Consider the following 72,089-nt stretch of genomic DNA (forward strand, 5'->3'; position numbering starts at 1 on the left):
AATTTCAGCAGATTATATATGCCGGAATCGAGAAATTAAACTGGGTAGCGAAATATTTAAGATTGATTTGATACCAGTAGAGTTAGGGAGTTTTGATGTAATAGTTGGCATGGACTGGCTGAAGGAGATGAAAGCAGAGATCGTATGTTACAAAAATGAAATTTGCATTCTACGATAAGAAGGAGAACCCTTAATGGTGTACGGAGAAAACGGCAACATGAAGCTACATCTTATTAGTAATTTGAAGGCACAAAAACTAATAAGAAAAGGTTGTTATGCTGTTCTAGCACACGTCGAGAAAGTACAAACTGAAGAAAAGAGCATCAATGGTGTTCCCGTCGCAAAAGAATTTCTTGATGTATTTCCGAAAGAATTACCGGGACTACCTCCACATCGATCTGTTGAATTTCAAATAGATCTTGTACCAGGAGCTGCACCAATAGCTCGTGCTCCTTACAGACTCGCAACCAGCGAGATGAAAGAACTACAAAGCCAACTGCAAGAACTATTAGAACGTGGTTTCATTCGACCAAGCACATCACCACGGAGAGCTCCTGTTTTGTTTGTCAAGAAGAAGGATGGTACATTTAGGTTGTGTATTGACTACAGAGAGTTGAATAAACTTACCATCAAAAACCGTTATCCACTGCCAAGAATTGACGACTTATTTGATCAACTACAAGGCTCGTCGGTTTATTCGAAAATCGATTTACGTTCTGGATATCATCAAATGCGAGTAAAGGAGGATGATATTCCAAAAACTGCTTTTAGGACGCGTTATGGTCATTACGAGTTTATGGTTATGCCGTTTGGATTGACTAACGCACCAGCTGTGTTCATGGACCTTATGAACCGAGTGTATGGACCATATCTTGACAAGTTTTTCATTGTTTTCATTGATGACATACTTATTTACTCAAAGAATGATCAAGAGCACGAAGAACATTTGAGAAAAGTGCTAGAAGTATTGAGGAAAGAAAAACTGTACGCTAAGTTTTCAAAGTGTGCATTTTGGTTGGAAGAAGTTCAATTCATCGGTCACATAGTGAACAAAGAAGGTATCCAGGTGGACCCGGCAAAGATCGAAACCGTTGAAAAGTGGGAAACCCCAAAAACTCCGAAGCATATACGTCAATTTTTAGGATTGGCTGGTTAATACAGAAGATTCATCCAAGATTTCTCCAAAATAGCAAAATCCTTGACTGCATTAACGCATAAAGGGAAGAAATTTGAATGGAAGGATGAACAAGAGAAGGCGTTTCAGTTATTAAAGAAAAAGCTAACTACTACACCTATATTGTCATTGCCTGAAGGGAATGATGATTTTGTGATTTATTGTGACGCATCAAAGCAAGGTCTCGGTTGTGTATTAATGCAACGAACGAAGGTGATTGCTTATGCGTCTAGACAATTGAAGATTCACGAGCAAAATTATACGACTCATGATTTGGAATTGGGTGCTGTTGTTTTTGCATTAAAGACTTGGAGGCATTATTTATATGGGGTCAAAAGTATTATATATTCCGACCACAAAAGTCTCCAACATATATTTAATCAGAAGCAACTGAATATGAGACAACGCAGGTGGATTGAACTGTTGAATGATTATGATTTTGAGATTCGATACCACCCGGGGAAGGCGAATGTGGTAGCTGATGCTTTGAGTAGAAAGGACAGAGAACTTATACGGGTAAAAGCTATGAATATAATTATTCCTACTAACCTTACTACTCAAATAAAGGAGGCGCAACAGGGGGTTGTAAAAGAAGGAAATTTGAAGAATGAGATACCCAAAGGATCAGAGAAACATCTTAATATTCGAGAAGGCAGAACCCGTTATAGGGCTGATAGAATTTGGGTACCAAAGTTTGGAGATGTGAGAGAAATGATACTTAAGGAAGCACATAAAACCAGATATTCAATACATCCCGGAGCGGGAAAGATGTATAAAGATCTCAAGAAACACTTTTGGTGGCCGGGTATGAAAGCCGATATTGCTAAATATGTAGGAGAATGTTTGACATGTTCTAAGGTCAAAGCTAAACATCAGAAACTATCAGGTCTACTACAACAACCTGAAATCCCGAAATGGAAATGGGAAAACATTACCATGGATTTCATTACTAAATTGCCAAGGACTGCAAGTGTTATGATACTATTTGGGTAATAGTTGATCGTCTCACCAAGTTAGCACACTTCCTGCCAATGAGAGAAGACGACAAAATGGAGAAGTTGGCGCGATTGTATTTGAAGGAGGTTGTCTCCAGACATGGAATACCCGTCTCTATTATCTCTGATAGGGATGGTAGATTTGTTTCAAGGTTCTGGCAGATGTTGCAACAAGCATTGGGGACTCGTCTAGACATGTGTACTGCCTATCATCTACAAACTGATGGGCAGAGCGAAAGGACGATATAAACGCTTGAAGACATGCTACGAGCATGTGTTATTGATTTGAGAAACAGTTGGGATCGACACCTACCGTTAGCAGAATTTTCCTACAACAACAGTTATCATTCTAGTATTGAGATGGCGCCGTTTGAGGCACTTTATGGTTGAAAGTGCAGGTCTCCAATTTGTTGGAATGAAGTGGGGGATAGACAGATTACGGGTCCGGAGATAATACAAGAAACTACCGAGAAAATCATCCAAATTCAACAACGATTGAAAACCGCCCAGAGTCGACAAAAGAGCTACGCGGACAGTAAAAGAAAAGATATAGAGTTTGAAATTGGAGAAATGGTCATGCTTAAGGTTTCACCTTGGAAAGGCGTTGTTCGATTTGATAAACGGGGGAAACTAAATCCAAGGTACATTGGACCATTCAAGATTATAGATCGTGTCGGACCAGTAGCTTACCAACTGGAGCTACCTCAATAACTCGCGGCTGTACATAACACTTTCCACGTCTCGAATTTGAAGAAATGTTTTGCTAAAGAAGATCTCACTATTCCATTGGACGAAATCCAAATCAATGAAAAACTTCAATTCATTGAAGAATCCGTCGAAATAATGGATCGTGAGGTTAAGAGACTTAAGCAAAACAAGATACCGATTGTTAAGGTTCGATGGAATGCTCGTAGAGGACCCGAGTTCACCTGGGAGCATGAAGATCAGATGAAGAAGAAATACTCGCATCTATTTCCAGAAGATTCGTCAACACCTTCAACAGCTTAAAATTTTGGGACGAAATTTATTTAACGGGTAGGTACTGTAGTGACCCGAAATTTTCCATGTTTATATATATTAATTGAGATTGATATTTACATGACTAAATTTTTCCAACGTGTTAATTAATCAAACTTATTAAGACTTGATTAAATGAAATAAGATTCATATAGACAATTGATCACCCAAGTTGACCGGCGATTCACGAACGTTACAAATTTGTAAAAACTACATGTTGTGGTATATATAGACATATATATATAGTTGACATGAGATTATGATGAGTAAGTATCTCACTAAGTATATTAACAATGTGTGATATACATAAGAAATGAGATTACTAAGTTAAGAAACTCGAAATGATATATATAACGATTATCGTTATGATAACGTCTACTAAATACATATGCATCATATTAAGATATTGATACACTATATTTAACATGATAAAATGATATTTAAATATATCATTAAGTGTGTTAACAATTAACTACATATGTAAAAACAAGACTACTAACTCAAGAATTACGAAACGAGACTTATATGTAACGATTATCGTTGTAACGATATTTTAATGTATATATCATATTAAGAGATATTCAGATATTCATACATCATAATATCATGATAACATAATAATTTAATATCTCATTTGATATAATAAACATTGGGTTAACAACATTAATTGAGATCGTTAACTTAAAGGTTTCAAAACACCACTTACATGTAACGACTAACGAAGACTTAACGACTCCATTAGAATGTATATACATGTTGTGTTTTGATATGTATTCTTACACTTTTGAAAGACTTCAAGACACATATCAAAGTACTTCTACTTAACAAAAATTCTTACAATTACATCCTCGTTCAGTTTCATCAACAATTCTACTCGTATGCACCCGTATTCGTACTCGTACAATACACAGCTTTTAGATATATGTACTATTGGTATATACACTCCAATGATCAGCTCTTATCAGCCCATGTGAGTTACCTAACACATGTGGGAACCATCATTTGGAAACTAGCATGAAATATCTCATAAAATTACAAAAATATTAGTAATCATTCATGACTTATTTACATGAAAACAAAATTACATATCCTTTATATCTAATCCATATACCAACGACCAAAAACACCTAAAAACACTTTCATTCTTCAATTTTCTTCATCTAATTGATCTCTCTCAAGTTCCATCTTCAAGTTCTAAGTGTTCTTCATAAATTTCATAAGTATAGTTTCATAAAAATCAAGAATACTTCCAAGTTTGCAAGTCTACTTCCAAGCTTTCTAATCCATTCCAAGTAATCATCTAAGATCAAGGAACCTTTGTTATTTATAGTAGGTTATCTTTCTAATTCAAGGTAATATTCATAATCAAACTTTGATTCAATTTCTACAACTATAACAATCTTATTTCGAGTGAAAATCTTACTTGAACTGTTTTCGTGTCATGATTCTGCTTCAAGAACTTTCAAGCCATCCAAGGATCATTTCAAGCTAGATCCATTTTTTTCATTTCCAGTAGTTTTATCCAGAAAACTTGAGGTAGTAATGATGTTCATAACATTATTCGATTCATACATATAAAGCTATCTTATTCGAAGGTTTAAACTTGTAATCACTAGAACATAGTTTAGTTAATTCTAAACTTGTTCGCAAACAAAAGTTAATCCTTCTAACTTGACTTTTAAAATCAACTAAACACATGTTCTATATCTATATGATATGCTAACTTAATGATTTAAAACCTGGAAACACGATGAACACCATAAAATCGGATATACGCCGTCGTAGTGAAACCGGGGGCTGTTTTGGTTTGGATAATTAAAAACTATGATAAACTTTGATTTAAAAGTTTTTCTTCTGGGAAAATGATTTTTCATATTAACATGAAACTATATTCAAAAATCTTGGTTAAATTCAAAGTGAAAGTATGTTTTTCAAAATGGTCATCAAGATGTCGTTCTTTCGATGAAAATGACTACCTCTTTAGTAATTGACATGTAACTTAAATTTCCGACTATAAACCTATACTTTTTCTGTTAGGATTCTTAAATTAGAGTTCAATATGAAACCATAGCAATTTGATTCACTCAAAACGGATTTAAAATGAAGAAGTTATGGGTAAAACAAGATTGGATATTTTTGATCTTTTTAGCTACGAGAAATGTTTAACAAATCTATACAAATCATATCCTAGCTAAGTTACTGAAATGTCTCATTCATATTGATTATAAACGTTCCATATTAATTGATTTCATTGCGAGGTTTTGACCTCTATATGAGACGTTTTTCAAAGACTGCATTCATTTTTAAAACAACCATAACCTTTATTTTATCAATAAAAGTTTTAAAAACATTACGTAGATTATCAAATAATGATAATCTAAAATATACTGTTTACACCTGACCATTACATAATGGTTTACAATAGAAATATATTACATCAACATATGTTTCTTGAATGCAGTTTTTACACAATATCATACAAATATGGACTCCAAATCTTGTCCTTATTTTAGTATGCAACGGCGGAAGCTCTTAATATTCACCTGAGAATAAACATGCTTTAAACGTCAACAAAAATGTTGGTGAGTTATAGGTTTAACCTATATATATCAAATCATAACAATAGACCACAAGATTTCATATTTCAATACACATCCCATACATAGAGATAAAAATCATTCATATGGTGAACAACTGGTAACCGACATTAACAAGATGCATATATAAGAATATCCCCATCATTCCGGGACACCCTTCGGATATGATATAAATTTCGAAGTACTAAAGCATCCGGTACTTTGGATGGGGTTTGTTATGCTCAATAGATCTATCTTTAGGATTCGGGTCAATTAGGGTGTTTGTTCCCTAATTCTTAGATTAACAGACGTAATAAAAAAGGGCATATTCGATTTTGATAATTCAACCATAGAATGTAGTTTCACATACTTGTGTCCATTTTGTAAATCATTTATAAAACCTGCATGTATTCTCATCCCAAAAATATTAGATTTTAAAAGTGGGACTATAACTCACTTTCACAGATATTTCCTTCCTCGAAAATAAGACTTGGCCACGGATCGATTCACGATCCTATACAAATATGTACATATATATCAAAGTATGATCAAAATATAATTACAACCATTTTTATTATGTTTTAAAGATTTGAGTGTATTAAGTCAACTGTCCTCGTTAGTAACCTACAACTAGTTGTCCATAATTAGATGTACAGAAATAAATCGATATATATATTATCTTGAATCAATCCACGACCCAGTGTATACATGTCTCAGGCTAGATCACAACTCAAACTATATATATTTTTGGAATCAACCTCAACCCTACATAGGTAACTCCAACATTACTGCATATAGAGTGTCTATGGTTGTTCCAAATAATATATATAGATGGGTCGATATGATATGTCAAAACATTTGCATACATGTCTATGGTATCTCAAGATTACATAATATATTAGAATACATGTATAATACAATATAAGTTAGCTAGGATATGATTAATATAGATTTGTTACCAATTTTCACGTAGCTACAACAAGCAAAATAACCAATCTTGTTTTACCCATAACTTCTTCGTTTTAAATCCGTTTTGAGTGAATCCAATTGTTATGATTTCATATTGAACTTAAGTTTATGAATCTATACTGAAAAAGTATAAGTTTATAGTCAGAATTATAGGTTACAAGTCGTTTTTGTAAAGGTAGTCATTTCAGTCGAAAGAACGACGTCTAGATGACCATTTTGGAAAACATACTTCCACTTTCAGTTTAACCATGATTTTTGGATATAGTTTCATGTTCATAACAAAAATTATTTTCCCAGAAGAACAACTTTTAAATCAAAATTTATCATATTTTTTAATTAACTAACCCAAAACAGCCCGCGGTGTTACTACAACGGCGTATATCCGATTTTACGGTGTTTTTCGTGTTTTCCGATTTTAAATCATTAAGTTACCATATCATATAGATATAGAACATGTGTTTAGTTGATTTTAAAAGTCAAGTTATAAGGATTAACTTTTGTTTGCGAACAAGTTTAGAATTAACTAAACTATGTTCTAGTGACTTCAAGTTTAAACCTTCGAATAAGATAGCTTTATATGTATGAATCGAATGATGTTAAGAACATCATTACTACCTCAAATTTTGTGGATAAACCTACTGAAAAAGAGACAAATGGATCTAGATTCAAAAGATCCTTGGATGGCTTGAAAGTTCTTGAAGCAGAATCATGACACGAAAACAAATTCAAGTATGATCATCACTCGAAATAAGATTGTTATAGTTATAGAAATTGAACCAAAGTTTGAATATGAGTATTACCTTGTATTAGAAAGATATCTTACTGTAAATAAGAAAGATTTCTTGAGGTTGGATGATCACTTTACAAGATTGGAAGTAAGATAGCAAACTTGGAAGTATTCTTGATTTTATGAAACTAGAACTTATAGAATTTATGAAGAACACTTAGAACTTGAAGATAGAACTTGAGAGAGATCACTTAGATGAATAAAATTGAAGAATGAAAGTGTTTGTAGGTGTTTTTGGTCGTTGGTATATGGATTAGATATAAAGGATGTGTAATTTTGTTTTCATGTAAATAAGTCATGAATGATTACTTATATTTTTGTAATTTTATGAGATATTTCATGCTAGTTGCCAAATGATGGTTCCCACATGTGTTAGGTGACTTACATGGGCTACTAAGAGCTGATCATTAGAGTGTATATACCAAAAGTACATACGTCTAAAAGCTGTGTATTGTACGAGTACGAATACGGGTGCATACGAGTAGAATTGTTGATGAAACTGAACGAGGATGTAATTGTAAGCATTTTTTTAAGTAGAAGTATTTTGATAAGTGTCTTGAAGTCTTTCAAAAGTATATGAATACATATTAAAACACTACATGTATATACATTTTAACTGAGTCGTTAAGTCATCGTTAGTCGTTACATGTAAATGTTGATTTGAAACCTTTAAGTTAACGATCATGTTAAATGTTGTTAATCCAATGCTTATTATATCTAAAGAGATTTTAAATTGTTACATTATCATGATATTATGATATATAATATATCTTAGTATGATATATATACAGTTAAATGTCGTTACAACGATAATAGTTACATATATGTCTCGTTTCGAAATCATTAAGTTAGTAGTCTTATTTTTACATATGTAGTTCATTGTTAATACACTTAATGATATATTTACTTATAATTTAACATAATTAACCAAGTGTATCAATATCTTAATATGATTCATATGTACTTAGTAAGACGTTGATATAACGATAATCGTTATATATAACGTTTTCGAGTTTCTTAAATTCAATAGTCTCATTTTTATGTATATAACTCATTGTTAAAATACCTAATGAGATACTTACTTATCATAATATCATTTTAACTATATATATAATCATATATATGTCATCATATAGTTTTTACAAGTTTTAACTTTCGTGAATCACCGGTCAACTTGGGTGGTCAATTGTCTATATGAAACCTATTTCAATTAATCAAGTCTTAAAAAGTTTGATTGCTTAACATGTTGGAAACACTTAATCATGTAAATATCAATTTCATTTAATATATATAAACATGGAAAAGTTCGGGTCATTACAGTACCTACCCGTTAAATAAATTTCGTCCCGAAATTTTTAAGCAGTTGGAGGTGTTGATGAATCTTCTGGAAATAGGTGCGGGTATTTCTTCTTCATTTGATCTTCACACTCCCAGGTGAAATCGGGTCCTCTACGAGCATTCCATCGAACTTTAACAATTAGTATCGTGTTTTGCTTAAGTCTTTTAACCTCATGATCCATTATTTCGACGGGTTCTTTAATGAATTGAAGTTTTTCGTTGATTTGAATTTCGTCTAACGGAATAGTGAGATCTTCTTTAGCAAAACATTTCTTCAAATTCGAGACGTGAAAAGTGTTATGTACAGCTGCGAGTTGTTGGGGTAACTCAAGTCGATAAACTACTGGTCCGACAAGTTCAATAATCTTGAATGGTCCAATATACCTTGGATTTAGTTTCCCTCACTTACCAAATCAAACAACGCCTTTCCAAGGTGAAACTTTAAGCATGACCATCTCGCCAATTTCAAATTCTATATCTTTTCTTTTAATGTCAGCGTAGCTCTTTTGTCGACTTTGGGCGGTTTTCAATCGTTGTTGAATTTGGATGATCTTCTCGGTAGTTTCTTGTATTATCTCCGGACCCGTAATCTGTCTATCCCCCACTTCACTCCAACAAATCGAAGACCTGCACTTTCTACCATAAAATGCTTCAAACGGTGCCATCTCAATGCTTGAATGGTAGCTATTGTTGTAGGAAAATTCTGCTAACGGTAGATGTCGATCCCAACTGTTTCCGAAATCAATAACACATGCTCGTAGCATGTCTTCAAGCGTTTGTATCGTCCTTTCACTCTGCCCATCAGTTTGTGGATGATAGGCAGTACTCATGTCTAGACGAGTTCCTAATGCTTGCTGTAATGTCTGCCAGAATCTTGAAATAAATCTGCCATCCCTATCAGAGATAATAGAGATTGGTATTCCATGTCTGGAGACGACTTCCTTCAAATACAGTCGTGCTAACTTCTCCATCTTGTCATCTTCTCTTATTGGCAGGAAGTGTGCTGATTTGGTAAGACGATCAACTATTACCCAAATAGTATCAAAACCACTTGCAGTCCTTGGAAATTTAGTGATGAAATCCATGGTAATGTTTTCCCATTTCCATTCCGGGATTTCGGGTTGTTGAAGTAGACCTGATGGTTTCTGATGCTCTGCTTTGACCTTAGAACATGTCAAACATTCCCCTACGTATTTAGCAACATCGGCTTTCATACCTGGCGACCAATAATGTTTCTTGAGATCCTTGTACATCTTCCCCGTTCCAGGATGTATTGAGTATTTGGTTTTATGAGCTTCTCTAAGTACCATTACCCTCATATCTCCAAATTTTGGTACCCAAATTCTTTCAGCCCTATACCGGGTTCCGTCTTCCCGAATATTAAGATGCTTTTCCGATCCTTTGGGTATTTCATCCTTTAAGTTTCCCTCTTTTAAAACTCCTTGTTGCGCCTCCTTTATTTGAGTAGTGAGGTTAGTGTGAATCATTATATTCATAGATTTTACTCGAATGGGTTCTCTGTCCTTTCTACTCAAAGCGTCGGCTACTACATTCGCCTTCCCCGGGTGGTAACGAATCTCAAAGTCGTAATCATTCAACAATTCAATCCACCTGCGCTGTCTCATATTCAGTTGCTTCTGATTAAATATATGTTGGAGACTTTTGTGGTCGGTATATATAATACTTTTGACCCCATATAAATAATGCCTCCAAGTCTTTAATGCAAAAACAACAGCACCCAAATCCAAATCGTGAGATGTATAATTTTGCTCGTGAATCTTCAATTGTCTAGACGCATAAGCAATCACCTTCGTTCGTTGCATTAATACACAACCAAGACCTTGCTTTGATGCGTCACAATAAATCACAAAATCATCATTCCCTTCAGGCAATGACAATATAGGTGCCGTAGTTAGCTTTTTCTTCAATAACTAAAATGCCTTCTCTTGTTCATCCTTCCATTCAAATTTCTTCCCTTTATGCGTTAATGCAGTCAAGGGTTTTGCTATTTTGGAGAAATCTTGGATGAATCTTCTGTAGTAACCAGCCAATCCTAAAAATTGATGTATATGCTTCGGAGTTTTTGGGTTTCCCACTTTTTAACGGTTTTGATCTTTGCCGGGTCCACCTGGATACCTTCTTTGTTCACTATGTGACCGAGGAATTGAACTTCTTCCAACCAAAATGCACACTTTGAAAACTTAGCGTACAATTTTACTTTCCTCAATACTTCTAGCACTTTTCTCAAATGTTCTTCGTGCTCTTGATCATTATTTGAGTAAATAAGTATGTCATCGATGAAAACAATGACAAACTTGTCAAGATATGGCCCACACACTCGGTTCATAAGGTCCATGAACACAGCTGGTGCGTTAATCAATCCAAACGGCATAACCATAAACTCGTAATGACCATAACGCGTCCTAAAAGCATTTTTTGGAATATCATCCTCCTTTACTCGCATTTGATGATATCCAGAACGTAAATCGATTTTCGAATAAACCGACGAGCCTTGTAGTTGATCAAATAAGTCGTCAATTCTCAGCAGTGGATAATGGTTTTTTATGGTAAGTTTATTCAACTCTCTGTAGTCAATACACAACCTAAATGTACCATCCTTCTTCTTGTCAAACAAAACAGGAGCTCCCCATGGTGATGTGCTTGGTCGAATGAAACCACGTTCTAATAGTTCTTGCAGTTGGCTTTGCAGTTCTTTCATCTCGCTGGGTGCGAGTCTGTAAGGAGCACGAGCTATTGGTGCAGCTCCTGGTACAAGATCTATTTGAAATTCAACAGATCGATGTGGAGGTATTCCCGGTAATTCTTTCGGAAATACATCGGGAAATTCTTTTGCGACGGGAACATCATTGATGCTCTTTTCTTCAGTTTGTACATTCTCGACGTGTGCTAGAACAGCATAGCAACCTTTTCTTATTAGTTTTTGTGCCTTCAAATTACTAATAAGATGTAGCTTCGTGTTGCCCTTTTATCCGTACACCATTAAGGGTTCTCCTTTTTTTCGTACAATGCGAATTGCATTTTTGTAACATACGATCTCTGTTTTCATCTCCTTCAGCCAGTCCATGCCAACTATTACATCAAAACTCCATAACTCTACTGGTATCAAATCAATCTTAAATATTTCGCTACCCAGTTTAATTTCTCGATTCCGGCATATATAATCTGCTGAAATTAATTTACCGTTTGCTAATTCGAGTAAAAATTTACTATCCAACGGCGTCAATGAACAACTTAATTTAGCACAAAAATCTCTACCCATATAGCTTCTATCTGCACCCGAATCAAATAAAACGTAAGCAGATTTATTGTCAATAAGAAACGTACCCGTAATAAGCTCCGGTTCTTCCTGTGCCTCTGCCGCATTAATATTGAAAACTCTTCCGCGGCCTTGTCCATTCGTGTTCTACTGGTTAAGGCAATTTCTAATAATGTGGCCCAGTTTTCCACGTTTATAACAAACTACATTGGCATAACTTGCTCCGACACTACTTGCTCCACCATTACTCGTTCCGACACTATTTTTTCCTTTCGTTCTGTTAACCCCTGGTCCGTAGACCTCACACTTCGCCGCGCTATGACCATTTCTTTTACACTTGTTGCAAAATTTGGTGCAGAACCCCGAGTGATACTTTTCACACCTTTGGTATAGCTGCTTCTGATTGTTGTTGTTGTTGTTGTTGTTGTTGTTGCGGTTGTTATTGTTAGTGGGATGATTATTGTTGTTGTTGTTGTTGTTGTTGTTGTTGTTGTGCCGTTTATTGTAGTTGCGATTGATGTTGCGATTGTTGGGATAGTTGTTGTTATTTTGGTGACTCTTATCACCGTTTTCCTCCCATTTTCTTTTGACTAACTTCACGTTGGCCTCTTCGGCTGCCTGTTCTTTAATTCTTCCCTCAATCTGGTTCACTAGTTTGTGAGCCATTCTACATGCCTTTTGTATGGAGGCAGGCTCGTGTGAACTTATATCTTCTTGGATTCTCTCCAGTAACCCTTTCACAAACGCGTCGATCTTCTATTCCTCATCTTCGAATGCTCTCGGACACAATAGGCACAATTCTGTGAATCGTCTTTCGTACGAAGTAATATCGAATCCCTGTGTTCGTAACCCTCTAAGTTCTGACTTGAGCTTATTGACCTCGGTTCTGGGACGGTACTTCTCGTTCATCAAGTGCTTGAATGCTGACCACGGTAGCGCGTAAGCAGCATCTTGTCCCACTTGCTCTAGATAGGTATTCCACCATATTAATGCAATACCTGTGAAGGTATGCGTAGCATACTTCACTTTGTCTCCTTCAACACACTTACTTATGGCAAACACCGATTCAACTTTCTCGGTCCACCGTTTCAATCCGATTGGTCCTTCGGTCCCATCAAATTCTGAAGGTTTGCAGGCAGTGAATTCCTTGTAGGAGCATCCTACACGATTTCTTGTGCCGTTAGCTGTATTGCTAGATTCAGAGTTATTGTTGGTATGTAGCGCGGCCTGTACTGCGGCTATGTTTGAAGCAAGAAAGGCACGAAATTCCTCTTCGCTCATATTCAAGGTGTGTCGAGTAGTCGGTGCCATTTTCTTTAAAATAGTCAAATGAAACAATTTAATCATACAGAATATTAAGAGTAGTCAATAGTATCTCGTAGCATAATATGAACTCATTTATAAAAGCTTTTTCTTCATATTAGCGTTTTATAAGTTTAAATTCGGGTACTACCTACCCGTTAAGTTCATACTTAGTAGCTAATATACAATTCAACTACTACAATTTCATATGAAAACTGATTATAATAATATATCACATACAAATATTCTTCAAACTTACAACTTCGCTATATTACATATAACATGAAATATAGTACACTATGATACAGGACAGTTTTGAAGATAAATCTAGTTAATACGCAAGTTGTTCAGCAAAGGAAATAAAGACACGTAATTCATAAGTCCAGAAACAAGTCATGCATTCTGGTTTTACTAAGACGAATTCCCATCCTTGGTCTTGTAGAAAATAACCGTCATGACCATTGGCTAGGCAGCATGTTGTAATGTCGTCAAAAGGACGAGGGTTTCGTAATGTCCAACAGCCCCGTAATAATCTAAAAACCTTGTTTCTCACCCCAAATATTGAATCCGTCACTTGTGGGAAGGTTTTATTTAAAAGTTGCAATCCAATGTTCTTTTTCTCACTTTGGTAAGAAGCGAACATCACTAACCCGTAAGCATAACTTGCTTCTTTATGTTGCATGTTAGAAGCTCTTTCTAATTCACGAAATCCTATGTTGGGATATGTTGAGTCAAAATAGGTTCTTAACCCGTAGCGTAAAATTGCATTTGGGTTCCCCGCATTTAACGCTTTAAAGAAAACACGGCGTAACTTACGGTCTCACCAATGTGATATACCCCACCTATCAAAGGAAAGCCTTTTATAAACTAAGGCATTTCTGGAATGTCTTTCAAATGTTTGACAAGTTAATTTCGCCATAACTAAATGTGCTGATGAATTCTGACCGACTCTAGACAAGATTTCCTCAATCATATCCTCTGGTAGGTCTTCTAAAATATTCGGTTGTCTACCCTTAACGTCCATTTTGTTTTTATACTGTAAAATAGACAAGGATTAGATTCGTAAAAGATAATTAACAAACAATACAAGCAATTTTTACATAGAACTTAAAAGTACAAGCACACTACAATACATATAATACACAACATGATTACAACCTTCTAATCTGAATCACTGGTTTCTTCTTCTTCGGACTTGGTTCGTTTTCCTAATTTTCTAGGAATATATGGTGTTCCTCTAATACGAGCCGTCGTTTTCCACAGTAGTTTAGAAAAACCTGGTGGTTTTGAGGTTTCCGGTTCATTGTTACATTTTAGGAAATACGGATGTTGTCGATACATATAAAGTTCATCGGGGTTGGAATCGGGTTTCTCTATTTTTATACATTTTCCCTTATTATTTTCTTTCACTTTATTAAATTGGGTCGAGGTAATTTCTATAACATCATCGGAATCCTCATCGGGATCCGATTCATCGGAAAATTGGTAATCTTCCCAATATTTTACTTCCTCGGCGGAAACACCATTGACCATTATTAACTTTGGTCTGTTGGTTGAGGATTTTTTTTTATTTAATCGATTTACTATAGGTATCAATATTTCTTCCTCTGGAACCTCTTCTTCTGGTTCCTCCTCTTCCGATTCCTCCTCTTCTGGTTCATCTTCTTCCGGTTCCTCCTCTTCCGGTTCTTCTTCTTCCGGTTCCTCTTCGGGAATTTGTGAATCTTCCCAAAATATATTCGACTCTTCATTATTATTAGGTGAATCAATGAGATTTGTACTAGAGGTAGACATCTATCACACAATATCAAACACGTTAAGAGATTAATATATCACATAATATTTACATGTTAATAATATATAGTTTCCAACAAAAAAATGTTAAGCAATCGTTTTTGAAGAAAAACACGGTCGAACTCCAGACTCACTAATGCATCCTAACAAACTCGGTAAGACACACTAATGCAATTTTCTGGTTCTCTAAGACCAACGCTCGGATACCAACTGAAATGTCCCGTTTATATTGATTATAAACATTCCATATTAATTGATTTCGTTGCGAGGTTTTGACCTCTATATGAGACGTTTTTCAAAGACTGCATTCATTTTTAAAACAACCATAACCTTTATTTTATCAATAAAGGTTTTAAAAACATTACGTAGATTATCAAATAATGATAATCAAAAATATACTGTTTACACACGACCATTACATAATGGTTTACAATAGAAATATATTACATCGACATATGTTTCTTGAATGCAGTTTTTACACAATATCATACAAACATGGACTCCAAATCTTGTCCTTATTTTAGTATGCAACAGCGGAAGCTCTTAATATTCACCTGAGAATAAACATGCTTTAAACGTTAACAAAAATGTTGGTGAGTTATAGGTTTAACCTATATATATCAAATCGTAACAATAGACCACAAGATTTCATATTTCAATACACATCCCATACATAGAGATAAAAATCATTCATATGGTGAACACCTGGTAACCGACATTAACAAGATGCATATATAAGAATATCCCCATCATTCCAGGACACCCTTCGGATATGATATAAATTTCGAAGTACTAAAGCATCCGGTACTTTGGATGGGGTTTGTTAGGCTCAATAGATCTATCTTTAGGATTCGCGTCAATTAGGGTGTCTGTTCCCTAATTCTTAGATTACCAGACTTAATAAAAAGGGGCATATTTGATTTCGATAATTCAACCATAGAATGTAGTTTCACGTACTTGTGTCTATTTTGTAAATCATTTATAAAACCTGTATGTATTATCATCCCAAAAATATTAGATTTTAAAAGTGGGACTATAACTCACTTTCACAGATATTTCCTTCCTCGAAAATAAGACTTGGCCACGGATCGATTCACGAACCTATACAAATATGTACATATATATATCAAAGTATGATCAAAATATAATTACAACCATTTTTATTATGTTTTAAAGATTTGAGTGTATTAAGTCAGCTGTCCTCGTTAGTAACCTACAACTAGTTGTCCATAATTAGATGTACAGAAATAAATCGATATATATATATTATCTTGAATCAATCCATGACCCAGTGTATACACGTCTCAGGCTAGATCACAACTCAAACTATATATATTTTTGGAATCAACCTCAACCCTGTATAGCTAACTCCAACATTACTGCATATAGAGTGTCTATGGTTGTTCCAAATAATATATATAGATGGGTCGATATGATATGTCAAAACATTTGCATACGTGTCTATGGTATCCCAAGATTACATAATATATTAGAATACATGTATAATATAATATAAATTAGCTAGGATATGATTAATATAGATTTGTTAACAATTTTCACGTAGCTACAACAAGCAAAAATAACCAATCTTGTTTTACCCATAACTTCTTCGTTTTAAATCCGTTTTGAGTGACTCCAATTGCTATGGTTTCATATTGAACTTAAGTTTATGAATCTATACAGAAAAAGTATAAGTTTATAGTCGCAATTACAGGTTACAAGTCATTTTTGTAAAGGTAGTCATTTCAGTCGAAAGAACGACGTCTAGATGACCATTTTGGAAAACATACTTCCACTTTGAGTTTAACCATGATTTTTGGATATAGTTTCATGTTCATAAGAAAAATCATTTTCCCAGAAGAACAACTTTTAAATCAAAATTTATCATAGTTTTTAATTAACTAACCCAAAACAGCCCGCGGTGTTACTACAACGGCGTATATCCGGTTTTACGGTGTTTTTCGTGTTTTTCGGTTTTAAATCATTAAGTTAGCATATCATATAGATATAGAACATGTGTTTAGTTGATTTTAAAAGTCAAGTTAGAAGGATTAACTTTTGTTTGCGAACAAGTTTAGAATTAACTAAACTATGTTCTAGTGATTTCAAGTTTAAACCTTCGAATAAGATAGCTTTATATGTAAGAATCGAATGATGTTAAGAACATCATTACTACCTCAAGTTTTGTGGATAAACCTACTGGAAAAGATACAAATGGATCTAGCTTCAAAGGATCCTTGGATGGCTTGAAAGTTCTTGAAGCAGAATCATGACACGAAAACAAATTCAAGTAAGATCATCACCCGAAATAAGATTATTATAGTTATAGAAATTGAACCAAAGTTTGAATATGAGTATTACCTTGTATTAGAAATATATCTTACTGTAAATAAGAAAGATTTCTTGAGGTTGGATGATCACTTTACAAGATTGGAAGTAAGCTAGCAAACTTGGAAGTATTCTTGATTGTATGAAACTAGAACTTATAGAATTTATGAAGAACACTTAGAACTTGAAGATAGAACTTGAGAGAGATCACTTAGATGAAGAAAACTGAAGAATGAAAGTATTTGTAGGTGTTTTTGGTCGTTGGTATATGGATTAGATATAAAGGATGTGTAATTTGGTTTTCATGTAAATAAGTCATGAATGATTACTCATATTTTTGTAATTTTATGAGATATTTCATGCTAGTTGCCAAATGATGGTTCCCACATGTGTTAGGTGACTTACATGGACTGCTAAAAGCTGATCATTAGAGTGTATATACCAATAGTACATACGTCTAAAAGCTGTGTATTATACGAGTACGAATACGGGTGCATACGAGTAGAATTATTGATGAAACTGAACGAGGATGTAATTGTAAGCATTTTTGTTAAGTAGAAGTATTTTGATAAGTGTCTTGAAGTCTTTCAAAAGTGTATGAATACATATTAAAACACTACATGTATATACATTTTAGCTGAGCCGTTAAGTCATCGTAAGTCGTTACATGTAAATGTTGATTTGAAACCTTTAAGTTAACGATCATGTTAAATGTTGTTAACCCATTGCTTATTATATCTAAAGAGATGTTAAATTATTACATTATCATGATATTATGATATATAATATATCTTAGTATGATATATATACAGTTAAATGTCGTTACAACGATAATAATTACATATATGTCTCGTTTTGAAATCATTAAGTTAGTAGTCTTATTTTTACATATGTAGTTCATTGTTATTACACTTAATGATATATTTACTTATCATTTAACATAATTAACCAAGTGTATCAATATCTTAATATGATTCATATGTACTTAGTAAGACGTTGATATAACGATAATCGTTATATATAACGTTTTCGAGTTTCTTAAATTCAATAGTCTCATTTTTATGTATATAACTCATTGTTAAAATACCTAATGAGATACTTACTTATCATAATATCATGTTAACTATATATATAATCATATATATGTCATCATATAGTTTTTACAAGTTTTAACGTTCGTGAATCACCGGTCAACTTGGGTGGTCAATTGTCTATATGAAACCTATTTCAATTAATCAAGTCTTAACAAGTTTGATTGATTAACAGTTTGGAAACACTTAATCATGTAAATATCAATTTCATTTAATATATATAAACATGGAAAAGTTCGGGTCATTACACTTATATTGTATTATACATGTATTCTAATATATTATGTAATCTTGGGATACCATAGACACGTATGCAAATGTTTTGACATATCATATCGACCTATGTATATATATTATTTGGAACAACCATAGACACTCTATATGCAGTAATGTTGGAGTTAGCTATACAGGGTTGAGGTTGATTCCAAAAATATATATACTTTGAGTTGTGATCTAGCCTGAGACGTGTATACACTGGGTCGTGGATTGATTCAAGATAATATATATCGATTTATTTCTGTACATCTAACTGTGGACAACTAGTTGTAGCTTATTAACGAGGACAGCTGACTTAATACACTCAAATCTTTAAAACATAATAAAAATGGTTGTAATTATATTTTGATCATACTTTGATATATATGTACATATTTGTATAGGTTCATGAATCGATCCGTGGCCAAGTCTTATTTTCTAGGAAGGAAATATCTGTGAAAGTGAGTTATAGTCCCACTTTTAAATTCTAATATTTTTGGGATGAGAATACATGCAGGTTTTATAAATGATTTACAAAATAGACACAAGTACGTGAAACTACATTATATGGTTGAATTATCGAAATCGAATATGCCCCTTTTTATTAAGTCTGGTAATCTAAGAATTAGGAAACAGACACCCTAATTGACGCAAATCCTAAAGATAGATCTATTGGGCCTAACCCCCATCCAAAGTACCTGATGCTTTAGTACTTCGAAATTTATATCATATCCGAAGGGTGTCCCTGAATGATGGGGATATTCTTATATATGCATCTTGTTAATGTTGGTTACCAGGTGTTCACCATATGAATGATTTTTATCTCTATGTATGGGATGTGTGTTGAAATATGAAATCTTGTGGTCTATTGTTACTATTTGATATATATAGGTTAAACCTATAACTCACCAACATTTTTGGTGACGTTTAAAGCATGTTTATTCTCAGGTGAATACTAAAAGCTTCCGCTGTTGCATACTAAAATAAGGACAAGATTTAGAGTCCATGTTTGTATGATATTGTGTAAAAACTGCATTCAAGAAACATATGTCGATGTAATATATTTCTGTTGTAAACCATTATGTAATGGTCATGTGTAAATAGTATATTTTAGATTATCATTATTTGATAATCTACGTAATGCTTTTAAAACCTTTATTGATAAAATAAAGGTTATGGTTGTTTTAAAAATGAATGCAGTCTTTGAAAAACGTCTCATATAGAGGTCAAAACCTCGCAACGAAATCAATTAATATGGAACGTTTATAATCAATATGAATGGGACATTTCAATGTATATGCTTATTACTAGGTAACTTGTGCTTAAAAGATTGTTAGGGACCTTTTGGAAGTGTTTGTTGATTTTGCTTGCTTGGAATCAAAGGTGAGTACAATGTGTGTATACTTGTTAATAAGATTTGTATTGGTATGTGATTGTTTGTATTGTTGTTGGTATGAGGTGCTTGGTTCACATTGGAGAACGCATCAAGCGGGATCCTGCTTCACATTGGAGAACGCATCGGGATCCATAGTAGACACATGCACACTGTGATGATTGATATGTTGATAGGGTTCTCGGTTCACGTTGGAGAACGCATCGGGAACCATATATGTTTGTGAATTGTATGACTTGACTGGTTTATGATATGCGAATAATTGTTTATCATTATGAATGTTCTTAACATGTATGCACATATTATATTCACTAATCGTTTCGCTTATTCCGTTGTGGTTTAACATTTTGTAGGGATAAGCCCGGTAAGGGTAAGAACGTGGAATCATTTGAATGATCATTAGAGATGCTTTGCTTGTGCTTTTGGATAGATTTGAAGCTTTTGCGCTTATTTTGTGTACATGATGAATGTTGGGTAGATATCCCCAAGAACACGCTCTAGTACTTATGTCAATAGTCGTTTTAATCTTTTGGGTCAAGATAATCACTCTCTTTTGTAATGGGTTGTTCTATAAGTAAAAATGTACTTTGGTGTGTCGAAACTTGTTTGCTTGTAAAGTTGTAGGTGCATGATGATTAAAACATGTTGTAATTGTGTTGTTATGCGTTGGTGGTCAAACGGGTCACAAAGTCTTAATTTGGGTAAAAACTACCATGTCAGGGTCTGATCCCGGAATGGGATTAAAAGATCCCGGAATGGGATCGAAGGTGATTTTCCAGAAATTTGATCAGAACAGGATCCCATAGTGGGATGGTGAGATCCCATAGTGGAATCTAAAAAAAGAAAAAAGAAAAAATATGTCATTTTTTGATTATGAGTCTAGGTCGTTTCAGAATCAAATGGGGCCCAAGTCAAGTTAATTGATCGGTCATTTGTAGCACAACTTTTTGAATCAATTTTTTATATATACAAAGGGGGCACGCACTATATATTCAACTTCTACACAAAATATTCGTTGTCAGTTTCACTAAGGATAAAAACATTCGAAAAATATCCATTACTTCCTTTAAAACGTTATTTAATAAATTAGAGAATTAAACTAGGACATATACTCTATGATACTAACATGTTAAAAAGGGAATGAAAAAAATGTGGTGCGGGGTGAGTTTGGTGTGTAAGTAGGTGTATTGGATGGCATCATGGCAATAGAGGAAAAATGGAGCTTTTATAACGGTCAAAGAGGATGAATTTTTACCTATAAAATTGGCCTATAGCATTATTATATTTTTCGGTAGGTCCAATTCAAGTGAAAGTTGATTTGGGCCGATTTTTGTTGTGGCCCACTTCTCAGACTCACTTAACTGACAAAGAAGACCAGCTACGTACATTAATGGCTCCATGCTACTATGCTAGTACCATATATACGCATACGAATACTCCATACAACCACATTTGAGATATTTAATTTTTTTTTTAAATGGTAATATATTTTAGGGTTTTACATGAATGGTTTTTCAAACATAAAATTTATAAACATCGGTAAACTGGTAATTCGATTGCCGGTTTGTCAGTTTTCATACCAAACTGGCATTTCGTTTGCCGGTTTGCATGTTTTCATCCGAAACTAGTACCAGTTTTAGGGCTTTGACCGCTGTACCCTAAACACACCCAAACCGGCATTTGAAATGCCGGTTTGGCTCCTTTTACTGACAAACCGATATTTGAAATATCGGTTTGCATGCTACTTTTAATTTTTTTTAGTTATACATAAACGGATAGTATTATTGAGTGTTGTCGTCAAATTTAAGTTTCATCTCAAACTATAACTTTTCCCATTTCGTTTTTCTGACTATGGATCGTCGTCGTCAAATTCCAATATCTCACAGGACAATCCACGACGGGGTTTGTTTTTTAAGAGGAACTGAGCCTAGAGAAGATCATGAACTCACATACGAGCAGTTTGAAGAATTGTCGGTGTTGACATTTTTCCTGTATACCCTGATTGTGTACGTGAGTTCTATCATCATTTTTTCTTTTCTGAAGAAGACAAGAATGTTAGATTTATGTTGAAAGGTATACCATATTGATGGGATATGGATACCTTCAATAATGCTTTGGGACTCACAACTGGAGGATTGCAATTTTACAATTCTACCAGTCAAATTGATGGCGATCTTCTTGAGACACATGTTGTTGCCGACACTTCTATACTTGATGTTGTTAACACATGTGTTGAAGATCAACGTTTTAACATTTGTGTAGAAATAAAAAAGATGTTTTTTGGTTTTTTTAGAGCCAATAAACTGAAAATATATACTATCATTCGTAGCAACATAACTGGTCGTCCCATTTGTGCGGTGGACGATTACTCTAACAATGTGCTTCTAATTGAAGCTCTTATGATTTACTGGATCACGAATGGTATATCTTTCGATGTCGGATACATCATGGTTAATCGGACGCAGGAAGCAAGGGAAAGCTTAAATGCACTGTTACCATTTGGGATGATGATTACCAAGTTATTCCGACATCTTGGCATATCAGCATCAGGTGACTATCGTATTCCTGATAGAAATCGTCTAGTCGCCTAGTTTGTTGTGTGTTATTTTGTGTGTTACATGTTTTTTAAATTATGGCTGTGATTTTAAGTTTCAAATGTTGTATTACTTTGTGTTTATTAATAAACATGGTATCATATCAGTACGTTTTTATTAATATTATCAGTATTATTATTAATAATATAACAATTTTTAAACAACACTTCTATTAATCAACATAAACACGGTTACATTTTTTGGAAGAAAGAAAATACATAATTAAACGTTACATAAATAAAAACATTACTTAAAATAAACATGTTACATATACTAAAACTAAACACATAATTAAACCAGATGACAGCATATAGGTTCACGTCTGGTAAACGCTCTTGTTCTTATTTCATCTCATTCCTCTTCGTCGTTTAGAAACACAAATTTTTCTTTAGTGTTTTAGTGATTGAAGAAACATGTAATGATAATGGTTTTGAGATTAATTGATTCCAGTTTTAACTATATAAATACAATATTTTTCTAGCAAATTCAAACTCATATTCAAACTATGACATGATAGGTTGCAGACTTGCAGTAATAATAGGCTGAAAAAATAGGAAAACAGTAATAATAGACTGAAAAACTGGAAAAAAAATCAGTATAATACAGGGGGTCCAAACCGGCATTTCATTTTCCGGTTTACAGGGTCGTGTCAGTAGACTACAAAATGGTACGATTACGGCTACATGGATGCAAACCGGCAAATGAAATGCCGGTTTGGTATGAAAACTGACAAACCGACAACCAAATTGCCGGTTTACCTATTTTTATAATTTTATGTTTCAAAAACCATTTCTGTAGTTACCATAAAAAAATTACTATTTTGAATTTTTTTTCGAGATATTTACTTTTTTTATAAACGAAAAACTTGTTAGAATAATGAAGCTCTATTATTAATCATTTATATATAGATTCAATACACTTTAATGAACCGAGTTCATCTATACAATCTGAGTTGAGACTAACACAATATTCTAATAAAAGTTCATTATATAGGTAGTGTATCAAGTGAGGTTTGAATCTACAACTTATTAATGGTTGAATTGTTCTTATACTGAAGTATTTTTATTCAATGCGTATGGTTTTGAACTTTGTTATTTAAACTTATAGTTGAAAACATAGAAAAAGAAAAAAAGGAAATAAAGAGTTTCTATTTGTGTGAATACACTGTTACGGTATTTTTGATTAAGAAAAAAATAATAGGCAGTAATTTCTAATTTTGATAGAGTAAAATAATTACACCCAATTGAGCCCTAAAGTTAAATGGACCCAGTCATTATTATACATGATCTTTTTAACTTTTTATTCATTAGAGGGAGACATTTTGGTGAAACCAAAAGTAATTCGTCACGTTGTACAAAATAGGAAGGGTAGCCCTACACCTTATAACGAACTAACATATAGTCGTTAGTAACGGCTTTTTATGCTATTGATAAATAAACAATAATTTTCATGTGTTAAAACAGTGAGAAAGTTAATGGACTCAATCACGCAATCAATAATTTTTATGGCTAATGACTGATTGGTAGCCACTAGATGAACTATGCTCAACTGTAAGTCTGTTTTTTTTTCATTAAGTTTTTCTAAAGTACTCGCTTTGTAAGTTGATAATGTCAGTGACATTTCATTTTGCGAGTAATTCAAAAGCATTGCGGGCGAACATTTGTAGGCACGAATGGAATTAATTATTTCAACTCCCCCGATAAACTGCATATTACTAAGGGTAAACCTTAACCATTCTATCACCCCGTAAGTTTTAAAACTGACTATATTAAATAACAATATTATCTTGGATAAAAATAACAATTTGTTTACATATGGATAATAATACGGATATATATATATATCGCATAAAGGAGAACTTTATTACTACATGTAGAGCAACCAACAAAACATTGGTGAGCCAAATTAGAAGCATGAAGGACTTTTGTTATCTATTACACGTTAGGATTAGACCCAAGTAAATACCTTGAACATCATATTACAAAGTAAGCTAACATGTTCTGTAACAACAAGTAACAAAATGAAACAGCATCTTGAGAGACTTCGTGAGCAGCAACAGCGTAAACATAATCGTGAGAGCTGCAACGTGAAAGCTTAAACCAAAACCCATGGATTATGGTCCCAGACGTAAAATTGGTGGGAGTAGCACAACTTTGTGTTTGACGCCCATTCGAACGATTTGATTTTAACTTTCTTCATTAAAAAGATCTCCAACATGTAAAATCATCATTAAAAGCTTTGTTTCTTGCTAGTCAAATAAGCCATAACGTAACGGGGAGTCAGGGCCGATTATCTTCCAAAATCTGCCCGCTTTAATTCCCATACCCGAAGCTATAGACTATATCATTAATTAATGTAATAAAAGGTCTCAACGATAATAATGACAATTTTAAGGTTAAGTTAATTAACCACCATATAAAATCAAACAATACTAAAACTAAAGGTAGATACTATACGGAGTCAACGTCGTTATACAAAAGATGGGCCAGTTTATATGGACTTAAGTTTGGGCTGAAGTTTGGGTCTCATTTTATTATTTGGTAGAATATAAAGCATGATTTTTGACGACTTTACAATCTTCGTGTTGGATTCGGCTCCTTTCAAGTATTTTTATTAATCGATAAGTTAAGTTATGGTTTTTGTTAGGAGTAATGTAAAGGACTACAAATATGCATCCAGTAATTTATTTAATTTCATCACTCACATACTGATAAATCAATATTACTATTACTATATTAACTATTAGGCAAAACTCATGAATAGTTTCGAGGGCGTTTCCGTCTTTTCATTTTTTCCCCTCTTTCAAAAAACCCCACACTTTGTTCGAAATTTAAAATCGACCCCTCAAACAGGGGGTAAAGTGTCAAATCAACTAGGGATGGCACCCGCGGGCGACGGGCACGGATCCTTGGTACCCACGACCCGCCCGCCAGGATTTTTTTTTACCCGCGGGTACCCGTTTACCCACCAACGGGTAAACTTTTCTGCCCGTACCCGCAACCCGCGGGTAAACCCGCGGGTTTACAAAATGTACACTTTGTAAGGCTTTCTTTTCTAATGTAAATCTTACTCTCATTCGATGTGGGAAGAGAAATAGCAACAATCAAATAGAAGTCCCATTATGAAGTGCTACTGTATGTAAATAAGAAAATATACAATATTTATTAATTAATCAATAAACATTTAGCTTAAATTATGGTCCCATTGATGATTTGCAGCTGCTATTTTTCTTCATTTTTCTAGTTCCCTTGTGTTTCATGTTGATAGTTTCTCGTCAGTAGGCTATTAAGCCTTTTTCGTCGGCTCATTTACACCCTTAAATTTTAGTAACGGATACTCATTACCCGCGAGTTTTACCCGCGAATAATTATAAAAATACATTTAAAAATTAATTTATATAATATATAATTAAGTATATGTATGCGGGTAAACGGGTATACCCGCGGGTAGCTCAAACGGGCATCACGGATTCACGGGTCGGGTTTTACCCGCGGCGGGTATGAAAATACCCGCGACCCGCCAACGGGGTAAATTTTTTTACCCGACCCGTGCCCGCGGGTACATTTTTTCATAAATACCCGCCCGTCACGGGCATGGGTACCCGCGGGTCACGGGTTTTTTTCCGCCCATTGACATCCCTAAAATCAACATTTTCATAAAAAAATCTTAACTAAACTCCACCCAAATATTCAACGGGTCATATCATCTCGCCCGCAACGAGTTAAAATTTTCCGATACCATCGTTAAGCTTGAAATAATTTTACGAACACAATGTCACTAACTATACGCAAAACGGACGCTTTTTAAAAAAGGCTAAATATTTGAGTCCACCTTTCATACACGTTGATTTTTTCCTCACGGGCTCCGTACCTATTTTCATCTATTAACAACATATACATATGGGTCTTATTATTTTTTAAAAAAATTATTTAGTAATCTTTTTAATATTACTCAGTAAATATTCTATTCTTAAATCATACGGAGTGTTAATATAAGCTAACGAGTTAATTGCGTTAAATTTTAAAAAGTCAACAACTCCATAGCGAAACGCGGAAATACACATATATTGTTTATTTAAGATAACATCTAAATCTTTGACGGGTTATACATTTTCGTTCGACTCGAGTTGCGCTTCAACGACATCATCATTAGCCACGAAATAATTTTGCAAAATAAACATAATAAGATACATTGGAAACCGAACCCCGGCGCGAAGTGAGGGTTGAAAAACTAGTTACAGACTAATTGTTATGGGCCTTTAATAAAAAACTGTAAGCTGAATAAATTATCGACACTTACGAATTTTAGGTCCTATACAAATTCACACTTTGTACGTCTAAAATCCTGCCCAATATAGAGCAATACTTTACTCACTAATTTTTTATAACATACCAAGTCAAGTTAATGATAATCATTTATTCCTTACTAGCCTACCCTCTAAAGCAAACATACTCTAAATAAATATGACTATATGAACTATCTAACTTAACATAACATAACATCATAATTATAATTCAATTATATTTCGACCACTTGAAATGCATTGAATTATTCTAGTATTTCGCTAAACAAATTTCTTCTCTTCTCTTCTAAGATCACTTATTGTCATAATATGAAAGGTTGAACTTTTTATCAGTTTCATCCATGATAGAATTTAAGATTGAATGCCTCTCCTCTCATTCATTGATCTATATTTATATACAAAGTATACCTTGGTCAACAAGGAATTCTAAATAGGAAATAGACTCCTAATACAATTATGATTCTATACATAATCTATTTTTATAAGAGATATACTATCCGTATCTAATACACCCCCGCAGCTCCAGCGGGAGGAGGTCGTACGCTGAGACTGTCTCGAAAATCATCAAACAATACTCGTGGCAATCCTTTAGTAAATATATCCGCAACTTGAAACCGTGACGGAATATGAAGTACGCGAACTTCCCCTCGTGCTACTTTTTCGCGAACAAAGTGAATATCCATTTTGATATGTTTGGTGCGTTGATGTTGAACAGGATTACCTGACAAATAGATGGCCGAAACATTATCACAAAACACTAAGGTGCATTTCGGAAGTGGACAATGTAATTCAAGAAGCAAATTTCGTATCCAACACGTGTCGGAGACAACATTAGCAACCCCACGATATTCCGTTTCGGCACTAGAACGTGAGATCGTAGGCGGACGCTTAGAAGACCATGATATCAGATTATCACCAAAGTAAACACAATAGCCGGAGGTGGATCGCCTAGTATCGGGACAACCCGCCCAATCAGCATCGGTATAAGAAATAAGACGACGAGCGCGCGATTTATAGAGGTGTAAACCGTAATCCAAAGTTCCTTGTAAGTAACGCAAAATACGACGCAAAGCATGAAGGTGAGGTTCCCGTGGATCGTGCATATGAAGACAAACCTGCTGAACTGCATAAGAAATATCGGGACGAGTAAAAGTTAAATATTGTAGCGCCCCAGCTAAACTACGATATTTGGTAGGATCATCAACTGGAGGACGGGAAGATGCACTCAATTTAGCGGAGGTGTCAACAGGTGTTCTGACAGGATTACAGTTAGAAAGACCAGCGCGTTCGATAACCTCTTGAGCATACGTGGTTTGCTGAAGAAACAAACTATTTGGTAAGCGTTTAACTGCGATTCCCAAAAAATAACTCAACGGTCCAAGGTCTTTCATTGCAAATTCTCGTGCTAAAAGATCTATAATCGAAGTCCGCAAGATATCACTAGATGTAGTGAGGATAATATCATCTACGTATAGAAGCAAATATGCCATTTCGGAACCCTGGCGATAAATAAAGAGAGAATTATCGCATTTACTATTCACAAACCCAATCTTTGTCACAAATTCGGCAAAGCGTTGATACCACGCACGTGGTGCTTGTTTAAGGCCATAAAGAGATTTCTTGAGAAGACATACATGATCCGGATATTGTTCACTACGAAACCCATATGGTTGATGCATATATACTGTTTCTCGTAAATGACCGTGTAAAAATGCATTCTTGACATCCAATTGGCGAATAGACCAAGATTGCGAGACGGCGAGACTAAGAAACTAAGAACTGTGCGAATAGTAGTAGGTTTAACCACTGGGCTAAACGTCTCGTAACAATCCACTCCGACCTGTTGAGACCTGCCATCACAGACCAAACGAGCTTTATAGCGCTCAAACGTACCATCAGATTTCATTTTATGTTTGAAAACCCACATAGAACGAATAACATTCATATCAGTAGCCCGTGGAACCAAAACCCATGTATGATTATCAATTAAAGCATTATATTCATCGGTCATGGCCAATTTTCAATTAGGGTTAAATAAGGCATCCTTAGGAGTTCGAGGAACATGAGAAAGTTCGGTGGATGTGTTAAGATTAAAGGGAATTTTAGGTTTAAAGATACCGGACATGCTTCGAGTGTGGATAGTACGTGTAGGCTCGGGATTAAGGTTAGGTGACGGGATTGGCGAGTTGTGGTTTGGTTCGGTTGCCACGGGACTGGGTTGAGGCTCATTAGAAGAGGTAGGCAATGAGGGAGAAGGTGGTCCAGGAGATGGAGGAAGGTAAGTTGGTATTGTGTTCGAGGTAGTGGATTGGGCCGTGGGCGATGTGGGACTAGTGGGCTCGTTAGGAGAAATAGTAGTGGAGTGGAGAAAAGGGTGTAAGTTATCAGTAAGATAGGAGTATGATTGAATTGTGGGTTTGTGTAATTTTTGAAAAGGAAATTGAGTCTCATCAAAAGTTACATGACGTGCAATGATAATTCGTTTAGTTGAGAGGTCATAGCATTTGTAACCTCGGTGATGAGGGGGGTAGCCAAGAAAAACACAAGGAGTGGAACGAGCATCTAATTTATGTATAGTAGTCGATGGTAAGAGAGGGTAACAAAGACACCCGAAAACACGAAGATGAGAGTAAGAGGGATGGCGTTTGTAGAGTAATTGTGTAGGGGTGGAATTGTAAAGTAATTTGCTAGGAATGATATTTAGGAGATATGTGGCCATTTGTAAAGCGTGATGCCAAAAATTGTTTGGTATAAAGGAATGAGAGAGAATAGTACGAATGATATTATTAATGGCACGCGTTCGGCTTTGCCATTTTGGGAAGAAGTATAAGGATAAGAAAATCGAAACGTCATGCCATTTGTGGTGCAAAAATTATGGAAAGATTGGTTGTCATATTCTTTTCCATTATCACATTGAAATGATTTGATGGACGTATTAAATTGTGTTTTAATGTAGTTAGAAAATGAAAGAAAGGTGGGATAGACTTGAGATTTAGAAGATAGTGGGAAAGTCCATAAAAAATTAGAGAGATCATCGAGGAAAAGAACATAAAATCGATGACCAACGGTGCTTAAAACAGGAGAGGTCCATACATCACTATGTACAATATCAAATGGCAATAACGTAGAAGTAAGAGAATCTAAAAAAAAGCAATTTTATTTATTTTCCAAACACACAAGATTGACAAATAGTTGTCTTATTATCCCTATTACAAGAAATTGAATTACGAGACTTTAATAAAGATAAAATATTGTTGCCCGGTGTCATGACCCGGAAATTTCCGATCAAATTTAAACTTGATCTTTATATGAATTCGACACGATAAGCAAAGTCTGTAATGTTGAGTCCTGAAATTTTTGAACTGTTTAGATGGATTTATTTGACCTTTGACTACTCTCGACGTTTCACGAACAAATATTTGTAAAAAGATAAATATATATGTAAATATATAAGTATATGAAATATAATATAATAATGGATAATTTGATTGTAAAAAAATTAAGTTGTAAAATAATAAACGATATAATTAAGTTATTATGAATCTATATATATGTATGTATATATATAAGTAGATTAAAAATAATTAATTGATTGTAATATTCGTTTAACGTTTCGATTATTATTTAGGGAAGTTTAAATAGAACTTATATGATTTTAAAATAAACGGTGATTCGAAAATGATATTTTTCTGCAATACTTTTATCCGCCACCGATTAATAGCGGAGTACGAATTCCAGTCCCTAAAAGGCGATGACTATTATATTCTCACGTTCTTATTCTGAATTATATTATAATTATTATTATTAGTAAGATTGAGATGTAGAGTCACGGATGTGTAATGTGTTACTTTTTCATCTATCTCCATCTTATATATGCACAAACACAACACATTCATATAAGATGTATCTACATATGTCATTTACATGCGTTACAACTATCATCAATTAGTCTAAATTTCTTCAAGGAACATCTCCATCTTCATTTTCTTGTATCTTCATGTACACTATGTCCATCACCATTCAAAACCAACAATCGTCGAATATTAATTACTTTCCACCATCATCTATAACCACGGACCACTACGTAACCATAATTTCTTTCGGGTTCTTCTTGTTTGTCAAAATACCACAACATACCATTCTACAACCACTTGCACACCACCATTACCACATATCATGTAAACATAAACACCATAATCATCAAAACTCATAAACCTGCCAACCATTTAATTTCTTCGTGTCCTGCTCAGAAATCTAAACAACAATCCACTTCCGGTTGCTATCTATCTGTGTCCGCTATCAACAAAGGCCGAAGCTACCATCAAGGTAAAAACGTGCTTATGCTTATTCGCCTTTGATCAACACCACAAATTACCGTGGAACATATTTGTTATGTTAAGTGTTTTATGTCCTAGCCTCATATCATCACCTCAAACCCACTCCATCGCTACACCATAACCATCATCGTGAACCACTGCTATTTGATTAGAAGATATTGTTTGTTGTGAGAATTTAGCAAACCACTTCACTATAACCGCCAACCTTTATTTTTTTTTTCTTGCTATTCTCGTTAGATCACAACCAACACCCCAACTTCATGAATCAACCATCCTTCACCTCTAACAATAAACCGCCACCTTATCATCAACTTTAACCACCCAAAACAACCACCATCATTTATCACCTTTAATCATCACCGAAGCCACCACCACACTCATTACCGTCACCCCACATCCAACGAAATCACCACCATCATAGTAATGTTATTTCTGCTGTTACCATCGCAAACAATCACTAGTGAGCTGCTATACTTTCGCTTCGCTGTTCCTAATCGATACCAAAAGCCAACATAAATATTGCCATTTATTTCCTACTACTCTTACATAAATTTTATTATATTAAACAACCCATTAGTTAAACGAATATTTGTGGGACAAAGTTAAAACATAATGGCAGACAAATGATAAAAAAAATTTCTATTGGGAATGAACTTTTCTTCTTGCTAGTGGTTGTAAAGTGACTTGAAGAGATGGCCAAAAATTTAATAAATAAATGATTCGGTGAGATGATTATTCAGCAATATTAAATCGTGTTGTTCCTGCCAGATACACTCGAGGTATACATGTTGGGCTACAATATGACGGACTGCAAAGATTTAATTGTTTTCTGTTTGGATCTTTAAATCAATATTGGGCCAAAACCTCCTTGGCACTAGTAGGCCGAATCTGTTTTGTGTGTTGGGCCGTAAACTTGTTTCACTAGATTGGGCCGAAATAGGATTGGGCTTCAAATAGATTTGTATGATTGGGCCTCAATAAAAAGAAAACGGACTGTTGGGTTAAATACAACTGAATGACGAATTTATACAGAAAAATTGGACAGTGTAGATGGTTAAGGTGTTGTGTTGGCTAGTGTGAGGTCGTGGGCTCGAGTCACGTTCTGGGCAGTTTATTTCTTTTTAATGCTTCTAAGGTAATATTTGATATTATTATTATTATTATAATTATTATTATAATTATTATTATTATATGAAAACTAGATATGATGATAAAAACTAAATTCAATATGCTAAACAAATAAAAGTATAGTTATTATTATTATTACTATTATTAATTTTATCATTTTATTATTAAAATAAGTATTATCATTATTATCCTTATGATTATTAATATAAGTATTATTATTATTATTATTATTATTATTATTATTATTATTATTATTATTATTATTATTATTATTATTATTAATATTATCATTATTATTATTAACATAAGTATCATTATTATTTTATCATTTTTATTAATTTTATCAGTAGTATCAGAATTATTATTATTAATAAAAGTATAATTTTCTTAATGTTATTATCATTACCAATATTATTAAAATTTTCAAAATTATTATTTTATTATTATCATTATTTTAGTATTAATATAACTATTATTTTAAAACAAATAATATTATATAAAAATATACTTAATACATATAATATAACTATATCAATATTTTTATTTAAAATATATAGAATGAATATATTTTTAATGAAACATATAAGTTATAAAATGATATCCCTAATAAATATATATATAAATTATTCGATTACGATTATATGTGTTAACATATATAAATGATATAGGTTCGTAAATCCGAGGCCAACCTTACACTTGTTCAATGATGTTATATGTATTTTTACTACGAAATACAGTATGGTGAGTTTCATTTGCTCCCTTTTTATTTGTTTTTGCAATATATATTTTTGGGCTGAGAATACATGCACTGCTTTTATAAATGTTTACGAGATAGTCACAAGTACTTAAAATATATTCTACGTTGAGTTGTACTGTGATGACCCGAAAATTTCGACTAAATTTAAAATTAATCTTTAACGTTTCCGACACAATAAGCAAAGCCTATGAAGTTGAATCTCAAAATTTTGAACTATTCAATTACCCTTCGGTTGTTCTCAACGATTCGTAAACCATTATATGTAAATAGATACATATATATACTATAACTTGAAAACGTAACAAAGTTTTAATTGCATGATACCGTACATTAAACTTATTGGTTTATATATCTATTTGAATATATATGATTTCAAGTTATTTAGTAAACGATAGTAACATTCGTTTATTTATTCGATTGATATTTAGATAAGTTAACTAAAACGTTTAAGATGAACCAGTAAAACACTAATTTGCTACAGTGTTTTCAAATTGCCACATTACTCAAAATGCTACAGTGTTTTCGAAAATCACTATTTGCTACAGTGAAATTGACTTTGCTACAGTGAATTGCTACAGTAAATCACTACTTTGCTACAGTAACACTATTTTAAAATGTATTTTAACAAATAGTGAGACGATGATTTATAGAAGTAAATGACCAAAACACTCAAACGTATAAGATACACTTTGAGTGACATAGTTTATGGATAATTTAAGGCTATATTTTAACAAAGGTACTAGTCACGAAATGTAAAATGCAAGTTTTCTCAGCGTACGAAAGGACATTTGAAAAACCGGAACCGGGACATAAGTCGAGTGATGACGTATGACTTATCGGAATAAAAATTACAAGTCAACTATGCACGTGAATTTAATATAATATATAATTAATTATTTAAATTATATATATTATATTAATATAAAATTATGTCGACAAACAAGAAGTTAAACAAATGTGAGCTGTAAAACATCCCCATGCGATCGCATGGGAAAAGGCCTTGGGAGCCATGCGATCGCATGGCAGACCTGGCCTGACCACATCTATAAATTTGATCGAAATCTGTTTTGTAAAACACATATATTACTCCGTATAATATTTATTATTATTATTATTATTATTATTATTATTATTATTATTATTATTATTATTATTATTATTATTATTATTAAGATTAATATTATTATTATTAATCTTATTATTATTATTAGTATTATACATAAAATACTACGACGAGGTTATGAGCTTGTCACTTTCAAAATGGTTTCCAAGCGAGCTAGAGCTAAGGAAATTATGGGTTATTGCTAAGGAAATTATGGGTAATGTTCGGGGGTATATTTGTAAATCAAACCTAGTGTTTATCATCTCCGTTACATCTACGTATTTTCCTACAATATTGAATCTCAATACTGATACGTTGAGATCTACGATTATTTGGTAATCCGAGTTTTGGTCACATTTTGGTGAACAACTTTATATGCTGCTAAGGTGAGTTTCATTTGCTCCCTTTTATATATATTTTTGGGACTGAGAATACATGCGCTGTTTTATAAAATGAATACAAAAACTAAAACTGATTTGAGTGAGTTTCATAAGATCCCTTTTACTCTCTAAATTTTTGGGCTGAGAATACATGCAAATGCTTTATTAACCGATATACAATATTTATATGTGTGAGTTTCATTTGCTCCCTTTTTAATTGCTTTTGCAATATATATTTTTGGGCTAAGAATACATGCACTTTATTTTAAACGCAATGGATACAAGTACATACTAAATTCTACACTGAGTTTGAACCGAAAATCCCTTAGCTTTGGTAACTAGTAACTACCAGTTATAAGAACTGGTGGGCGTGAGTAGTAGTATATGGATCCATAGGGCTTGATATCCCCGTCCGAGCTAGAGCACTAGCCTTTTAACGGACGTATGCTATTTGAGAAGCGTACACGTTGGTTTGCGTGTATTATTAAGATGATTATACAAAGGGTACAAATTATATAAACGTTAAAGTTTAGTTACCAGGGTGCTCAATTTTGTAGAACCGATTGATAAACGTTTCAGATGAAACAACTGAAATCTTGTGGTCCACATTTTATGTAAAACCGATTGATAAACGTTTCAGATGAAACAACTGAAATCTTGTGGTCCACATTTTATGTAAAACCTATTGATAAACGTTTCAGATGAAACAACTGAAATCTTGTGGTCCACATTTTATGTAAAACCTATTGATAAACGTTTCAGATGAAACAACTGAAATCTTGTGGTCCACATTTTATGTAAAACCTATTGATAAACGTTTTGGATAAAACAACTGAGATCTTGTGATCAACCTTTACATACAGATGATTTGAAATGTTAAAACATATTGATAAAAGTTTTGAATGAAACAACTAAACTTTTGTAATCCACATTGATATACGGATTATGTGTAATATTAAAACTATGAACTCACCAACCTTTGTGTTGACACTTGAAGCATGTTTATTCTCAGGTTTCTAGAAGTCTTCCGCTGTTTGCTGATACGTGATACAAGTTATGTGCTTGGAGTCATACATGCTATATACAAGAAACTTGCATTCACCAAACCATTACCATGTACCTTATTTTGACTGTATTGTCAACAAATGTATTATTGTAAACCATTTAAATGGTGATTGTCTATACGTAGGAATCATCAGATGTTAAAAACCTGGAATTTATATATTCATTTATGAATTACCTTTTAAAACGAATGCAATGTTACAAAACGTATCACATAGAGGTCAAATACCTCGCAATGGGACCAGATGTTGATGTATTCGTCCAGGTGGATTAGGACGGGTCATCACATGTACCACCCTGCATATCTTCCCTAATAGCTTGGTAACTACTATTTAAATGTGGTATTGTAAACGCGAATCCTATTGATAGATCTATCGGGCCTGACAACCCCAACCGGGCTGGACGACCAGTATTCAACGGTTGCACAGTACTTCGTTTCGTGACTACACTTGGTACGGTGTAGTGAGATTTCATAATAAAAGGAATATGCGACGTTGATTAAATGTTAAGTATGGTTACCAAGTGCTCAACCACTTAGAATATTTTTATTAAAACGTTTGAGTATATGAAATTTTGTGGTCTATTAAGATATTGAAATGATTGTTATGATAAACCTATGAACTCACCAACCTTTTGGTTGACCTTTTTAAGCATGTTTATTCTCAGGTATGAAAGAAGTCTTTCGCTGTGCATTTGCTCATATTAGAGATATTACTTGGAGTCTTACATGGCCTATTTAGGTCAGTACCTCGCGATGGGACCAGATGTTGATAACTTCGTCCAGGTGGATTAGGACGGGTCGTTTCATGTGGTATCAGAGCGGTGGTCGTAGCGAACCAAGTCTTGCATTAGTGTGTCTAACTAGTAGTTGTTAGGATGCATTAATGAGTCTGGACTTCGACCTAGTAGTTGTTAGGTTATATTAAAGAGTCTAGACTTGAACCTGGTCTGCATGTTAAAAGTTTTTTCTTACCACCATTTGTCGAAAGATATCTACTTATCATTTTCAGTCTCGACACGTCTTATTGCAGTTACTGCATAGATAGTGTACAGACGAATTCATATCCCATCACATTAAACTTTGTCTGACACGTTCCCGAAATTTCCTCTGTAATCTACGGGATCTTCTGTATTACGTACAGGTATTCTATTTAGATAGAATATCATCCGATATCCGAAATTCATTTCATTTCGAAAACCCTTTATCTAATCGTATGAAATGGAACTCACCACTAGTCCAAGTCCCTCTGATTCCGATATGGAGTTTCACCTAAGCTCCGAAAGCAGTGTCACCAGAATGAATCAACCAAACAGCCATCCCCAATTCATCTGATGAGTTCGTAGTCGACTTAACCAATGGAGACGCGAAGAAGGCGATCCTTTCCACCAATCGAATTCACCTCTTGGCGAAGAACCTGAAGTACTTACCGGCGAACCTGTTCTTAATACTATTTTCTCTCTCATTTCCAGAGTATCCGCCATGATTGTATACTATCTCAAATTCAAAACCTTATTCACTAGCTTGTTCCTACCGACAATCATCCCGGAATAATAAGTCAACGAACTTCGCACCCGAGTTGTAGCCTTGAAAAATATGGTGCAAAATGTACCAGCTTCAGCAACATCACTGGCACCATCACCACCACCAACAGCAACATCCGCATCCCACACCTCAACATCAAAATCTGTACCTCGAACTTCAACATCATACACACCATAGATACCAAGGAGTACCAACAACAATTAACGATGAAGTATTGATCCATAAATTCATTAATATTCTGCGAAGAATATGTGGTTTCTAATAGTTTTAAAGATTACTTATTCTAGCTCAACTCGAAAAGCAAATGAGATTAATATCATATTAACTCATTAAATCTATGATTACATCTGAAGAAAATATATAGGTATATATATTTTCATAAAGATTGTGATTAAAAATTCTTTCGTACAAACTGTTAATGATGAAAATATTTTAACGGGTAAGTATTACCCGAGAAATATTTAGATTTCACATTAATAAGTTACACTGTACATTCTTCCAATCTGATTCAACAGTCATTTACTATCCTACTTACCTCCACAGATATGCGTATCCGTTCACCACAGAATAACCATTTTCTTTTAATTTCATATTTGGATTTTGACTTATCAGAATCCAATAAGTGGCATAATGAGGAAAACATTGGACAAAATAAAATTTGTTAGAAACAAACGAATTAACTAATTGAAATTTTGTTAAGAATCAACGCTAACTGTTCCTAGCTAACTGATTACATTTTATTATTCACAATTTATTTATCGTAATTTTATTTATCGTTATTTATTTTACGCATTTTAAATATCGGGACATGTATACAAAGTGTATATATGTATAATAATATTCTTGGTACATCCTAACACAATAAGTATACAATACGTTTTGATAAATCCTAAGACAATACGTACACAATACGTCTTAGTTAATTCTAAGACAATACGTTTGCAATACGTCTCTGGGTTAATGTAAAGACAATACGTATACAATACGTCGTAGGGTGATTCTAAGATTATATATATAAACCGACTAATGGACTATCAACATTGGACAATTAAAAATGAATTAAAATATTAATTATAACATATGAAACTAAACAATCCTTCAAGTTTGCCACTTGATTTCATCTTAAACATCCTTTGTAACTTGATTTCATCTTAAACATCCTTGTAACCTGATTTCATCTTAAACCTCATTTGTATCTTGACGATTACAATCTGCGTTCAAACCTTTCATGATTCTTGAAGACACCTCAATCGAGAGGATGAACCAACCATACTTCATCTACGAAAGAAAAGATTGATGCATATAGTTATGCACCTGAAAAACTCTCGGAACCTGAGTAAACGTTTAACACGTAGCCGTGCTAATTCCTTGGTGTTATTATTACCCAAAATAACTTAATAATCCTTTTCAAAGTAGCAAATTTTGTCACAGCTTCAGCAAGACAATTTCAACTTTTCGTTCGAAACAACCTATTATAACTTTGATATATATATACGTGCTCTTTTATTGTTACCGGGAAACCTTTCATATTCCACCATATTACCATCAGCGTTTAATCATCTAAAAACACAATTCTCCTGAAACCACCTCGGTTTGATAACCGATGATCCAGATCCGTTAACTTTGAAAATACTGACGAAGCAGCGAAAGCTATAGATGGTCTTAATAGCCAAGAGTTTGATGATAAAGAATGAAGTGTTGGGAACGCTCGATAGAAAATTTGATATTGAAAAATGGATTGAGCTAACTATGAAGGAGACCAAGGACAAATACAAGGACCAAACCCTATATTCAAAGAATCCAGGTAATTCTGAATCCACCGAAATCTTTAGAGAATATCTTGTTCCGAAGTCATGTTAAAATCTTGCGAAAAATCTTTCTTCATCAACCTTCGAACTTAGAAACTCCAAAATATCAACATAAATATCTTCGATATTTCTGAGGATATTTTCATAAATATTCTTGTCCGAAATTATCTACCTCTTCGTGTTTTCTGTATTCCATTATATTGGAAACTTCTGTAAAATTTGAGTATGAATTATGAATGAATTGTGGAGAAGTGTTGGGAATTGAAGCATGAGTTAGTATAATATAATGGCGTTTGGCCAACGTAGTTATATTACAGTGAGTCATGCTAAATTTCTAATGGAACGTGATGATTCACAAACAATACTGTCATCAAGTGCCATGTTACATAATTCTTTCATTCTACTTAATCTCTAAGCATATCACGGAAATATTTTCTTGATATTTCTGTTCTTCCATAATTCCAACAGTTTGCTAATAAATCGTGCTATTACATTTTCTTCTGATTAGAAGATTTCTTTAAATTCCTTGAATTCCAGAAGAATAATCGTGACTACTTCAAAAGTCAGGTCGAATCTTATTTTTCTCATCTCACTATTTTGTGATAGCTTCACTCATACGCTGCGAGTAATCGAATTGTCTTATTCATATTACTCAACGGTGATAAAACTCTATTTATCAACTCATATTCGTCATGAAAACATTTTTAGTGTTAGATATGACGACCTCGATCAAATTTCGGGACGAAATTTCTTTAACGGGTAGGTACTGTCATGACCCGGAAATTTTCGATCAAATTTAAACTTGATCTTTATATGAATTCGACACGATAAGCAAAGTCTGTAATGTTGAGTCCTGAAATTTTTGAACTGTTTAGATGGATTTATTTGACCTTTGACTACTCTCGACGTTTCACGAACAAATATTTGTAAAAAGATATATATGTAAATATATAAGTATATGAAATATAATATAATAATGGATAATTTGATTGTAAAAAAAATTAAGTTGTAAAATAATAAACGATATAATTAAGTTATTATGAATCTATATATATGTATGTATTATTATAAGTAGATTAAAAATAATTAATTGATTGTAATATTCATTTGACGTTTCGATTATTATTTAGGGAAGTTTAAATAGAACTTATATGATTTTAAAATAAACGGTGATTCGAAAATGATATTTTTCTGCAATACTTTTATCTGCCACCGATTAATAGCAGAGTGCGAAATCCAGTCCCTAAAAGGCGATGACTATTATATTCTCACGTTCTTATTCTGAATTATATTATAATTATTATTATTAGTGAGATTGAAATGTAGAGTCACGGATGTGTACTGTGTTACTTTTTCATCTATCTCCATCTTATATATGCACAAACACAACACATTCATATAAGATGTATCTACATATGTCATTTACATGCATTACAACTGTCATCAATTAGTCTAAATTTCTTCAAGGAACATCTCCATCTTCATTTTCTTGTATCTTCATGTACACTATGTCCATCACCATTCAAAACCAACAATCGTCGAATATTAATTACTTTCCACCATCATCTATAACCACGGACCACTACGTAACCATAATTTCTTTCGGGTTCTTCTTGTTTGTCAAAATACCACAACATACCATTCTACAACCACTTGCACACCACCATTACCGCATATCATGTAAACATAAACACCATAATCATCAAAACTCATAAACCTGCCAACCATTTAATTTCTTCGTGTCCTGCTCAGAAATCTAAACAACAATCCACTTCCGGTTGCTATCTATCTGTGTCCGCTATCAACAAAGGCCGAAGCTACCATCAAGGTAAAAACGTGCTTATGCTTATTCGCCTTTGATCAACGCCACAAATTACCGTGGAACATATTTGTTATGTTAAGTGTTTTATGTCCTAGCCTCATATCATCACCTCAAACCCACTCCATCGCCACACCATAACCATCATCGTGAACCACTGCTATTTGATTAGAAGATATTATTTGTTGTGAGAATTTAGCAAACCACTTCACTATAACCGCCAACCTTTATTTTTTTTTTCTTGCTATTCTCGTTAGATCACAACCAACACCCCAACTTCATGAATCAACCATCCTTCACCTTTAACAACAAACCGCCACCTTATCATAAACTTTAACCACCCAAAACAACCACCATCATTTATCACCTTTAATCATCACTGAAGCCACCACCACACTCATTACCTTCACCCAACATCCAAAGAAATCACCACCATCATAGTAATGTTATTTCTGCTGTTACCATCGCAAATAATCACTAGTGAGCTGCTATACTTTCGCTTCGCTGTTCCTAATCGATACCAAAAGCCAACATAAATATTGCCATTTATTTCCTACTACTATTACATAAATTTTATTATATTAAACAACCCATTAGTTAAACGAATATTTGTGGGACAAAGTTAAAACATAATGGCAGACAAATGATAAATTTTTTTTCTATTGGGAATGAACTTTTCTTCTTGCTAGTGGTTGTAAAGTAACTTGAAGAGCTGGCCAAAAATTTAATAAATAAATGATTCGGTGAGATGATTATTCAGCAATATTAAATCGTGTTGTTCCTGCCAGATACACTTGAGGTATACATGTTGGGCTACAGTATGACGGACTGCAGAGATTTAATTGTTTTCTGTTTGGATCTTTAAATCAATATTGGGCCAAAACCTCCTTAGCACTAGTAGGCCTAATCTGTTTTGTGTGTTGGGCCGTAAATTTATTTCACTAGATTGGGCCGAAATAGGATTGGGCTTCAAACAGATTTGTATGATTGGGCCTTAATAAAAAGAAAACGGACTGTTGGGTTAAATACAACTGAATGATGAATTTATACAGAAAAATTGGACAGTGTAGATGGTTAAGGTGTTGTGTTGGCTAGTGTGAGGTCGTGGGTTCGAGTCACGTTCTGGGCAGTTTATTTCTTTTTAATGCTTCTAAGGTAATATTTGATATTATTATTATAATTATTATTATAATAATTATTATTATATGAAAACTCGATATGATGATAAAAACTAAATTCAATATGCTAAACAAATAAAAGTATAGTTATTATTATTATTGCTTATTACTATTATTAATTTTATCATTTTATTATTAAAATAAGTATTATCATTATTATCCTTATGATTATTAATATAAGTATTATTATTATTATTATTATTATTATTATTATTATTATTATTATTATTATTATTATTATTATTATTATTATTATTATTATTATTATTATTATCATTATTATTATTAACATAAGTATCATTATTATTTTATCATTTTTATTAATTTTATCAGTAGTATCAGAATTATTATTATTAATAAAAGTATAATTTTCTTAATGTTATTATCATTACCAATATTATTAAAATTTTCAAAATTATTATTTTATTATTATCATTATTTTAGTATTAATATAACTATTATTTTAAAACAAATAATATTATATAAAAATATACTTAATACATATAATATAACTATATCAATATTTTTGTTTAAAATATATAGAATGAATATATTTTTAATGAAACATATAAGTTATAAAATGATATCCCTAATAAATATATATATAAATTATTCGATTACGATTATATGTGTTAACATATATAAATGATATAGGTTCGTAAATCCGAGGCCAACCTTACACTTGTTCAATGATGTTATATGTATTTTTACTACGAAATACAGTATGGTGAGTTTCATTTGCTCCCTTTTTAATTGCTTTTGCAATATATATTTTTGAGCTGAGAATACATGCGCTGGTTTTATAAATGTTTACGAGATAGACACAAGTACTTAAAATAAATTCTACGTTGAGTTGTACCACCCTGCATATCTTCCCTAATAGCTTGGTAACTACTATTTACATGTGGTATTGTAAACGCGAATCCTGTTGATAGATCTATCGGGCCTGACAACCCCAATCGGGCTGGACGACCAGTATTCAACGATTGCACAGTACTTCGTTTCGTGACTACACTTGGTACGGTGTAGTGAGATTTCATAATAAAGAGAATATGTGACGTTGATTAAATGTTAAGTATGGTTACCAAGTATGGTTACATAAGTTTACCTGAGGACGAAGCCATGTGAGAAGTCTCTCCAGTATCCATGTACCAATTCCCGTCGGGTGGGTTGAGTGAGAATGTGTGAAAGGCTGCGTCTATATCGGTTGGAGCATAACCAGTAGGTGTTGAATTTGTGGACTGGGCCGAGTTAGGCCTAGGTCCAAGCACACCAGGCCCGCCATAATTAGGTTGTATATTTGGCCGAGCCCAGCTAGAGGTGGGATATGGGCAGGGTGGAGTTGACCAAGATTGCGAAGCCCAATAGTTGTAGGTAGCCCAATTGATGTTATTGAAGCCCGAATTAAAAGCTGAAGAGTGGTTCTGTTGTTGTTGCGAAGACCAAGAATTGGGGTTAAATTGAGACGGCCACCTCTGCCACGGCCACCATACGACCGACCGCCATGCCCACGATAATTAGGAGAGTGATACGATTGTGAAGGGCAAGGATTGGCCGATTGATTGTAGTTCGGTAATTTGGGATTTGATGGCGGAACTGTAGCGGTGGCAACTAGTGCAGAATCATTCTTAGATGCGTAAATTGATTTCTGTTTTTTGCGAGTTTCCTCAAAAATCACCTGTGACCGAGCTTCATAGAATTCAGGTAATTTTGTACGATGAACAAAATTTGAGGCGACCGTATCATATCCCTCTGGTAAGCCAACGATTATCTGTAGAACAAGTCGACTATTTTCAACAGGTTGTCCAACATTAGAGAGTTGATCTGCAAGAAGCTTCAACTCTTGACAATAAGCAGACATGTTGGGGAAGTTTTCCATCCGCAAATTCGAGAATTGTGAATTAAGGTAAAGCGCCCTTGAATGTTCATTGTCTTGAAATATCTTGCGAAGTCTAGTCCAGGCTTCTTAAGCAGTAGAATCTGTTTTCATAATAGTACGTACTAAATCTTGTGAGATAGTTCCATAAATCCACTGTAATACAATGGAGTCAATTCGGGACCAAGCTGCAGGAGTTTGGGGTGTTGTGATTGGGGTTGATCCATCTGTTGTAGTAGAAGATGAACTGGATGTTTCGGTGGGGGAGGGAAGAATGTGGTCGATCACCTCATACGCCCGACAGTGGATTTTGAAAAGTTCCGACCATGTCGATTATTGACTTGTGTCTAGATCAAGGATTATAGGGATAAAGTTTTTGATATTAGTAACCGTGAGGGCGGGATGATAGGTGGTTTTATCGGCCATTGTTTGACTGAGAAGAGAAGAAGAATAGAGGATGAATCTGTATATGTGACAGAAAAGAAAAAAAAATAGAAAAAGAATACGGTAGATATATTGGAGAATGAAAGGATGTAGTTTAAAGGCTTGATACCATGATAGAATTTAAGATTGAATGCGTCTACACTCATTCATTGATCTATATTTATATACAAAGTATACCTTGGTCAGGAATTCTAAATAGGAAATAGACTCCTAATACAATTATGATTCTATACATAATCTATTTTTATAAGAGATATACTATCCGTATCTAATAATCCACACCACACCAAACCAAAAGACGAATTCAAGACTGAACTCTACGCATCGTGACAACAAACAAATATATAATGAACTCACATAAACATACAAACATACATGATTATGTCCTACCGTCCAAGGCTATCATCAAAACAACCTCAAGTCACAAAAGGGTTATAGGCGGCCCTATAAGGAGACATTTTTTAAATTTCTGACAAAATATTTTTCATTTATGAACGTTTTCTTCCATTAAAATGACCTTTTAAAAAAAATTAAATATTTCTTAGAAGCGGAGTCACCTTTCTCAATAGTAGTTTCTTACAACATCCAACTAACTCCTACAAATCATTCCATTTTCATATAAATCAACTTTTTCAATAACAAATGAACAAGTTGTGCTTTCATAGTCTCATCTAGTGGGCATGGCATTTACATACCACATAAAGAAAATCTCTAATCACCTTATCACATTTAATATGCATTTGAGTTTTTTTGGATGTTTTTGTGAAAGCAGTTTCATATTTTTATCTTTGAGTAGAAGTATGAATGTCCATTTTGGAAAAAGTAATTAATATATAAAGGCAAACATATAACTAATTTGGAAAGTGTGAGCAATTGCAGAAAATAATATATATGGAGTATTTACAAGAATGTAATTGGCATTTTGTGTAATAAGATGATTTTTATATGTTCATTATGCAATCTATCATTTTTCATTATTTATCAAAAGTTCCTTTTCTATTTAATTTGGCAAACAGATATGTGAAGAACATCCTAGTTATTTATAAACTACAGTAGTTAATTACAATAGCTATTGACTTATTTCCACACAAAAACACACTCTCTTACACTACTAGAATATGGACCTTTTGTGACGACACTTTTTGGAAGGACACTAATGTCCTCACAGAAAGGCAGCTAGATGACAAAAATATGAGCTGAAGTTGATTTTTTAGTTTGACTAACACTATTGTGAGGACTTGTCGTCACAATAGGTGTTATTTATTTTATTTTTGATTTTCTTTTTCTAGTCAAAGAAGAAAAATTAAAGAAACGTTGAATATTTTTTTTGACCAGATCTATTGCAAGAACATGTTCTCACAATAGATAATTAATAAATCAATTATAATTAAAACGAATTATATTTAAATGTTCAGTTTCCTCAAAAATAAACAAATAAAAGCTGGGAACCTATCGAGAGGACTTGTTCTCACAATCGGTAACTAACCTTTTTAAAATAATCTGTTTTTATTAAAACGAATTAAATTTAAATTTTTAGTTCCCTCTAAATTAAAATAAAAACCCGCGCAACCTATTGCGAGAACGTGTCATCACAATAGGAAATTAAATTCATTTTCTTAATACTTTTTGTTAAAACTAATTATATTAGCGTATGCATGTATAATGTATGTATGTATATATTAAAGTATTGCTTGTACTTGTTCTCACAGTAGGTAATTAAAAATTTTAAGTATATTTTTATTAAAATTATTATATTTGATCTTTGATAGATTTTTTGTTAACCTTTTTAATAATTTTAATAAATGTATGTATATGTAAATATGTATATGAATATTTGTATATGTAATCATGTATAATGATGTATTTATGCATGTACGTATATATGTGTTTGTAAAATGAATGTCATATACAACATCTATAATGAATATATGTATATGTAAGTATGTTTGTAAGTATTAATGTATTAATACATGTATAATGTATTAATGTGTGTATATATTTATGTAACTATGTCTATAGTATATATGTGTGTAAGTATATATGTATGTATGTGTATATCGTATTTATGTTTGTATATGTAAGTATGTATGTATGTATAATGTTTGTATGCATATATATGTATCTATGATGTATATGCGTAATGTCATATACATTACGGTTGTATAATAAATGAATGAGTGTGTATATATGTGTTTGTATAATGAATGTCATATACAATATCTATAATGAATGTATGTATATGTAACTACGTTTGTAAGTACAGTGTATGAATGTGTCTATGTATATATAGCTCGGTATACAGTATATATATGTGTAAGTATATATATATGAATATATGTGTGTATAATGTATTTATGTTTGTATATGTAAGTATGTATGTATATATACAAAAGAATTAATATTGTATGTATGTATGTATACAAGACAATTAATATTGTATGCTTGTAGATGTATACAAGACAATTAAGTATATATGTATTTGTGGTGGCAGAATTTGAGGTTGTCCAATGAGCCTTAAAGTCATTTGATGATCCTAAAGGTCGTCCCATGAGCCTTTAGGTCTTCCGATGAGCCTAAAGGTCATTCGATAAGCCATACGCTTATCCGATAAGCCATACTCTTGTTCGATAAGCCAAACGCTCGTCCCATAAGCCATACGCTCGCCCGATAAACCTTAACCTCGTCTGATAAGCCTTAAGGTGGTCCGATAAGCCTTAAGGTTGTCCGATAAGCCTTAAGGTTGTTCGATAAGCCTTAAGGTCGTCCGAAGAGCCTAAAGATCGTCCGATGAGCCTTTAGATCATCCTATACCCATAGCTCGTACGATAAGCTTTTGGCTCCTCCGATAAGCCTTAGGCTCGTCCGCTAAGCCTTAGGCTTGTCCGATAAGCATTACGCTAGTCTGATAAGTCTTACGCTCATCCGATTAGCCATAAGCTTATCTGATAAGCCTTACGCGTGTCTGATAAGTCTTAAGGTCACATGAGAAGCCATAATGTCGTTCTGATAAGCCCTAAGGTCGTCCGATGAGCCTAAAGGTTATCCGATAAGTCTTCATGTCATCTTATACCCATAAGCTCGTCCAATAAGATTTTGGTTCTCCGATAAGCCTTAGACTCCTCCGATAGGCTTAGGCTCGCCCGATAAGTCTTAGGCTCGTCTGACAAACCATACATTCATCCGATGAGTCTTAAGCTCGTACGATAAGCCTTAAGGTTGTCCGATGAGCCTTAAGGTCATCTGATGAGCCTTAAGGTCATCTGATGAGCCTTAAGGTCGTTCGATGAGCCTTTAGGTCGTCCTATACCCATAAGCTCGCCCGATAAGCTTTTGGCTCCACCGCTAAGCCTTAGGATCATCTGATAAGCCTTAGGCTTGTCCGAAAAGCCATATGCTGGTGTGATAAGTCTTACGCTCTTCTGATAAAACTTAAGCTCTGTTAATAAGCCTTACACTCGTCCGATAAGCCTTAAGGTCGCCTGATAAGCCATAATGTCGTCTGATAAGCCTTAAGGTCATCTGCTGAGCCTAAAGGTTGTCCGATAAGCCTTCAGATCATCCTATACCTATAAGCTCATCCGATAAGATTTTGGTTCTCCGATAAGCCTGTGACTCCTCCGATAGACCTTATACTCGTCAGTTAAGCCTTAGGCTCGTCCGATAAACCATACATTCATCCGCCGAGCCTTGAGGTTATACGATAAGCCTTATGGTCGTCCGATGAGCCTTAAGGTCGTCCGATGAGCCTTAAGGTTGTCCGATGAGCCTTTAGGTCATCCGATGAGGCTAAAGGTCATTCGATAATCCATACACTAGTCCAATGATCAATACGCTCCTTCGATGAGCCATACACTCGTCCCATAAGCCATACGCTCACCCGATAAGCCTTAACATCGTCCGATAAGCCTTTAGGTAGTCTAAAAAAAATTAAAAAATATAAAAATACCATATTGTGAGGACATGTCCTCGCAATAGGTAATATATAAAAACTAAATACTAGGGTTTTTTTCATTTTGGTGGGAACCGAAAAAATCAAACTTAGAAAAATATATTTAAAAAATAATAATTATAGCCTATTGTGAGGACATGTCCTCCCAATAGAAGTCTTAAAAAATTAAATACTCACTTTGTTCATTTTGGTGGGAACTGAAAAAATCAAACTTAAAAAGTCAGATTAAAAAAATTAATTTATATCATATTGTGAGGACATGTCCTCTCAATAGGTGTCCTCGCAATAGGTTACCTTAAAAATCAAGCATCTTTACATTTTCTTCACTTTTCATCATCAAACCCCACCCCAACCCACTCCGTAAAATGACGAAGATAAACCTCCAAAATCATTCATTTCTTCACCAAAAATCACGAATAAGAGCTTAATCTCAAACCCTTTCGATCCCTAATCTATTATAACCATTCATTTCACGTTTCAATCCACAAAATTTGAGGTAATCGTCATTTTTCCTTTACTTTATGTAGTTAAGGTTTTAGTTAAAATCTTGCTAGTTTCTTTGATAAATCGAATAATCTTTGTTGCTACATATGCTCTATATGATTGTAAATGCATTGTATGAAAGCTATTCACTTGATTTTATATGAATTAGCAAGAATGATTCGGTCAAATTTTGTAGACTTTTGTTTTTGGTTGAAAATTTTCATATTTTGAATAAAGTGGTTTGTTTGATGATAGTTTAATTATTATGAGAAGCTTTGAAATGTTAAATCATAAGAAGTGCTTGTATTAAGTATTAATATTGAAAGTTGATTTTTTGTTGATTATTGATTTTGACCATTAAAATTGTTTAACTAGTTGGTGACTAAACTTATTTTAAGCACTACAACATATTTAGGATCTTGTTGTGTTGATTGAGCCTTAGTTTAACAAGATTATGTTTATATTGTAAAAATTAAAGTAGGTTTCTAATTAGTTAGTTTCTAGGAGCTTATGGCTAAAACAAATGGTAAGTTAGCTAGTTAGTAATCAACTAATGAATTGAGTGTAGTTTATATCACTTAGAAAATAGCATGTATCATTTACTTATATGTTGGTTATACGTATGTATTATATGTATTATTTAATATTTTTGATTTATGTTGTTTGGATCACCTTAGAGTTTGTTTACTTGTATTTTAATTTTTTATGTACCACTAGAATATCATGGTGGTAATGAGGTGATCCCTTATAGTCACGTTCAAATCATCATTTAAGGTATGTATGTAGCACAAGAATATCATGAATTGATTATCATTAACATTTGTTGTTGAAAATTTTCATTATGTCATTCAGGTTTCGCAGCTACTAGGTCGGCCCATTATGTTTGTAAGTAATAAAGTATCTCTTCGTTGTATTTAAGTATGTATGTATGTAAATATGTATTTAACATTGAGTATTTTTTGTGTTTTTAACTGCACTCGGAGCGAGGATGATGTCGAGGATGAGTCGAATTGAACATCATACCATTCTCGATTCTTCATATATGTTTCCGTCCTCATTGATGGTCGGTTCAATCAATACTCGCGATATGGGACTATCCTGTTGAAGGGAGTGACTCAACTACAAGACGCAAGTAATTCTTTTAACTTAGAACGTAAAATATAATAAAAGGTCCTCATTGTATATGTGTTTTACGTATAGATATTTATACCTACATAGGTAAAGTCAGTGCTTGGGAAAATTAGTACCGTCAAGAGAAGAAATGTGATACTCCGTAAAATGGTGAAGGCATTGAAGGCACAATGACGAGGACTAGAAAGTTTAATGTATTATTCCGAGGTTGTTATTTTGTTTTAAACTTTTAGTTTTCGAATTAGAAGTTTTAAACTTGTAATTTTTAACATGCAAAACTATATATTGTATTTAATGATATATAACGTTATTTATTTAGTTGTTGATATTGACGATGTTGATGTTATTAATATTGTATTGTTGATAATCTGGAAATCATGAAACTGGAAAAACGACCCGACAAACTGGGATATAAGCTGCAAATACAACAGCTTTCTGATTCATTTACAGCTTACCTATTGTGAGGACACGTCCTGACAATAGGAATATTGCGAGGACACGATTTCCATTTGAAAAAACAAATTAATTAACCTATTGTGAGGACATGTTCCCACAAATTTTTTTTTGTATTAATGTAATTATGTTTGTATATGTAAGTATGTATGTATTTATGTTTGTATTTATGTATTTTTGTGGATGATGGTTTTTTTAATTATTTATCTATCGTGAGGACATTGTCCTCACAATAGGTATTTAACGTTTCATTTTCATTTTCATTTTTCTTTTAAAAATGTTATAGCGTGAACATAGTCGTCACAATTGACCTATTGCGTCGGGCCTATAGCGAGGACTCTATTGTGAGGACAAGTTCTCACAATAAACCTATTGTGAGGACTTTTGCACCTATTGTGAGGACTTTTGTCCTCCCTAAAGGATCATATTCTTGTAGTGTTAATTAACATATAATTCAACATCATCACCACAAGATATGTACAAGTACTAACTGAAATTTATGACATCTATATATGGACATCAAATTAATAATCAATAACCTAATTAGCCAGTTAATAGCTCGCTTGTTGCCGGGAAAAACATATTTGTGCTAAACTCTTGTTGTCCACCATCCATCATCCAAAAACTATTGAGTGAGTAATCCCATACTTGAGGTGATACACCATTACTATAACGATCAAACACCGGTTTAATACCTTCATTTTCTAACAAATCTAAATCTTTCCATATCTCATCCATCGAATAAATCCCCTCTTGTTCCTCATTATTAACTTTATTATGCTTAGTCATGGTATTATTATTATTGTTACTTTTGCTTATGGCACAAGACACCAATTCAATTCCACCGGTATCGTAAAAGCTTCGTTCTTTAGTCTCATCCATGGGCATTGAATCAACCGTTGGATCGTTAGTACAAGTTGATGATGTTGATGAACTATTGGAGAACGATGTTGATGGAGAAATACACTTTTTGTGCTCTTGTGCTTTCTTTCTCATGTGAGTTCTCCAATAATTCTTGATTTCATTATCAGTGCGCCCTGGTAATTTTCTAGCAATTCTTGACCATCTGCATTATTAATCATGGTATTATGTTGGTATTAAGAGAACTAATCTAGAACATAAAAATTAAAAAATTAACAATGACTAGGGTACTAATATCCTTATAAGAAGTCTCATGTTAAACAGACATCGACAACATGTGTAGGGGTGACTAAGGAAAGGGTAAAAAAAATCATGAGATAACGCGATTAGGTCGTATAAATCCGAGTAAATAATCCCCCTCCCGACTAGTATAATCATGAAAAATTTTAGCCGTTCTCGGTTCTTAAATTGTATATATCATCAAAATTAACAATAAAGGTATTTATTCAAACTACAAACATGGTTAGGTCTAGAATCATAAAGTATATTTAGGTTTCCATATGAAATTTCATATATCTATACTGCAATCTAAAAATATGTACTATTAGCATGAAAGAGCTTTTATAAAGATAATCCTTGCAAATCATAATATATATATATATATATATATATATATATATATATATATATATATATATATATATATATATATATATATATATATATAGTGGTAGGATCAAGAGAGGGAAGTAACCAATCAGGGAAGCAAAAACTTTTTTTTTTTTTTCGTTTTTTGAAAAAACTTTGTTCACGAATATTATAGATGAGATGAAAATATGAACATTTAGTAGAGACACTTTGTGATAAATATTTTTATTTTGGCGGAAAAACGCTCGAAGAAGTAATATATAACAATTATCGTGTTTTTCGAGCGTATGTTGAGGTTTTAGCTATTGGGGTTTAGATATTAGGGTTTATAGGGTTTAGATATTAGGGTTTAGAAATTTAGGGTTTAGGTTTAGATTTAGGGTTTAGATTTAGGATTTAGATTGAGTTTTTGACACGAAAGGTTTAGAGTTTAGGGTTTAGGGTTTGGTGTTTTGGGTTTATTCCATAAACCCAAAACACCAAACCCTAAACCCTAAACCGGGCTAAATTTTACTTCACAAAACATGAAGAAAAAAAACGTTCATATTCTTCATGAACAATATTATCTTGAATGTTATTTTTGTCGATCATTTTTCCGCCTAAATAATAACTTTCATCACGAAGTGTGTCTTCTAAATGTTCATATTTTCGTGTGATCTTGATGCCGGAAAAAAAAATTCCAAAAAAAACTGAAAAAATTTTTTTTTTTTTGCTTTCCCCGCTTCCCCATTGATCCTGCCCCTATATATATATATATATATATATATATATATATATATATATATATATATATATATATATATATATATATATATATATATATATATATAATGACTGAATGTCCAATTATACACATATAGTACTTTACTTGTGATGTATATACACTTTTAATCCATCACTTATAGCATCTTACACTTTGTTGTACGTGAAAAAATTAAAATCAATTAAATAAACTTAATTGTTTCTTATTATATTAAAGAATAATTGGACCATAGCATATTAATCTAATGAATGAATCAGCATATAAACTTTAATACAATATAGAATGATGGGCAGTCATCTAAAAAGAATATAGAACAAGGAACAAAACTATACATGATTATACTCTAATTAAACAATATTAAGATATAATTATTAAAAATATTAATTTGGAATTTGGAATCAAAATAAAAAGATCAAACCTATTTCCCCATTTAGAATGGTACTCGAGAACAAGCTTCTCTTCTTGAGGAGTCATCCTTCCTCTTTTCAAGCCAGGATGAAGATAATTCACCCATCTTAGTCTGCAACTTTTTCCGGTTCTTTTTAAACCTGATATACGTAAAATTTCACAAAAAAAATTCCCCCAAAAAATTGTTTGGGGTAAAACAAAAGTGAAAAAAGTTAAAATCTTTTTTTTTTTTTTTGAAAAATAGAAAAATAATTTTTTTTGGCTTTCTCCTTGAACAAATATGGTAACCCTAGGTAACTAAACCTAATATTTGATATTTCTATTTCTATCTCCCGCCACCTTCAAACCTGAAACTTTTGCTATGAAATCCCATCGTCGATCACCGAACATGTTCACGTAAAAAACCAATTGAACATCTTCGTGTTCGGTCCATGGACCTTTTCTTAAGTTTTCATCTTCTTGATCTATATTATTCATGTTTATTTTTTTGTAGAATATGAAGCTTTTTGTGTATTGTGTTTGCAAGTGCTGGGCACCAATTGTTTGATATTTATAGTCGTATATGGTATTTGGTTTTAGTGGGCATAGAGTGGAGAGTGGAATTTTGTGATAATGTTTTTAACTCTTAAAGCAAAATGCATCGACGTGTGCTGCGCACGTGCCGGCTAGAAACTATTCTAGCCGTTAATCTTTCTAATTATGGCGTACTCATTGTAACAAATGAAATCTAATATTGGATTCTAACATGACTCCCAAGACATGATCAAAAGATTAGAAAAAATAATCATAGTGATATTATGTGTGCTGTAAAAAATAATTTTGTTTGATAACTTAAATTTTATTTTGGCAGTACAGATAACTCTCATTTTGAGACAAAGATCGTTTTCAACAATAAATGATTTATACTATATATCTAATAACATAATATTTTGACATATTTTAATTACTCTAGGAACTTCAAGTATTAGTATAAGCCATTTATTAAATTGAAAATAGAAAAGATAAAATAAATATATTCTAATAAAATTCAAAAGTTTATATTATAAAGGCGGGCTAATGACCACATCTATTCTATATATAATAATAAAACTAAAAATAGTTCATTTTAAAAAGCTAAATTTAATCTTAGCCATTCATTTAATTAATAACCACTAATCTAGACCATTAAATTTTACCTAATCTGGATTATGACCTCATAATCTTGACCTTGGTTTATTTGATTACCAAATTACCCCTCTTAAGAAAAAGAAACGCGGATGAATTAAAAAAATATGGTTCACCTTTGGAGTTCTCATTCGTCAAGAAAAATAGGGCCAGATTCAACCGGAATTCGAAACCCAACTGATTAATCTATACGATCGAATCTATGAAAATCGGATACTTCTTCATCATCAGCAACAATATGATTCCGTATAAGAGACAATCGGGTGCATAGCGTTTATTTCTTTTGAGTTCTATCTATATACCTAATTAAATTTTGTTTAGGTTTTTTTCTGTATCAGATGCAATCGCAAATCGTATTCAACACCAACGATGCAATCAAATCGATTTCTTCAATTCTATCTGTATCAGATGCAATCGCAAATCGTATTCAACACCAACGATACTATCAAATCGATTTCTTCAATTCTATTAGGGTTCTTCAGTGTTGTTGCTATTCTACATCATTAATATCAGGTATGTTGATTTGCTGTCTTTTTATTTAATCTGAATTTGAAATTAGGTCTCATAGAATTTATTCAGATAATGATATTGATTTAATATGCTTATTATGTATTCATATAAATATTTTTGCTCAAATATTTGGTATTGGGGTTTTGATTGTTCAATGGCCTTTTATGGTTAGTGTCGTTTTGATTACATATTGATAATATTGTTAAAGATCAATATGTATAGGCTGGCCCAAAACAGCATGTTTTGTGTAAACATGATAGATTATGAGTACTAACTTTGAGTTTTTTGAATGGCTTCAAGATCGTAATCAGGAACTTTAACAATGCTTGAATGAGTCTAACTTCGATAGTTTTGAACAAATGGTATTCTCATAATGTTCACCAGTAATAAATAAACTATTAAATACTCAAAATCTCTTTTATTTTAAAGCTGATATATAAGTTTCCTATATTTCAGTATAAAATATCGTTAACCACGTTGTTGAGATTGCTAAAAAGAATCTAGATGAGCAAGTGGTTTGTGAAAGAATATGAAGTTAGTGAAGGAAAGAAAGATGATCCAATTGTTGAAGAAAAAAGAATCGGTTCATGCAGACGAGACTGCTATAAAAAAAGAAGCTGAAATTGACGAAAAGAAACAAGAAACTGTTGAAACTAAACCCACAGAGATCGAAAAAACCGATAAGGAATTTGAGCCTATAAAGATTGAAAGCGGTAACTGATGTTAAAAAAGATAAAGAAACAACAGAAATACCAAAGGATTCAATTAATAAACAAACCGTCAAAATGGGACACAAAATTGGAGTTCTCTTTCGTAAACTCGGACGAATTTCAAAAAATAGGTTCACCATTGGAGTTCTCTTTCGTAAAGAAAAATAGGGCAATTTTCAGTTACCAAAATCGAATTCAGAGGTTAGTATGTGTTTATATTGATCTAAAGGTTTCGTTCCAAAATTGTAATCGATTGTTGATTTGGGGTAAATATTAGGGTTTGATGTGATAAAACTCCATCCGTCGGCATCACTTTCATCGCCTTTGTAACCATCTTCGCCACCATCTCCGCTGTCACAATCGATAATGGTATTCATCCTGTACATTTTTGAACGTTAAATTCGTTTACATCATTGATGAGTATTGTTCTATAATGAACTGAAAGCTATCGATTAATTCTTTTAATATGAAATTACGGTTCATGTTATCGATTCTTAAATAAGATGAGTTAGTTTTAAAAATATCTATATCTCTTTGCCGATTATGATTTGTTAGTGTCATCTATTTCAGTGGGCAGAGTGTTTGATTGGATTAATCTATGTTTGAAAAGATCATGTAATGTCAAGGCACATTGTTGATATTCATTATTATACAAATGTTATGTAGGTTTGGGCCACAACCTAACTCAAAGCTGCTAATTAATTATGGTTTTGTTGATGAAGATAACTCTTATGACTATTTGGTAGTTGAGGTGAAATTCGATTATTTGTACTTCTCATCTCTTCATTAAAAAATATAACTATCTGCTTAACTTTATCTCACTTCTCTCGCTTTCAAGCAGCATAAAATACAGAGCTCAGTATCAATACAAGAGATTAGTTGCTCAGCGAAATGGTTGATCATCTATGATGGTTTGGAACTTGACGGAAAAATTGCAGCATAAGTCAAGGGCTTGGATCTCGGTCACAGCAAAAATAAGGTGCAACAACAGCACAAAAGGAGCAGCAACAGCAGCGGTTTTTGAGGGGTGTTCGAGCAACAAAAACAGCAGAAATCGAGGCTTTTATGGGTGGGTTTTGGTCGCCGAACAGCTGCAACAAAGCAGAGACAGCAGCAGCAAAACATGAGCAAACCGCAGCGAAATTCATGCGTTTTTTAGTGTGATTGGTTGCCGAACAGCAGCAACAAAAGGCAGCAGCAGTAGCAAAACACAGCAGTAGCAATTAGGGATCGAAGGTGGTTGTTCGAGTTAAATGTTGTAATAATGAAAACCTACCTTCATTGTCTACTTAAGTTGTGATTAAGATGCGTAGACTAACTATTAGGAGTTTGGTGCAGAAGTTTCAAAGACTGTAGAAAGAGTTGAACAAACTACAAATATAGTTATTGGAGGTACGGTCACTGATGATTCAGCTGATGAATGGATCACTCTTGATCAGAAGGTAAATGTTTTTATTCTTTCAATTGTATCCAATTATCCTTCCCAAACTGTAAACACAAGCTATAATCTAAATTCTTTAACAATCAATGTTCAAGACGAGAAATTACTTCTATTGATTCTGCAATGATGTTCATGTATTCTGTATGTATGTATATATGTATGTCAATGTGTTAGATGTGTTTCGTGTAACATGGGTATGTGTTGTTCAGCATGCTACTTTTTTACTCTCTTTGAATGTTGTCTCATTACTACTACTTTGTATATCCGTTTATGTAACGTCCTCCCAATAGGGGCTGGAAGGAACGTCACTAATATCAAAACATACCAACATATTATAATAAACGAGAACAATACTAAATGATGAATTTAATTTTAATGAGTACGCAGCGGAAAATGAAATGTCATTACAATGACAGGAATAACAATATCGTAAATGTTCACATGCAGAAGTAATAAATGTGATATCTCTTGATCATATGTCCAAGTAGCATCACATAAGCGGTAAGTATAAGAGCTTGAATCAAACAGCACCTGAGACAAAACATGCTAAAGTGTCAACCAAAAAGGTTGAGTGAAGTTCATAGGTTTAACAAAAAGTTTGTCGTTGTTTTAGACCACAAGATTTAGTTTGTAAAGTTGATCTCCCGCAGGATCAAAAAGTTATGCCAATGCGTGATATTTAGACTAAACGTTCAAGTTTTGCCCCATGACAAGTTGTGTCTGTCCTTGTCGGTTTAATTTCATTATTAAGTAATACAATGACTTGGTCAAATGTATCGGGGACGTTACTCCCGATAGGCCTACCCCCAATAATTAAGCATGCCGCAGCAATTAAAAATATCACTGTAGGGACTTAGTCGGAAAACAGCATGTGTCTCACCCCAAGTAAAAGTAAGTAAGTTTGCTAGCAATTAAAGAGGGGCTATGAATTCACCTTAGTAAGTAGAGAGAGAGAGTTATTCCTCGGAATAAAGAGTTGAACGAGTGAGCAGGAAAATCAACCTATTGACATTTAAGAGTAGTTAAGTGTTTTGCCCATGTTTAAGTTTAAGTATGTGTTTAAGTATAGTTTGTTTTACTAAGTTTCTATTCCTAGTAAGTTACTATTTTTATAAAGTTTCCATTTTTAGAAAGTTTCTTATTTTACTAAGTTTCTATGACTAGAGAGTTTCTACTTTTATCAGTGTTTTCCATTTTAGGATACTTGTCATATTAGATAAGCTTCCAATCACCCCTTTCCCTTCGAATGGCTAATTTAGATCTAGGGGCTTGAGCCATAGGACCCTTTAAATCGGAAATCCAAACCCTCTGCCTAGAATCTCATAGAAACCATTCGTCAAGAAAGTTCGAAGATCTATACATCTCTAATACATATCCCAAAATGTTTTTATGTTACAATATAAGTAGTAGGTTATAGGTGCTAGTAATAGTAATAGTGTATACATGTTATTTATTTTATTTTTAATTGCATATAATTTATAACATTATTTACATGTTTCGGTAAAAATAATAACCGAAGTAAAAAGTAAAAAGTAAAAAGTAAAAAGTAAAAAAAATAAAAAGTAAGAAAAGAATACTTACTAGTAGTAATTCTTCAAAGAGAGAATGAGAGAAATTTTGATGTGAGTTTGAATGAGAAATGAGGGGTATTTATACTTGAAAAAAATAGGTAAAAAGAATAAAATAATTAAAATAAAAAGAAATATTTTAATTCTTAATGGGATTTTAAAATTAAAAAAATATTAAATGTTAGGTCATGGGATAATGCACAAAATAAAATAATAAAAGTAGTTTTTTCATTACAATTTTTAATTAAAAAGTAATTTATTTATTTATTTATTTATTTTTTTTTTCATTTATTTTAAGGATTTTTTTTATATAAATAAACAAATTGATTTAATGCTTTTCCAAGAATATTTGTCAATAATATTTTATTTTTTTTATTTTTGTTTTATTTAATTAATAAATACAAATTTTGCATAAAAATAATAAATAATTCGGTATTTAGTATTTTTAATAATAATTATGATTTTAATTATTAAACTATAGTTTTAGTAAGTTTGTAAATATTATTACATTGATATATAATTGGATTTATTATATAGTTAAATATATAATACATTAACTAAATAATAAAAGTGATACAAAGTTTATATATTTAGTTAAATTATGTCAAATTATATAAATTAATAATATATTATTTATTTAAGCGTACATTGTTGACTAAAAATTACTATTCGGTCAATATTTAATTGTATATAACAACCCTTAATACATATAGTCAGACATATAACCCTAGGGTTAATTTAGTAATTTAGAAGTCAAAAAGTGAGGGTTGTTACAGTACCTCCCCGTTAATAAAAACTCCGTCCCGAAGTTTTAGGTAGACTTCTCGGATGCATCAGCGGTTGAGAAGAGATAGGGATATTTCTGTTTCATTTGGTCTTCACGTTCCCAGGTATGTTCGGGGCCTTGCGTGTTTTCCAAAGGATAGAATATTGTTTTGTTTCAAGCGTTTAATTCATACAAACCATAATCTCTATAGGTTCTTCTACGAAGTGCATTTTATCATTAATGCAGAGATCATTCAAAATGATGATGTTATGCAAGTCATTTCAGTAAATTGGATACATGAAATGTGTTATGAATAATATTGAGCTCATTTAAAACCTTGAGCGTTTATGCTGCAATATTAGGCAGACAAAACAGAGAGGAGTTCATGAAAATCATAGTCATGAAATTTGATAGAGATCGTCATTCTTTATAACAAGAATGATGAATTAGAGTTTTATCGACATTAAATAATATGGATAAAGTAACTCGATTATAGAAAGAGTATAAACGAAGCTATCGTATAAGAGTAAATGAGAAAATTAAATGTTCGCCTTAACTTTTGACGTAGTTACGATTGATTTCCGGATTTCAAGGAATTAAAGAAATCTTCGAAATCTTTATAAGATTTGATTTTCCGGTAATTACGGAAATTAGGATTTTCTTTAATTAAATGCGGTGAATTGCCTCGATTGCTGTATCTGGAATTCTTGCTATAAATTAGTTTCTTCCGTTTCATTATCTTCACCACTTATATACTTTCTTTCTCAAATCATACTTCCAAAAGTTTTGTTAATATGCTCAATCTAGTTCTTGTCTTTGACATTATATTGGTTATCGCCATAATCATCCTTCTTTTCCTGCTCCCACCAGAGGAGTCTGTTTACTTCTACTATGCTCTAGGATTTATTGTGTTTTTAGTTCTCCCGTGTCTTTATATTGCTATACGCATTGATATACACGGTTTGTAATTTCAGTGTTGTTATCGGGATTTATATTTTCCCTTATATGTCGAAGCTTCATGCTTTTGTAAAGCAAGTAACGGTCCAGAATTCGTAGGTATGAAGTTTCGAATGATCATGATATTCAAAGCAGAAGGAAAGGTAATAGCACGATTTGATTTGTCATATTACCAGAATATCCGGAAAAGACAGAATTATCAAGAAAAATATTTTCTTGATATGTTTAGAGTTTAAATAGATAAGAGTCGTGTAACATGGCAAATGATGATTATAAAGTCTATGAATCATCATCTTCCATTAAAAATTTAGCATGACTTACTGTAATATAATCACGTTGGCCTGACGTCATTATATTATACTAACTCATGCTTCAATTCCAAACACTACTTCAAATCATTCATAATTTAAACTTGAACTTTACAGAATATAGAAACTAAAAGAGTTTCCTTTATGATGTGATAAAGATATCGCAAAGAGATAATTAATTGCTGAAAAGAATCGTTATAAAGATATCTTCAGAAATATAGAGGATATTTATAACAAAAGATACAGTGATATCTCAGAATTTCTTAGTTCCAATGACGTGGAAAATTCTTTTGTTTCCTCTGCATTTAATGCTACCATATCTGAATCATTGGTTATCAATCCGAGATGGTTTCAAGAAATTTTATTTTTTAGATGATTAAACGCTGATTGTAATCGTCAACGGATCTAATGGTTAACGAATAGGCGTTGTTGATGATAATTTCGGTGGTTTGATGTGATAATTCATCATAGAATACGAATGAATATAATTCATGAATGTAGTGATCTTTAGGAAGATAACACCTGCTAAAGCTTTACTTGAATTCTGGTATGTTAATTTCAGAATGTGTAATTAAATTTGTATGAAAATGATTGTGTATCACAGTGAAGGCAGTGAGTATAATTAATGATTTATGAATCGAAATTGAAGAATGTACAGTGTATTTATGTGAGATGTAAATATTTCTCGGGTATTACCTACCCGTTAAAATATTTTCACAATTAACAGTTTTTACAATCTTTATGAAGATATACGTTCATATATGTATTCTTCAGATATAATCATGGATTTAATGAGTTATTATATATTAAACTCATTTGATTTGAGGTTTGGAATGAGAGTAAATAATCTCCAAAATCTTAGAGATTTCATAATTGTTGCGAAATATTTCGCTAATGAAGTTATGAATCAATACATTCATCGTTATACTTGATTTATTATGAAATGGAGTTTATTGTGCTGAAGCAGTGATTAACAATTGTTAAGTCATTAGCGAAGGGTGTACATCATAGCATATTAGTGATATGAATTAACCAAGTAGTACATACTAGTTGAGATTCTCACGTAATTGCTTAGTACGACAAGATTTATTATTGTTCCAAATCATATATATATATATATATATATATATATATATATATATATATATATATATATATATATATATATATATATATATATATATATATATATATATATATAAGGTATACATATATAATTCTTCACGAAGAATGAGTCAATACATCTTAACTCTTTATTGCTAATATTCCTTGGTATCTATGGGGCGTATCATGTTGATGTTTGAGGTACCGAGTGTGTTGTTGAGGCGGGGGATGCGAATATTGTTGTTAATGAAGCTGATGCTGTTAGTGGTGATGTTGATGGTACTGATGGTACTGGTGGTGATGCTGGTTATGCTGCTGGTGCTGCTGCTGGTGTTCGTAGGTTTCGCACCAGATTTTCTAGAGCCACTACTCGAGCGCGAAGCTCGTTGACTTCTTCTATTATTCCGGGATGATTGGTGGTTGGAACAAGGGGGTGAATAAGATCTAGAATCTTCGATATTATATATTCGTGACGGGATACCCTGGAAAGAAGAGAGAAAATGGTGTTTCGGACTGGTTCGCCGGTAAGCGCTTCAGGTTCTTCGCCAAGAGGTGAATTCGGTTGGTGGAAGGGATCACCTTCTTCTTGTCTCCATTGATTGAGTCGGCTACGAACCCATCCCCAATTCATCCAGAATAGATGATGGCTGATTGGTTCGTTTGTTCCGGTTATGCTACCGTGGGAGCTTGAAGAGTTTGAGAAATTCATATTATATGTTTGGAATAGGGTTTGATATGAAATGGGTATTGAATACCGAATGATATATTCGTCTCCTTGAATACGTATTTATAGCAAAAAGATTTTCGTAATTTACGAAGGAAATTTAGGATAAGTGGTAGACAAAGTTTATAGACATGATAATATATGATAAGATATGATGTGTCATCCATTTATGTAATAATGGTGGTATGACGTGTTGAGATTTGTAACCAGATATTGATTAAAGAATTTCAATTCGTATACTGTGATAACCCAATAATATTTTCCGGTTCGCAAACCGATGCATAAAGGCATAAGATACGTGAGTGTTTGAAGTAGTAGTAGGAGCTTGTGGATGAACCGTTATCTTCAATAACATATAGAAGTTTGATAAACTTGATAGGTCATAAGTTTGAAAAAAAAAAATAAGTGGAATAAAGATGAATATGATATAAATGAAACACTTTATTTTATTAAGAACAAGGCTTTAAACAAGCCTTCTTATTACACGATTCGGGGATAGAAATATTTTAAGGCCTAGCCTTTGCATAGATAGAAAATAACTAGGAAATATTAAGATTGAAGTAGTCTTCATATTTCTTCTTCTCGTCCTCAACCTCCTTCATAAACTTCTCAAACTTGTCGTTCTTCTCCTTTTGTTCCTCATAAAGATACTCGATGTTATCATAAAGATTGGAAACATCATTGTTGATTACATGGTACTTGTGGTCCCTCATAGAAAGTTGATTATTCACGCGGTTTTCCTCCATCTTCAATCTAAAGTCAACATCTTCTCTTAGGTAGGAGAGATATTGCTTCCCCCATCGGGCATTTCTTGTAAGGGTGCAAACCAAAAGTCCACATCGGTCATGGGATAAAACAAATGTATGTATATAATCTCTTTCTTTAGCTCAGCATTTTCCTCCATGAGCTTCTTGATCGCTAGGTCTTTTTCCTTCATTTGAGCATCGATCCTTGCAATATGGTGAATAAGGTCATCGGTAGTTTTTCGCAGATTCATGAGCTCGTACTTGGCATTAACTTCATCGTAGGAAGGAGATCGGGATCTTTTCTTTGACGGCCCAGTTTCTTCAAGACATTTCCTTTTGTCTTTATTCCTTGGGGTTGGATAGTATTCAGGAGACCCATGTAACTTTAGAGTAGTATTTGGGCTATAATTTGGTGAGGGAGGACCACCAAAGTCATAAGGTGGACTTTGGACTGGTCTTTCTGTGGAAGACCTTTCAGTATCTTTTTCGGTTGGCATGAAAAGATTCATTTTGGTCGTTTAATGATAATTAGACATCCTAACATTAGGAAGGATATTTTGATTAGAATCTTTAAGCATAATCGTTAAGATTATGGGGCAATCCTAAGTGCTTTAATTCTAAGACAGGAAAGGTTATAGTTTCCTAGATTACTAAGGCACCCTAGCTAACAAGTAAGGCACACATAAAAATGCAATCCTGGTTCTCTATAACAGCCTGGTTATGCTCTGATACCAATCTGTAACGTCCTCCCAATAGGGTCTGGAAGGAACGTCACTAATATCAAAACATACCAACATATTATAATAAACGAGAACAATACTAAATGATGAATTTAACTTTAATGAGTACGCAGCGGAAAACGAAATGTCATTACAATGACAGGAATAACAATATCGTAAATGTTCACATGCATAAGTAATAAATGCGATATCTCTTGATCCTATGTCCAAGTAGCATCACATAAGCGGTAAGTATAAGAGCTTGAATCAAACAGCACCTGAGACAAAACATGCTAAAGTGTCAACCAAAAAGGTTGAGTGAAGTTCATAGGTTTAACAAAAAGTTTGTCGTTGTTTTAGACTACAAGATTTAGTTTGTAAAGTTGATCTCCCGCAGGATCAAAAAGTTATGCCAATGCGTGATATTTAGACTAAACGTTCAAGTTTTGCCCCATGACAAGTTGTGTCTGTCCTTGTCGGTTTAATTTCATTATTAAGTAATACAATGACTTGGTCAAATGTATCGGGGACGTTACTGTAGCGATCCGACCAAATCATGTTTGACGGCGCCGTCTACGTAGGTCCCATTACATGGTCATAAGTCCTTAAGACAAAGTTTGACCGAAAATATGTCGCATTCATTTCATAATTTTGGATGTTTCAAAGTTTACAAAAGTAGTTTCCATAACTAGTACATAACAATGTTTAAAGTACAAATGAAACACGTGCGACACAGTTTAAAGTAGTCAAAAGACGCTCCAACTATGCAAGTATACTCGACATCCAAAGCAAGTATCAAAAAGAAAGTGCGGAAGCATGTATCACCTAATGTTCAAGGACCTGAAAAAAACATAGAAATCTGTCAACGAAAACGTTGGTGAAATCATAGGTTTAAGTAAGTAAGTATGTAAAAGTAAGTCGAACCACAAGATTTGCATCATTGATAAATAGTAATACATTCTAAAAGTTTGTTTCACGAGCACCCAATTATCAATGCTTAACATTCCTTCCATAGAATCCCATCACAATAGTGTTAGAACATACACTGTTTCTCGAAAATACATTTCATTCGTAAACGGTAGCGAACCGTTTGAATGAGGGTTTGTCAAACCCATATGGCCATATAACATAAGTTCTCGCTTACACCCGGCAAGTGTAACTAATGATAATCGAATTGAGGATTTTTGTTCAAACTCGTATGTAGAATGTTTGTTTTCCTGTACTTGTGTTCACTTAGTAAAAAGAAACGTTTATGTTTTCTCATCCCAAATGTAAGTGCAAAAGAGTAAAAGTGGGACTATGATCTCACCTTGAGCGGAAGAGTAAATAAGTACTTCGACAAGTAACGTGTGCAAAGAATAGAGCTAGTCTTGACCTAAACAAATAGGTCGTATCAATAATGGTAAACACGAAAGGTCAAAGATGTTCAATTAGTCCTATGGCTCGTTACGACTCGATTATGTAGCATGTGAAATCAAATTGTCAAGTTTCATGCAAGATACAAGTATAGAAACAAGTTAGGAAGGTTGCATAATCATTTGGTTAAGTTTGACAAAAAGTAAAACTTTGGTCGGTCAAAGTCAACGAAAAAGTCAACACGTTCGGGTCGGGTCCCGAACTATTTTTCTGAGGTTTTTCATCATATATGAGCATGTTAGAACAAGTTACATGTGAATCGGAGGTGCGTAGCATAGCAAACATTATTCGAAAATCGACAAAGTTGGACAGACCACTTTGGCGCGCCGCGCGGGTATATGGCGCGCCGCGCCATTACCTGTGCAGAGAATTCTTTCAGTTTTTATGTTTTATGCACGAACCTAACTTCAACCAATCACCATTTATGACCCGCAAACAACCAAAGCATGTATCTTATATCATCGGAAAGGTATTTTGACAAGGAAAACAACTAAACACATTTCATCCATCACATTTACTTTTACAACAACCAAAATCACATTCAAAGCTCCTCATTAAATGCACTCAAGTTCATAAATGAAATTCGATGATTCGGCAACCAATTTACATGAATGATATGCCGTTTCGAAGGTGATCAAGCATACAATACAACCTAACACTTACAAATAACATTTCATGTCATTCAAAGCATCAAAATTTCATTTCAAATTCATCAAACCCTAACCCAAATCCACCAAAACCAATAATCAAGTTTATGAAGTTTTCTAAAACAACCTACACATCAAATTGAAGCTAGTGCTACTAGTAACACATTTAATACTTGCACTTTACCATAACAACAACATTTAAGCAACCAACTTACCAAATCAAACACACCAAAGTTCATATTCAAGCTAGTTACTTCAAATAACGAAATCGAGCATATAAATCATATAATCATGTTAGACTTGAGCCATAGACACTAATTAACAACTTTATAAGTTAAAAACATCAAGAACACAAAATCTAGTAATTTTAGAAAGTTACCCAAACTTGATGAAATCGGTATGGAATCGAAGAGGAAGATGAGAGGATTTCGAATATGCAATTTGTTTAGATGGATGCTTGCTCGATTTGATTTGGATGATGAATCCTTGAAGTGGTGTTTGAGAGAATTTGTGAAAGTATTAGAGAAAAATGGAAAAGAAAAGAAATAATGAATGGAGGAGGAAGAGTGTTGACTCTTTGACCTAGTCACCTCTTTGCTCCTTTGTCAAACTTAGTCCCTCAACTTTGGAAACGGGTGCGTGAATTACCTAAACGAGATAATTTAAAACGCGTATTAACGGGAGATGTTATAAACATATAACGGAGTTTCAAATAGTATAACGGAAAAGTAAACGGAAAAAGGCGGGATGTTACATTACCTACTCCTTAAAAGAAATTTCGTCCCGAAATTTAAGTAGGCGTAGTAGTCGTTGTTGCTTCCTCGGAATCTCGCGTTTCCGGAACCGGGAACAAGTGAGGGTATTTCTTTTGCATTTGGTCTTGCCTTTCCCAAGTAAACTCGGGTCCTCTTTTGGCATTCCAACGAACCTTGACAATCGGAATTCGTCTTTGTTTCAACGTCTTGACGGAGGTGTCCACAATTTCAACCGGTTCTTCCACAAAATGGAGTTTGTCATCAATAGTAAGTTCCTCGAGAGGGATGACGATATCGGGTTCGGCAAGACACTTTTTCAAGTTAGATACATGGAAGGTAGGATGAACGGAGTTCAATTGAGGCGGAAGATCTAAACGATAAGCAACGGTTCCAATACGCTCCAAGATTTCGAAAGGACCAATATACCGCGGATTTAGCTTCCCGCGTTTCCCAAAACGGATTACACCTTTCCAAGGTGCGACTTTTAACATTACTCGGTCACCGACTTGAAATTCAAGGTCGTTGCGTCGTTTTTCGGTATAGCTCTTTTGACGACTCCGGGCCGTCCGAAGCCTATCTCGGATTTGTACGATCTTCTCGGTGGTTTCGTAAATGAGTTCAGGTCCGGTGATTTGCACGTCGCCTACCTCGGCCCAACAAAGAAGTGAACGACATTTTCGGCCATATAGTGCTTTAAAAGGTGCGGCTTTAATACTCGCGTGATAACTATTGTTGTAAGAGAACTCGGCGAGAGGTAAGTGCTTGTCCCAAGCTTTTCCAAAATCAACCACGCAAGCTCGTAACATGTCCTCTAAAGTTTGAATTGTGCGTTCGCTTTGCCCATCGGTTTGAGGATGATATGCGGTGCTCATGTCTAAACGCGTTCCCAATGCTTCTTGTAAAGTACGCCAAAATCTGGAAACAAAACGGCCATCTCGGTCGGAGATAATCGATAAAGGTACATCGTATCGGGCTACGATCTCATTGATGTAAAGTTGTGCAAGTTTCTCCATTTTGTCGGTCTCCTTCTGAAATGTCCCGTTCTTATTGATTAAAAACGTTCCATATTAATTGATTTCGTTGCGAGGTTTTGACCTCTATATGAGACGTTTTTCAAAGACTGCATTCATTTTTATAACAAACCATAACCTTTATTTCATAAATAAAGGTTTAAAAAGCTATACGTAGATTATCAAATAATGATAATCTAAAATATCCTGTTTACACACGACCATTACATAATGGTTTACAATACAAATATGTTACATCGAAATCAGTTTCTTGAATGCAGTTTTTACACAATATCATACAAACATGGACTCCAAATCTTGTCCTTATTTTAGTATGCAACAGCGGAAGCTCTTAATATTCACCTGAGAATAAACATGCTTTAAACGTCAACAAAAATGTTGGTGAGTTATAGGTTTAACCTATATATATCAAATCGTAACAATAGACCACAAGATTTCATATTTCAATACACATCCCATACATAGAGATAAAAATCATTCATATGGTGAACACCTGGTAACCGACATTAACAAGATGCATATATAAGAATATCCCCATCATTCCGGGACACCCTTCGGATATGATATAAATTTCGAAGTACTAAAGCATCCGGTACTTTGGATGGGGTTTGTTAGGCCCAATAGATCTATCTTTAGGATTCGCGTCAATTAGGGTGGCTGTTCCCTAATTCTTAGATTACCAGACTTAATAAAAAGGGGCATATTCGATTTCGATAATTCAACCATAGAATGTAGTTTCACGTACTTGTGTCTATTTTGTAAATCATTTATAAAACCTGCATGTATTCTCATCCCAAAAATATTAGATTTTAAAAGTGGGACTATAACTCACTTTCACAGATTTTTACTTCGTCGGGAAGTAAGACTTGGCCACTGGTTGATTCACGAACCTATAACAATATATACATATATATCAAAGTATGTTCAAAATATATTTACAACACTTTTAATATATTTTGATGTTTTAAGTTTATTAAGTCAGCTGTCCTCGTTAGTAACCTACAACTAGTTGTCCACAGTTAGATGTACAGAAATAAATCGATAAATATTATCTTGAATCAATCCACGACCCAGTGTATACATATCTCAGTATTGATCACAACTCAAACTATATATATTTTGGAATCAACCTCAACCCTGTATAGCTAACTCCAACATTCACATATAGAGTGTCTATGGTTGTTCCGAAATATATATAGATGTGTCGACATGATAGGTCGAAACATTGTATACGTGTCTATGGTATCTCAAGATTACATAATATACAATACAAGTTGATTAAGTTATGGTTGGAATAGATTTGTTACCAATTTTCACGTAGCTAAAATGAGAAAAATTATCCAATCTTGTTTTACCCATAACTTCTTCATTTTAAATCCGTTTTGAGTGAATCAAATTGCTATGGTTTCATATTGAACTCTATTTTATGAATCTAAACAGAAAAAGTATAGGTTTATAGTCGGAAAAATAAGTTACAAGTCGTTTTTGTAAAGGTAGTCATTTCAGTCGAAAGAACGACGTCTAGATGACCATTTTAGAAAACATACTTCCACTTTGAGTTTAACCATAATTTTTGGATATAGTTTCATGTTCATAATAAAAATCATTTTCTCAGAACAACAACTTTTAAATCAAAGTTTATCATAGTTTTTAATTAACTAACCCAAAACAGCCCGCGGTGTTACTACGACGGCGTAAATCCGGTTTTATGGTGTTTTTTGTGTTTCCAGGTTTTAAATCATTAAGTTAGCATATCATATAGATATAGAACATGTGTTTAGTTGATTTTAAAAGTCAAGTTAGAAGGATTAACTTTTGTTTGCGAACAAGTTTAGAATTAACTAAACTATGTTCTAGTGATTACAAGTTTAAACCTTCGAATAAGATAGCTTTATATGTATGAATCGAATGATGTTATGAACATCATTACTACCTTAAGTTCCTTGGATAAACCTACTGGAAAATAGAAAAATGGATCTAGCTTCAATGGATCCTTGGATGGCTCGAAGTTCTTGAAGCAGAATCATGACACGAAAACAAGTTCAAGTAAGATCATCACTTGAAATAAGATTGTTATAGTTATAGAAATTGAACCAAAGTTTGAATATGATTATTACCTTGTATTAGAATGATAACCTACTGTAAGAAACAAAGATTTCTTGAGGTTGGATGATCACCTTACAAGATTGGAAGTGAGCTAGCAAACTTGAAAGTATTCTTGATTTTATGAAACTAGAACTTTTGGAATTTATGAAGAACACTTAGAACTTGAAGATAGAACTTGAGAGAGATCAATTAGATGAAGAAAATTGAAGAATGAAAGTGTTTGTAGGTGTTTTTGGTCGTTGGTGTATGGATTAGATATAAAGGATATGTAATTTTGTTTTCATGTAAATAAGTCATGAATGATTACTCATATTTTTGTAATTTTATGAGATATTTCATGCTAGTTGCCAAATGATGGTTCCCACATGTGTTAGGTGACTCACATGGGCTGCTAAGAGCTGATCATTGGAGTGTATATACCAATAGTACATACATCTAAAAGCTGTGTATTGTACGAGTACGAATACGGGTGCATACGAGTAGAATTGTTGATGAAACTGAACGAGGATGTAATTGTAAGCATTTTTGTTAAGTAGAAGTATTTTGATAAGTGTATTGAAGTCTTTCAAAAGTGTATAAATACATATTAAAACACTACATGTATATACATTTTAACTGAGTCGTTAAGTCATCGTTAGTCGTTACATGTAAGTGTTGTTTTGAAACCTTTAGGTTAACGATCTTGTTAAATGTTGTTAACCCAATGTTTATAATATCAAATGAGATTTTAAATTATTATATTATCATGATATTATCATGTATGAATATCTCTTAATATGATATATATACATTAAATGTCTTTACAACGATAATCGTTACATATATGTCTCGTTTAAAAATCATTAAGTTAGTAGTCTTGTTTTTACATATGTAGTTCATTGTTAATATACTTAATGATATGTTTACTTATCATAGTATCTTGTTAACTATATATATATCCATATATATGTCATCATATAGTTTTTACAAGTTTTAACGTTCGTGACTCACCGGTCAACTTGGGTGGTCAATTGTCTATATGAAACATATTTCAATTAATCAAGTCTTAACAAGTTTGATTGCTTAACATGTTGGAAACATTTAATCATGTAAATATCAATCTCAATTAATATATATAAACATGGAAAAGTTCGGGTCACTACAGTACCTACCCGTTAAATAAATTTCGTCCCGAAATTTTAAGCTGTTGAAGGTGTTGACGAATCTTCTGGAAATAGATGCGGGTATTTCTTCTTCATCTGATCTTCACGCTCCCAGGTGAACTCGGGTCCTCTACGAGCTTTCCATCGAACCTTAACAATTGGTATCTTGTTTTGCTTAAGTCTTTTAACCTCACGATCCATTATTTCGACGGGTTCTTCGATGAATTGAAGTTTTTCGTTGATTTGGATTTCATCTAACGGAATAGTGAGATCTTCTTTAGCAAAACATTTCTTCAAATTCGAGACGTGGAAAGTGTTATGTACAGCCGTGAGTTGTTGAGGTAACTCAAGTCGGTAAGCTACTGGTCCGACACGATCAATAATCTTGAATGGTCCAATATACCTTGGATTTAATTTCCCTCGTTTACCAAATCGAACAACGCCTTTCCAAGGTGCAACTTTAAGCATGACCATCTCTCCAATTTCAAATTCTATATCTTTTCTTTTAATGTCAGCGTAGCTCTTTTGTCGACTTTGGGCGGTTTTCAACCATTGTTGAATTTGGATGATCTTCTCGGTAGTTTCTTGTATAATCTCCGGACCCGTAATCTATCTATCCCCCACTTCACTCCAACAAATCGGAGACCTGCACTTTCTACCATAAAGTGCTTCAAACGGTGCCATCTCAATGCTTGAATGGTAGCTGTTGTTGTAGGAAAATTCTGCTAATGGTAGATGTCGATCCCAACTGTTTTCGAAATCAATAACACATGCTCGTAGCATGTCTTCAAGCGTTTGTATTGTCCTTTCGCTCTGCCCATCAGTTTGTGGATGATAGGCAGTACTCATGTCTAGACGAGTTCCTAATGCTTGCTGTAATGTCTGCCAGAATCTTGAAATAAATCTGCCATCCCTATCAGAGATAATAGAGATTGGTATTCCATGTCTGGAG

At 33.3% G+C, this 72,089-nt stretch overlaps 2 protein-coding genes across 2 annotated transcripts; both read right to left on the bottom strand.

The window, feature by feature from the left end:
• Nucleotides 1-27,696: 27,696 nt before the first annotated feature.
• LOC139874417 (uncharacterized mitochondrial protein AtMg00810-like) lies at nucleotides 27,697-28,872 on the bottom strand. Its single transcript, XM_071861852.1, has one exon. It carries the CDS (start codon nucleotides 28,870-28,872, stop codon nucleotides 27,697-27,699), a length of 1,176 nt encoding a protein of 391 aa, XP_071717953.1.
• A 22,215-nt stretch (nucleotides 28,873-51,087) lies between these two features.
• On the bottom strand, nucleotides 51,088-53,833 carry LOC139876437 (transcription factor MYB48-like). Its single transcript, XM_071863745.1, has 3 exons — nucleotides 53,671-53,833; nucleotides 53,334-53,463; nucleotides 51,088-51,709 (listed from the first exon to the last, which is right to left on the bottom strand). Exons 1-3 carry the CDS (start codon nucleotides 53,798-53,800, stop codon nucleotides 51,187-51,189), a joined length of 783 nt encoding a protein of 260 aa, XP_071719846.1. The 5' UTR covers nucleotides 53,801-53,833; the 3' UTR covers nucleotides 51,088-51,186.
• Nucleotides 53,834-72,089: the final 18,256 nt, after the last annotated feature.

Source organism: Rutidosis leptorrhynchoides, chromosome 11, assembly GCF_046630445.1.
Source record: "Rutidosis leptorrhynchoides isolate AG116_Rl617_1_P2 chromosome 11, CSIRO_AGI_Rlap_v1, whole genome shotgun sequence".
In the NCBI taxonomy this organism is placed as follows: Eukaryota; Viridiplantae; Streptophyta; class Magnoliopsida; order Asterales; family Asteraceae; genus Rutidosis; species Rutidosis leptorrhynchoides.

What these genes read in the sequence shown, in the direction of transcription:
- LOC139874417 (XM_071861852.1), bottom strand. Translation starts at nt 28,872, where the DNA reads ATGCATCAACCATATGGGTTTCGTAGTGAACAATATCCGGATCATGTA.
- LOC139876437 (XM_071863745.1), bottom strand. Translation starts at nt 53,800, where the DNA reads ATGAATAATATAGATCAAGAAGATGAAAACTTAAGAAAAGGTCCATGG. An exon ending in TTTCATAGCAAAAGTTTCAG is followed by an intron (nt 53,464 to 53,670) that starts GTTTGAAGGTGG and finishes TACGTATATCAG; the next exon opens with GTTTAAAAAGAACCGGAAAA. An exon ending in CATTCTAAATGGGGAAATAG is followed by an intron (nt 51,710 to 53,333) that starts GTTTGATCTTTT and finishes TTAATAATGCAG; the next exon opens with ATGGTCAAGAATTGCTAGAA.